General features: G+C 32.6%; 1 protein-coding gene and 1 pseudogene across 1 annotated transcript; both read right to left on the bottom strand.

Annotated features, from left to right (window-relative positions):
- Positions 1–21684: 21684 nt before the first annotated feature.
- On the bottom strand, positions 21685–49451 carry LOC131659500 (uncharacterized; annotated as a pseudogene).
- A 15417-nt stretch (positions 49452–64868) lies between these two features.
- On the bottom strand, positions 64869–66221 carry LOC131602250 (glycine-rich cell wall structural protein-like). Its single transcript, XM_058874320.1, has one exon. It carries the CDS (start codon positions 65957–65959, stop codon positions 64949–64951), a length of 1011 nt encoding a protein of 336 aa, XP_058730303.1. The 5' UTR covers positions 65960–66221; the 3' UTR covers positions 64869–64948.
- Positions 66222–72089: the final 5868 nt, after the last annotated feature.

Raw genomic sequence — 72089 nt, 5'->3', positions numbered from 1 at the left:
TAGGGTGATAGTTTTGAAGAGCTGAATTTGATTTATTTGTTTGCTGCAGGGACCCTGTTTTGGAATGTGAAGAAGCTGGCAGGTTTTGGATGCTTGATGACGAATGGAGTTGCCGGTTTGATCGTTGCAGGAACTGTTTTCTGGAGCTGCTGCATCTATTTGAGGGCAGCATATGGTGCACCATGTAAGCCATGTGAAGCTGAAGCTTTTGAGGACTTGAAGGGGAATGGGTCTTAGGAGAGTGTCGACTTTGTAATTTTTGTATCTCTTTTGTAGTGAACCTGTAACGTGAACGATGTTGCCTTTCATAAACTTGTAACAAACTTTAGAAGCTTGTAATGAATCCTGATAACCATTTGAATGAGCTTTATAAATGGGCTCATCTTAAATATTGAATATATTCGAAACTTGGACTCTGAATGAAACATTTTCAAGTTGTTGCTTGGGTCCAAATTACAAGTCCCATATGCTCAAATTAATCTTCCTTTCCCAATTGAATCTTTTACGTTCACACTCATTTTGATCAATGTCTTGCATATAATTCCATGGCCATGGTGTGAGCCCTTTAAACAAGTGAGGGACCAATGTCGAATACAACCATAATTTGCAAGGTGAAACCAAATGAATTATCTTCCTTTCTTGACCAATGCCTTGTGACTCAAGCAACAGAACAAGTTCCTTTTGATTAACTCGGAGAAACCTCGATGACGATGAACCTTAGAAGACTCGCCACATCTCTGCCCAAGCTCTTGAAATAAGGACCAGCTGCAAGTTTCAAAGTATAGGTGAACCCCATCTTTTCAAGATCCTTGATTCCAATTCTGAATTATTGATTAATGATGCATGAGTTATGTTAGATGACCTAATGGAAGGTATATACGTGGATGCAAAGTCTAAGCCAGTTAGAAGTCAAGGGTAGGACAAATTTGGGGTATGACAGCTGCCCCTATTTAATCATCTTAAACCTGAAGGTGAGATTGGCGCTAGTCTTTCGAACATTCAAGGTAGAAGAAGATTAAATATCAAAGACCCGAAATTTGTCCCGAGGAGATGGAGTGGTCTTTATTCTTTATTTTTGTTTTGATATCTGCTGGGGAAAGAGAGGAATTTGTTTTCCCGGTGGATATATTTACAGTGAACAATGGATTTGGATGGAGATAGCTTATAACGTGGTAGCGGTGCCGACACGGGGTTTTCAAAGGGAATGGTTGTATGAACCAATGACCGAAAGGAAAAAAAAGATCTCGTACGATCTATGACTCAACATCGACTCGACACCAGGAGAAGACCTAAGCATGATCTTCAGGACTGAAAGAATAAGATCTTTTACGATCTATGACTCAACATCGACTCGACACCAGGAGAAGACCTAAGCATGATCTTTAGGACTGAAAGAATAAGATCTCTTACGATCTATGACTCAACATCGACTCAACATCAGGAGAAGACCTAAGCATGATCTTCAGGACCGAAAGAATAAGATCCCTTATGATCTATGACTCAACATCGACTCGACATCAGGAGAGGATCTCGTACGATCTTTAGGACTGAAAGAATAAGATCTCTTACGATCTATGACTCAACATCGACTCAACATCAGGAGAGGATCTCGTACGATCTTTAGGACTGAAAGAATAAGATCTCTTACGATCTATGACTCAACATCGACTCAACATCAGGAGAGGATCTCGTACGATCTTTAGGACTGAAAGAATAAGATCTCTTACGATCTATGACTCAACATCGACTCGACACCAGGAGACAAAAGAAGGCATTGTGTCAGACACTCATCAGAAACTGAGGATACCTCGCATCGGCACCGTGGTTGGAAGAGATTTGAAATGTAGTAGCAGATATCAATCAGAATTTGTAAGGACAACCTTTTGTGTGGGGATGTATTATTGTCTTGACTGGGTGCGGATTTGTATTATCTGGCTTATGCTTTGTATGCATGTTTGAATTTTTCTATGGCGTAATGCTCCATTTTGACGGATATGCTACGCTTTTGCGGATGCAATGCTATATGCAGTGAATACTATATGCAGAGTGCCAAATAAAGGCATTAGTGGGGTAAACACCAGGGAAAATCCCCTTAGTGTTAAGGACCATGTGGAGGTGCCAATAGATATTGGACTTTGATTTGTAAGATGCACTTTTCTTTGACTTGAAGAATAATTTCTGACTTCTCACCATGTGCCACTGCTTGGAGGATTTTCAACTTGAGGAGATTCCCTCGATTCACCATGTTGGGGATGAGAAATCCAAATAAGGAACTTTGATTAGGGAAGTAGGACAACTCTTAGGAGAAATAAACTCCTATGCTTGAGGAATGGAACAAACTCTCAGGAGAAATACACTCCATGCTTGGGGAGAGACCAAGGTTCTAGGAGAAATAAACTCCTATGATTAGGGAGAGGACAATAAAGCTCCGAGGATCGTGCTCCAAGTTTCATGACCCATGAAGGAAATTGCCCCAGTGGATCCTTGGAGAGATTTGTCAAATCTCGACGTAACTGCCCCAGATTGGTAGAATTTGAGAGAGGTTAAACCTCGATTCAATTGCCCCTGATTAGTTGAATTTGAGAGAGATTCCTCGACTTGATTGCCCCTGATTAGGTATATCTTACTAGAATCCTCAATCTTTCTTTGTTTTGAAGTCAAACAACATGGAAACAACTTTACCACGCTCAACGGAGTCTTCAAAGTCTTCCCCTCAGGGTAATCAAAGAAAGTATTAATTGTTCATGCCCAACGGAGTTCTTTGGATAACTTGCCCCTTGGTGGTCAGCATTTGGGATGATTGGCTTTTACTCCTCGGAGTTCTCAAGTCTCTTGTACCTTGACATGATCAAGTTACTCACTGATTCTGATCTTTGAAAATTTCCTTGATGCTAAGCACATATTTGGCATGCAAAAGAATGTTAATTCTAAGAATGATAATTCTAATGCAAAGCCTATGTTAGTCTTGAAGTTTTAAAACTTTTTTGTGAAATGAGGTTGCGACCTCTTGTGACCGAATCACTAGTTGACACAACCTCGATTTTCGCATATGGAAGATAAAGCAAACGTACGATACCAACATGGATATGAGTCTCGCTTCATTGGGAGTCAGTTAAACGCTATCTCTTCGGGGTGCGCTTTCGAGATAAACCCTACTTCAATTAGGACTTTTAAGGGTTGTAACTTGGTCGGGTTCACGGTTTAAAGAAACAAAGGATATTTAGGCTCAAAATTATTTGTACCCACCCCCTTCGTGACGTTCTCCAATCCTATGTTCAGTTAACTCGACACGAGCGTTCATCCCTCACAAGGAATTTTGAAATGGTTGAGGAATCAATAAGGTTCTTTGGACATGGCGGTCGCTCACCTTTTATTCTTTTGATTCATTGTCACACGACTTTGTTCTTGCTTGGCGATTTCATCATCTTTTTTCTTTTGCCATTTTCTTTTAATCCTTTTTTTTTATTTTCATTATTTTTCCGCCATTTTTTGCTCTCTTTTTTTTTTTTTTTTGAACAAGTCGTGTGACCTCGCGTAGTCTTTGATTCGTTGGAGGTGATTGCGACTGCCTCACTCCTTTGATTTGATGAAGGATTACCATTGTGGTATCATTATCTTTTGACCTCTTGACGGAATAAGGATAACCATTGCGGTTTTGACATTCCTCAACCTTTTGAAGGATAACCATTGTTGTATCCTTAGATGCATACCTTTTTGGTGAGTTTTGAACACTCGATCAAGTTAAATGAACACTACCCTGCCCCAAGGTCAAAATAAGGGTTTTAATGATTAGAAAAGAAACTCCTACTTCAAGGCTCAAAGGGGTTAACGAGGGTCTATCTCCCTTATATCTCCGGTGTTTGGGGATTTGAAACAATGCCTGTACATCCTCAGTAGGGTTTTTATTCAAAAACACATGATTAGAGATTTTTGCATTTTTTATCTTTCATCATTCTCCCTCCGCTCTTTGCCTAAGCAAGCGATTAGTAAAGTTGATATCGTATGCAAGCAAATCTTTTTATGAGTGAAAACGAATGGGTGGCTTCAAGACAAACATAAACAATGCATTATGATTTTTATTCAGAAATTAACAAGTTTTTACATGCTATAAATGCTTAAACAAACAATGAAATGTTACAAATGAGAATGCAATAAAGAAACTAAATGAATGTCATTGTTGAGGAGACTTTACTCCGTCTGGACTTATTGATCTTGAATACTTTTTGCAGTTCTTTCCAAACACTTCAGATTACCCCAAAAGAGAACTCCAACAAAGTCACCCATGAGTCGTAAACTTTTGCCTTGCTTTAGGGATTCGAGCAATGCGAGTGATGCAGTGCTCAAGATAAGAGTACGTCTTGCTTATCCCTCGTGCGGGAGCCCCAAGCATAGTTGCTAGAGTAGTAATCGCCCTCATAAACAGGAAGAATCTTGTATGATCATCAACTCAAGAGAGCTACTTGTGGTGAGGAAGACCCAATACTAGAATCTTAACCACTTGTGATTCCAACAAACAAGGAAACGAATGAGCACAAGGCAATCACATCAATTTGTTTCTCATATTCTTCTTGTCTCTGTTAACTAGCAAAGCCACTGAGAAGGAGATCCTGAGAAAAGGCAACTGATATCTGAAGTAGAACCTTGAAAATGAGGACCATTGTGAAGAACACTCTTGATTACCACACGGAAGAAGATTCTGACGGAGTCACATAGGAATTTGTAATGCTTTTAGGGATTCGAGCAATGCAAATGGTGCAATGCTCAAGATAAGAGTACGTCTTGCTTATCCCTCGTGCGGGAGCCCCAAGCATATTCATCGAAGAGGTATTTGCCATCAACATGGAGGAACCTTGTGTGGTCACCAAACTTAGAGAAGCTACTTGTTGCAAGGAGAGCTCAAACACCAACTGAAGAACCAACCTCCATGGATACAACTGAGCACAAGAACCTTGAAAATGAGAGATGCTTCTATAGAACATTTTGATTACCCCTCGGAAAGAAGATTCTGACAAAGTTGCTCAAGAATTTGTGGTGCTTTTATTATTATCGTACCAATGAGTTCAAAGAAGCAGCTTTCTACAAAACAGGAAATACTTGAAATGAGAACACAGAAAGGAAATGATGATTGCCATAGTTGAGGAGACTTGACTCCTTCTGGGCTTATTCTTCTTCTTTTTTTTTTTTTTTTGATACTTTCTGGAATACGGGCATTCACTTAGGCATGAACTCTTCGTTTTATGCGCAGGCCATTTGGAGTGAATGATATTACTTTGGAGTCAACGAGATCTTGGACTTTGTGTTTCAAAATATTACAATTCTCAGTTGAATGTCCAGATGTCCCAGAATGGTACTCACACCTTGCATTTAAGTCATATCCCTGAGGAATCGATGTTGGAGGGGGCTTAAACTCCTTTAGTTGGACCAAAGAATCCTTGAGCAAATGAGAAAGCAGCTGACTATAGGTCATAGGAATTGGGTCAATCCTTCTTGGTGGTCTCCTTGGCATTTGTGGACCCTGCTGATGGCAATGATTCCAATACCCATTCTGTTCAGGTGTCTTCCTCTTTTGATCTGGCTGCGAAACAAATGGGGATTGATGAGGTGGGAAACCTGGAACCCAAGATGGTGCATTATGCTTCTGATTTGAAGCGGATCTGACATAGAAGTATGAATCAACCCTTTCTTCCACCGCAGTTGGAACCCCATTTCCTTGAACAAACATACCCCCGGGGGTGAACAAAATCACTTTTGAATCAATGAGATCTTGAATTTGCTGCTTCAGCGCCCTACAATTCTCAATATCATGACCAGGTGCCCCAGAATGGAACTCACATCGAGCATTTGCATCAAAGGTGGGGGGGAGCTTTTCAGGCGTAGCCAATTCTCGTAACTCAACCAACTGAAGCTCCAGCAAACGGGGAAGTAACTGAGCGTAAGGCATCGGGATAGGATTGAGAATTCTCTGAGGTTTCTTAGGCTTTTTCCCACACATTTGGCCTCCTTGAAGAACAGATTGGCATGGAGGTAATGGCACATGGAGTTGAGGAGGAACTTCCTGAGGTATTCCATGAGTGGGAAGGGATCCTACTGAAGAGAAGGGATCAACAACTTCTGTTGCAGCAATAGGAACAACATCCCCTTCCTTTCTTAGTACTGTTTTTAGAATCTCCATAACCAAGCTTAACTGAGTCTTCAACTGACTATTCTCTTCTTTTAGTGCATCCTGATTATGGACCAATTCTTGCATTTCCAACATAAGATGACCCATTTGTTCCCTCATCTCATCCATTTCCTCACGGAGTTGTTCCATAGTTGATTTTGGAGTCGTGGCGGTGAGAAGTCAAATCCGTTATTGATCTTGAAATCTGGAGAGAAAGGGTCCCATAAGTATCTGAGAGAACCATGAAATGCATGATAGTATGAATGCATGTTTCGTTTATGAGAGATCCTAAAGTCTTTTCACACCTTTTTTGTTCTCTTTTGGAATCAAAGTTTTTTGTTTTTTTGTATAGAATATCTTTTCTTTTCTTTTTTTTTTTTTGATTTTCTATTTCCCTTTTTTTCTTTTTCCTTTGGAAATAGACTTTAGGATCCCCCACATATGAAGCGGATGAAGCGATGATGTTATGCAATGCAAAAGCATGGGATCAAGGTCCATATAATCTTATAAACCACTGTGCAATCCCCGGATAAATGATGAAACATCTCTGCATAGGTCAAATGTCACAGGATCAAAGGTTCGACGCCTTTTTGAAATACCAGGATATCAAGCACCATAAGAACGGACCAAATAAAGGTCCGACCTCAAATATGAAGAAGCAATGGTATGTAGGAGCCAAGGTTTCCTGTCCCACCCCAATCTCACGGGTATGAAGTCTAGACACGGACAAGTGGTCCCTAATGGTCACTAGGGTCTACAGTTCCCATGGGGTACAAAGTGTTTGAGGCAGCAAGGGTGCCAGACACAGTGTTCCATGAAAGAACCTCGCCCAGTTGTGGTACCCCATGTTGAACTCGATCGTAGCAAGGGCCACGGGAGTCAACATGAGCATCCACGCTAATCCTATGTGTCACTGGCCTGGGTAGTGGGCCTTTTACCTCATACAAAACCCCCCACCTGCAAAACAGAACAGAAGACCCCAAGGAACACAAAATATAATCCATATGCATGATATGCAAACAGAAATAAGCATGATATGCAAGCAGAAAAATAAACATGCAAACATATATACAAGATATAGACATAAAGCAGTAAACACCCAGTAAATAAACAAACAAACGCAAGCTAGGATCGACTCACTAAGGATGGACCAGCAACAGGTCTAGCAACTTCCCCAGCAGAGTCGCCAGCTGTCGCACGCTCGCGAAAAATGAACAGAGTCGCCACCAATATATTTATCCCATAGGGGAAAGGAATATCAGAAAACCTAAGATGAATAAGAACGAGGTCTTTCGACCAGAGATAGGGTACGGAAGTCGGTTACGCGAGGGGAAGGTATTAGCACCCCTCACGCCCATCGTACTCGATGGTATCCACCTATGTTTGTTTCTATCTAAAGGGTGTGTAACTATGTCTATGTCTAAATGCGAAATGAATGCAAAATGTAGGGAAAATAAAGAATTGTACTCGCACGGGCCCTACCCCGCTGCCTACGTATCCTTTTCAGGAATCAGAGTTACCGTAGCTCGGCTCCATAGTTTTGTTTGTTTTTGTGTTTTTTAGTTGGGCGGAGTTAACGCTCGCGCTCTTGCATAAGGGGACAGCCTAGGATGCAATGGAGCGGAGATAACAATGCCCTCAAGAAAGGAGAGAGAAGAGAGAGAGTTTGAGTGTTTCGAGGAAATCCCTAAAGCAAGGGAAACTCGAGTTACTCTTTGGTTTGTGTTTTTTAGAGGTGGGAACTTACGCTCGAATGGAACCCTAAAGCAAGGGAGACCCAAGCACTCGAACATTCCCTAAAGCAAGGGGTGTTCAAGCTTCCATTCCCTTTTTAAGATTTTCACTTTTTTATTAATGTTTTAAGTGTTTTCTTTGTATTTTTTATGGGGAATTTATTCAAGTATTTTTATTAAATGTTTTAGAGTTGAAAAGAAAAAGAAACTAGCCTAAGTATGAAGGGAATTTCTACCTAATGTTATCATGGTTTCTACCTATGGTTAGGGATAAAAGAAACATGAAAAAAAAATAAAGCACTAAGTAGAATATTGAAAATAGCATGAAAAAGAACAAGTCAAAATATAGCACAAAAGTGAATTAAAAGTACTATTATTTTTATGGTTTTTTTAATATGAAAAATGAGTTCAAAAGATTAATGTCAAAATTAACCTAAAATCTACTTATTTTTATGGTTTTTATGAAAGAACTATTTCTAATTAAGCAAAAGAATTAAAAGAATTGGCCTAAACTAGCATTTTTTATGAACATTTTTATATGTCAAAAATTATATTAAAGGTCTAAAACAATAGTAGAAAAATCAGCATTTTTATTACTAAAAGAAATAACAAAAACTAATTAAAATCTAAATTGTTAATGAAAAATAAGGGGAAACAGGGGGGTGTGATCTGAAAACATGGTGTATGTAGTGATTGGGGCGCAGGGCCCAATAGGTTGGCCCAAACAGACTGTTTTTGTTTTGTAAATCAGATTTTCTTGCAAGAAAAACGTATGGGCCTAGGGTGTTTTTGTTCTAGTTGTTTAGCCAAAAAGGAAGCAGCATGGGCCAAAGAGATGGTGAAGGTAGCAAATGGCCCAAGGCTGAGTTTGATCCATGATTATTATCATTATTATTCAGAAAAACAGAACAATTAATTGAATTAAAAGAAATAAAAAAAGAATTAAAACAAAATAAAAGAAAAAGGGAATAGAAAAGGGATTAGGTTAGAAATTTTGTGACCTTCGGAGTTCCTCGAAGAGAACTCTCCTTTCACGAGCAAATCACAGCGGCCGTCGGAGGCAAGATTCTCCGATTCACCTCGCCGCGAACACCGTGACTCAACCCTCCCTCCCTTCGGATGAACGGCGTGGCTCGAGCTTCATCTCTTTCTCCGATCACTGCGACGGCGACGAAGCTTGCTCCGGTCGAAGGCTTGGCTCTGTGAGCAGACGCTCACCTTGCTTCTCTTCGTCTTCGATTTATTTCAAACTTACGAATTCACTGCCGAAGAAGAGCGCTGAGAAATCTGGAGAAAGAGTATCAGGTACGCGCTTCAAAACTTCTTCTCGCTTCTTCGTCTCGTCTTGCCGCGAGCTCTTTCTTCTTCTTTTTCTATTCTTTCTTCATTTCTGTTGATACTCTCTGATTCTACTCTTCTATACTTGAAGATGAAGAAACTGAAGATTGATTATTGGTGAGTCTGTGATGATGATGCAGGGAGAATTGAAGACGATGATGATTGGTAGGAGACTGAGTGATGAAGAGAATCCATGGCGCTTGAAGTTGTTGCGTGAGGATGAGTTTTGGAGTTGCAGATTGAGGAAATTGGAGCGTGGTCTTTTCTGGAGAGTTTGTGTGATTTGAAGGTTGGAGACTGAAGCTTGATGATGATGAAGATGAATTGTGTAGAATGATTATGGAGGAGATGAATGAAGAAAATGGTGGAGAGTAGTGTGTAGTGATGGTGAATGAGCGTGTGTTGTGGTGAATTGTGGAGGGAGGTTCTGTTATATAGAGCTTGAGGTTGGAGGAGTTAGTTAGAGGAGAAGGATTTGGACCCTTGGATTCAAAAGTTTGTTACACCAATGAAAGGTAGAGATCGATTCGGTTATAAGGTTAGTTGCAACTCTGTTATGGACTCTTTTTTTTCTCTTCTGCTCTCACTAAATCCTCTCTTTTTCTTCTGATTTTTCTGCTAATCTTTCTGTTATTGGTTAGGGAGGTGAGTGATTCTGTTGAGTTTGTAACTGATTTTTTTGGTAGTTAACATGATGGCTTTTCTGTTATGAGTTGGTTATTGACAGTTGGGGTTTTGTTTGGTAGTTAGTAGGCAGTTAGGTTCTATTAGGACAGTTAGAGGTTAAGTGTTGAGCTGGCAACTTCGGTTAGGATTAGTTATGGGAAGTTAGTTTTCTGTTGAGAGTTGGTTGCAAGGTGGTTAGTAGAGGTTAGAAGTAGTTACAAACTGTTTTTCTGTTTTGGTTGTTAGAAACTTGGTTATAAGTGAGACTAGTTTAGTTAGGAGTTTGTTAACTGCCTTTTTTGGAGGGCTGAATTGTGTACGGATGTATTGTTTGAATACAGGGCTGCTAGCTGTTAGCTTGTGAGATGTTAACTGAAAAATTATTAGTAGGGAAACACATAGTTCAAAAAGAAACTGTTAATGTTTAGGTTTCGGAAAGGTTAGAGTTGTGAATATGGTTTTCTGACTAGTGAATGTATGGCTGTTTTGGTTTGGTTTTTGAATTGTATGGTTAGAATCAAGTTAGGTGGTTAGTCATCAAATAAAACTGAGCCTTTTTGTTATCAAATGGTTTTAGAGGTGCTGTTAGGAACTAGTTAGAAATAGTTTGATAGTTATGTTAGTTGAAGGTTTAGAAGTTAGGATGAGCAGTTAAGGGATTAGAGAACATCAGGTTAGCTGACAATTAGAGATGCTGAATTCTGAGTTGGTATGTATATAGGGTGATAGTTTTGAAGAGCTGAATTTGATTTATTTGTTTGCTGCAGGGACCCTGTTTTGGAATGTGAAGAAGCTGGCAGGTTTTGGATGCTTGATGACGAATGGAGTTGCCGGTTTGATCGTTGCAGGAACTGTTTTCTGGAGCTGCTGCATCTATTTGAGGGCAGCATATGGTGCACCATGTAAGCCATGTGAAGCTGAAGCTTTTGAGGACTTGAAGGGGAATGGGTCTTAGGAGAGTGTCGACTTTGTAATTTTTGTATCTCTTTTGTAGTGAACCTGTAACATGAACGATGTTGCCTTTCATAAACTTGTAACAAACTTTAGAAGCTTGTAATGAATCCTGATAACCATTTGAATGAGCTTTATAAATGGGCTCATCTTAAATATTGAATATATTCGAAACTTGGACTCTGAATGAAACATTTTCAAGTTGTTGCTTGGGTCCAAATTACAAGTCCCATATGCTCAAATTAATCTTCCTTTCCCAATTGAATCTTTTACGTTCACACTCATTTTGATCAATGTCTTGCATATAATTCCATGGCCATGGTGTGAGCCCTTTAAACAAGTGAGGGACCAATGTCGAATACAACCATAATTTGCAAGGTGAAACCAAATGAATTATCTTCCTTTCTTGACCAATGCCTTGTGACTCAAGCAACAGAACAAGTTCCTTTTGATTAACTCGGAGAAACCTCGATGACGATGAACCTTAGAAGACTCGCCACATCTCTGCCCAAGCTCTTGAAATAAGGACCAGCTGCAAGTTTCAAAGTATAGGTGAACCCCATCTTTTCAAGATCCTTGATTCCAATTCTGAATTATTGATTAATGATGCATGAGTTATGTTAGATGACCTAATGGAAGGTATATACGTGGATGCAAAGTCTAAGCCAGTTAGAAGTCAAGGGTAGGACAAATTTGGGGTATGACAATATGCAAATGATATGAGGTGGTATCTTAGGTCAAAAATTGGGGTATGACACTCAGGTCGCGCCGCGTGCCTGTGTTCGCGCCGCGAATACGTAACTTTTCCTCGCTTCGCGCCGCGCGTGGATGTTTGCGCCGCGAACAGCTTGGCAGGGAGCCAAGGAATTCTTGGAACGCTCAGTTCGCGCCGTGAACTGAGGATGGCGCCGCGTGCTGTTGGTTTTTGAGATATTTTTGAAAGTTTTAAAGATGCATAACTTCTTAACTGTTGGTCCGTTTGATGTGCCGTTTCGAGCTAAACGAACCTTATAGGATAACCTATATGATGATGATTGAATGGTTTTAAAATGATGAAAATACATGTATGCTATTCTTATTGAATATGATGATTGGTGCAAATATGTGTATGTTTTGTATATGATGATGATGGAATTGTGATTGAATGATGTTAAATATATATGAACATACTTGAATGATGATGATGATGTTGATGATTGATGATGATGGTGGTATAAGTATGTTATATATGTTGCATTCATTCATGTTCATTGATGATACTGTATCCATAAGGGTGTGTTGGATCAGTGAAGGGCATGATTCCCATTGTGTGGAATCTGTGCTGGCAGGGCCGTATCTTGGACGATGTTGGATCGGTCATGGGTTATTCCCATTTGATGATGTTGGTACCACATGCATAGTGTCAGTTCATACATATGCATACTTTATAACATGATTGGATGTATTCCAGTGTTGTAAATGCTGATGATGTGTTGATTGTTGTTTGATTGTTTTGAATGTCTGTTTATGAAACAATTGGATGAATGATACAACTGTGATGTGTTATTGCTTTATAACCTTATAACATTTGTTAATTATGATGAGACTCACCCTTACATGTTGTCATTTTCAGATTGAGGATAGCGGCTGTTCGACTCGGTGAGGATTAGCTCATGAGTCAGGGTCTTAGTTAGCGTCAGGTGTCATGCTTTGATAGTTGTAACACTGGGGACGCGATTGTTTAGAGTTTATGATTATGACTCTAGTTATGTTTTTGATGTTTTGAAGGATAAGTTTTAAAGATGTTAAACTTAGTCCATTTTTGATAAATTTCCGCTGTGTGAACATGAAACATTTTAAATTATGATGATTACCTCAGTGAATGCATGACATGACTGACTGATGTTTATTTATTATCAATTGTGGCACCCTTATTTCATGTACTCTGAATAATTGTTTAAATTGCCGCGGGGTTAGTAAGGGGTGTTACAATAGTGGTATCAGAACATAGTCGGTCGTTATGACCAGAGTCTTAGTGTCAGTTTTGTTTTCGTGTGTATGCTTAACGGTCGATACTTCTGTTATGATTAAATTGGTTGTGATTTAAGCAGAACAATGGCTGGAAGAGGAGGAAGAAACGACGATGCTATCGCTGAGGCTCTGGGCATGATTGCTGGTGTGCTGGGAGGAAATGCCAATGGAGCTGCGATTGGTGCTGACAGGCAGCTGAACAGTTTTCAGAGGAACAATCCTCCATTGTTCAAGGGCACACATGATCCTGAAGGTGCTCAGAAGTGGCTTAAGGAGATCGAGAGAATCTTCAGAGTCATCGATTGTGCTGAGGATCTGAAGGTGAGGTATGGTACTCACATGTTGTCTGAAGAAGCGGACGACTGGTGGATGACTACCAGGACTGAACTGGAAGCTGATGGTGTGGCTATTTCTTGGGCTGTGTTCAAGAGAGAATTTTTGAGAAGGTACTTTCCTGAAGACGTAAGAGGTCGGAAGGAAATTGAATTTCTGGAGCTAGTTCAAGGTAGCATGACAGTACCAGAGTATGCTTCGAAGTTCGTTGAGTTGGCGAAGTACTACGTTCACTACAACAACGATGAAGCTAGTGAATTCTCGAAGTGCGTCAAGTTCGAGAACGGTCTCCGTGATGAGATTAAGCAGGGTATCAGATATCAGAGAATCTGGAGATTTGTAGACTTGGTGGACTGTAGTAGGATCTTCTAGGAAGATAATCTCAAGCTGAAGTCATCTCACTCTCGCGAGTTAGTTGACAGGAAAGGGAAGAAGCCTATGGATAAAGGTAAGCCATATGGTAGAGGTAATCCAAAGACTGGTGGTTGGAAGAAGCCTAGTGGGGGAGACTCCAGTGCTTTTTTCAGGTGTTATAACTGTGGTGAGGTCGGACACCGTAGGAACGAGTGCAAGCTGAACCAGAAGAAGTGCTTCAAGTGTGAAGAAGTGGGTCATGTTGCCGCTGATTGTAAGAAGAAAATTGTGACTTGTTACAATTGTGGTGAGGAGGGTCACATTAGCCCACAGTGTCCTAAACCGAAGAAGAACCAAGCTGGAGGGAATGTCTTTGCTTTGTCTGGATCAGAAACCACTCCGGAGGATAGATTAATTAAAGGTACATGTTTTATTCATGGCACACCTTTAGTTGCGATTATTGATACTGGAGCCACTCATTCTTTTATTTCTTTGGATTGTGCTAAGAGGTTGAATTTGGAAATATCTGAAATAAATGGAAGTATGGTTATTGATACTCCTGCGTCGGGTTCAGTAACTACTTCGTCTGCATGCTTGAATTGTCCGGTTGATATTTTTGGTAGGGAATTCGGGATGGACTTAGTGTGCCTTCCGTTGAAACAACTCGATGTGATCCTGGGGATGAACTGGTTAGAATTTAACCGTGTTCACATCAACTGTTTTTCGAAGACAGTGATCTTTCCTGAAGAAGTTCATTCTCATGATCTGGAGATGACGGCTAGACAAGTGGATGAAGCTCTCAAGGATGGTGCAACAGTGTTTATGTTATTTGCATTGACAAATTCGAAGGAAAGGGTAGTAAGTAGCGAACTACCAGTGGTGTGTGAATTCCCAGAAGTTTTTCCAGAGGATGTGAATGAATTACCACCGGAAAGAGAAGTGGAGTTTTCTATTGATTTAATTCCGGGAACTAGCCCAGTGTCAATGGCACCGTATCGTATGTCACCGTCTGAGTTGACTGAACTGAAGAAGCAGTTGGAAGAATTACTTGAGAAGAAGTTCATTCGTCCTAGCGTTTCTCCGTGGGGTGCACCTGTGTTGCTAGTGAAGAAGAAGGAGGGTTCAATGAGGTTGTGTGTGGATTACAGACAACTGAACAAGGTTACTATCAAGAATCGGTATCCCTTGCCGAGGATTGATGATTTGATGGATCAACTAGTTGGAGCATGTGTGTTTAGCAAAATTGATCTGAGGTCTGGGTATCACCAGATTCGTGTGAAAGACGATGATATTCAGAAGACCGCTTTCAGAACAAGGTATGGACATTATGAGTATTCGGTAATGCCGTTTGGAGTTACTAACGCACCTGGTGTATTTATGGAGTATATGAATAGGATATTTCATCCTTATCTCGATAAGTTCGTAGTGGTGTTTATAGATGATATCCTAATATATTCTAAGAGTGAGGAAGAACATGCAGGACATCTCAGAATTGTGTTGGAGTTGTTAAAAGAGAAGCAACTTTTTGCCAAACTGTCGAAGTGTGAGTTTTGGTTAAAAGAGGTCAGTTTTCTTGGACATGTAATTTCTAAGAACGGTATTGCTGTCGATACTACGAAGATAGAGGTTGTATCTCAGTGGGAAGCACCAAAGTCAGTGTCAGAGATTCGTAGTTTTCTTGGTCTTGCAGGATATTACAGGAAGTTCATTGAAGGATTTTCAAAGTTAGCATTGCCGTTAACTAAATTAACCAGAAAGGGTCAGGCTTTTATTTGGGATGTAAAATGCGAGGAAGGATTCCAAGAGCTGAAGAAGAGGTTGACTAGTGCTCCTATTTTGATTTTGCCGAATCCGACAGAATCATTTGTGGTTTATTGTGATGCTTCGTTGATGGGTTTAGGTGGTGTACTGATGCAGAACCAACAAGTGGTCGCGTACGCGTCGGGACAACTCAAAGTGCATGAAAGGAATTATCCGACTCATGATTTGGAGTTGGCAGCGGTGGTTTTTGTCTTGAAGTTGTGGCGACATTATTTGTATGGGTCGAGATTTGAGGTGTTCAGTGATCATAAGAGTCTGAAATATCTCTTTGACGAGAAAAAACTGAATATGAGGCAGAGAAGGTGGTTGGAATTCCTTAAAGACTATGATTTTAGTTTGAATTACCATCCGGGTAAGGCAAACGTACTTGCTGATGCTTTAAGTAGGAAGACTTTGCATATGTCTAAGTTAATGGTGAAGGAATTGGATTTGATTGAACAATTCAGAGACTTGAGTTTGGTATGTGAAGGTACTCCTACTAGTGTTAGGTTGGGAATGCTGAAGCTGACCAGTGGTATTCTTGAAGAGATCAGAGAGGGCCAGAAGGCTGATGTCGAATTAGTCGACAAGTTGACTTTGATCAACCAAGGCAAGAGTGGTGAATTCAGAGTTGACGAGAATGGTATACTGAGGTTTGGAGACAGAGTTTGTGTTCCTGATGTTGCTGAACTCCGAAGAAATATTTTAGAAGAAGGACGCCGTAGTGGATTAAGTATTCATCCTGGTGCTACCAAGATGTATCATGATTTGAGAAAGTTATTTTGGTGGCCTGGAATGAAGAAAGAAATTGCTGAGTTTGTGTATTCGTGTTTGACTTGTCAGAAGTCAAAGGTCGAACATCAGAAGCCATCTGGATTTATGTAACCGATGTTTATTCCTGAGTGGAAATGGGATAGCATATCAATGGATTTTGTTTCGGGTTTGCCAAAAACTGTTAAGAATTGTGAAGCTATCTGGGTCGTGGTAGACAGATTGACAAAGTTTGCACATTCCATACCGGTAAGAATGGATTATCCGATGGAAAAGTTGGCTCAATTATATATTGAGAAGATAGTTAGTCTTCATGGTATTCCTTCGAGTATCGTGTCAGACAGAGATCCGAGATTTACGTCTAAGTTCTGGGAAGGTTTGCAGAAGGCTTTGGGTACTAAGCTGAGACTGAGTTCTTCTTATCATCCGCAGACGGATGGACAGACTGAGAGGACGATTCAGTCGTTAGAAGATTTGTTACGTGCTTGTGTGTTAGAAAAAGGAGGTGCTTGGGATAGTTATCTGCCTTTGATTGAATTTACCTACAACAACAGTTTTCATTCGAGTATAGGTATGGCTCCGTTTGAGGCATTTTATGGCAGGAGATGTAGAACTCCATTGTGTTGGTACGAAGCTGGTGAGAGTGCTGTGATTGGACCGGAAATTGTACAACAGACTACGGAGAAGATTAAGATGATTCAAGAGAAGATGAAAGCTTCTCAGAGTCGTCAAAAGAGTTATTATGATAAAAGGAGGAAGACGCTTGAATTTCAAGAGGGAGATCATGTGTTTATGAAGGTTACTCCTATGACGGGTATTGGTCGAGCTTTGAAGTCGAAGAAGCTGACTCCGCGTTTTATTGGACCATTCCAAATTTCAGAAAGAGTGGGAGAAGTGGCATATCGTATTGCGTTACCGCCAATGCTTGCCAACTTGCATGATGTATTTCATGTGTCTCAATTGAGGAAATACATTTCGGATCCGTCCCACGTGATCCAAGTGGATGATGTGCAGGTTAAAGACAACTTAACGGTTGAAACGTTACCTGTGAGGATTGAAGATAGGAGACTGAAGCAATTGCGGGGCAAGGAAATAGCGTTAGTTAGAGTAGCTTGGGGAGGACCAGCTGATGGAAACGTCACCTGGGAGTTGGAAAGCCAGATGAAAGATTCCTATCCGGAACTATTTGCTTGAGGTATGTTTTCGAGGACGAAAACTCTTTTAGAGGGGGAGAGTTGTGACATCCCGAAAATTCTTATTTAATTAATTTAATCAAGTTTTAAATTAATTATAGGAAATTAACATTTTGTTGAATTATGTGGAAAATAATAAAATGTTAAGTTATTGGGCCATGCGGTGGAATTAGTAAAGTGGGGGTGTAATTGTGTAAGAGCCCGTTCTAATTTTATGTTTTTCATAAAATAAAGGAAAACAAGAGGAGAAAGAGTTAGAACGTGAAAAACAAGAAGTTGTGAGAAGAGGAGCTGAAGAGCGTAAAGGGAGAACCAAAGAGGAAGAGGAACCAATTCAAGAATTTGGCTAAGGTAAGGGGGGACTTGTCTAATTATCATCTATTATCGGGTTAGGGGTTGATAATACTGAATAGATGTGGAATTCGGTTCGATTGAGTCATATGATAGGTTTAGGGATTGAGTCAATTGTGTGATGTTTGATCTCTATGTTTGAATCTATGATGTTTGCGTTGTTATGGTCTCAATTGATGTGTAATTGGTGTATTTTGAGATGTATTTTGTGTGGTTTGTGCATTCTAATTCCCTAGGTTCGTACTGGTATGAATTGGGTGTGTTTGGAATGTGTAGAATGCGGTTTTCTGCAGGTTGGGGTTTCTGAAATCGCCGGTTGGCGCCGCGTACATAGGGTTGGCGCCGCGAACAGGTGGGCAGAGTGCCAGGAAGTTGTGATACGCTCAGGTCGCGCCGCGTGCCTGTGTTCGCGCCGCGAAGGCGTAACTTTTCCTCGCTTCGCGCCGCGTGTGGATGTTTGCGCCGCGAACAGCTTGGCAGGGAGCCAAGGAATTCTTGGAACGCTCAGTTCGCACCGCGAACTGAGGATGGCGCCGCGTGCTGTTGGTTTTTGAGATATTTTTGAAAGTTTCAAAGATGCATAACTTTTTAACTGTTGGTCCGTTTGATGCGCCGTTTCGAGCTAAACGAACCTTATAGGATAACCTATATGATGATGATTGAATGGTTTTAAAATGATGAAAATACATGTATGCTATTCTTATTGAATATGATGATTGGTGCAAATATGTGTATGTTTTGTATATGATGATGATGGAATTGTGATTGAATGATGTTAAATATATATGAACATACTTGAATGATGATGATGATGATGTTGATGATTGATGATGATGGTGGTATAAGTATGTTATATATGTTGCATTCAATCATGTTCATTGATGATACTGTATCCATAAGGGTGTGTTGGATCAGTGAAGGGCATGATTCCCATTGTGTGGAATCTGTGCTGGCAGGGCCGTATCTTGGACGATGTTGGATCGGTCATGGGTTATTCCCATTTGATGATGTTGGTACCACATGCATAGTGTCAGTTCATACATATGCATACTTTATAACATGATTGGATGTATTCCAGTGTTGTAAATGCTGATGATGTGTTGATTGTTGTTTGATTGTTTTGAATGTCTGTTTATGAAACAATTGGGTGAATGATAAAACTGTGATGTGTTATTGCTTTATAACCTTATAACATTTGTTAATTATGATGAGACTCACCCTTACATGTTGTCATTTTCAGATTGAGGATAGCGGCTGTTCGACTCGGTGAGGATTAGCTCATGAGTCAGGGTCTTAGTTAGCGTCAGGTGTCATGCTCTGATAGTTGTAACACTGGGGACGCGATTGTTTAGAGTTTATGATTATGACTCTAGTTATGTTTTTGATGTTTTGAAGGATAAGTTTTAAAGATGTTAAACTTAGTCCGTTTTTGATAAATTTCCGCTGTGTGAACATGAAACGTTTTAAATTATGATGATTACCTCAGTGAATGCATGACATGACTGACTGATGTTTATTTATTATGAATTGTGGCACCCTTATTTCATGTACTTTGAATAATTGTTTAAATTGCCGCGGGGTTAGTAAGGGGTGTTACAACGCGCGCTACACCAGAAAAACAGAACCAACTCAGAAAAACAGAATTTCAATGCGCCGCCACTTAACACCAACACTACCCATTTACAGAAAACTAAAACAGAAAAATAAAACCATCGGGGTGCCTCCCAACAAGTGCTCGTTTAACGTCGTCAGCTTGACGCCTTTATTGTTTCGCGAATGGTAAGTAACTTCCTCATGGTACGCCAATGCTTTCGCCTCAAACACAACCTAAAGAAAGCGACCTGCCCAAACACTTAACAAACGAATCAAAAACAAAAGTATACACAAGTATGTGTAAAAACACAAATATACATAAAACGCAATATTTACAAAATCCTTAATTGGCTAAACAAATTGAAAAGTGAAGATTTAGAATTTACGAACTATCCGAGTTCAATTTGTTTAGTCAACTTCACCTTGCTAAATAGCAAAAGTGAAGAGGAACAAAATCAAACACACAAACATGTATAAGTATGAAAATATAAACATGTATCAATATACAAAAATATACAAGTATGAGAATATGCACAAAATATACGATATTCACAAAAATCAAAAACAAAGAAACTATCGCAATGCGAATTCAATAGAAACACCAATCCCCGGCAACAGCGCAATTTTGTTGGAGCGGTAAAGCGGCAAGCAACAAAAGTTTTGGAAGTATTTATCCGGGAATTTATCGTGTCCACAGAGATTAGTGCTACTGAATTGCCGTTCGACGGATTCTTAGTTATGAGTTTGGGTTTTGAATGAATTTAAATATGAAATGGAAAAGTAAATATCAACACAAAAAGAATACATTCTTCAAATAGAAGAAACTATCAAGTATTGCATATAATCTACTCTTCACAAACTTAAACTTATCGACCAGTTGCACTCAGTCTACTATACTCCTTAAACCATTCACGTGTTGCCCGCTGTCGGCATTCGTATCCAAACACCTCCACGAGTTCTATCGTATGCTTAGTTGGCGATTTCTCCACCAATCAAACATACGGTAGCTTACCGTGCTAAATTAAAATATTGCTCGATCGACGATCTCTCCACCAATCAAACAACCTGGTAGCATTAGGAACCAACACAAAGTGAACATTAACTCTTCATCTATCTCTAGAATCAAGAAGCTAATGATTATCTCTCCTAATCAAGATTTGTGAGGTCTATCTCTAAAACAACACAAACCCCTAACATGAAGATGCAAAACAACCCACCAAACATAACCCAAACATCAAGATGTAAAAAATCAGGAAAAACAACAAGTTTATATTGTAAAGCAAATTTTATACAACGCCATGGGCGAAAAATATACATGAGATCAAAGTATATATATACAAAACCCAAAAATTAAACCACAAAGAGAAGAAAAGAAGAAAAACCCAAAAATCTCACGGTTTGTCGGCTCCGATTGATGAAGGATTCAACCCCGGATCATCCATTTGACAGCTCCAATGTGTTTTCTAGCATCTTTCCACTCAAAAAATGCTATTGGATGGATTGGAGTTCTAAAATATCCAACCATGACATAAAAAATATGTTTTTCACCTATTTATACAATACTGGTTCTGGTACAGCGCACGTCGCGTTCAGGATCGCGCATCGCGCCCAACTCGCTGAGTTGAAAAAAAAACAGCTTTTAGTAAAAATGACGTAACTTGATAACCGTAACTCTGATTTGCGTCCGGTTCAAAGCGTTGGAAAGCTTATTCAATTTCCCATCTAACAATGACAACATATCAACCAAATTGGTGATTTATTATTCTTTGGTTTTGAGCTTTATTCGCCGAATGAATTGATTCCGCCGCTCAAAATCGCGCGTTTGAAGCCGTGTTTTCGCCACGTTATTGCTCATGCTCCAAATACGCCTCAATACCTAAAAAATGAATAGAAAGCTATGAAAAAGTATAAAAGTATATGAAAATACATCTATTCACAAAGTATACGTATTTATACACAAAACGGGGTATTATTCGAACGGTATTAACAAAAAGAATCGATAAGTGCCACTATTTACAAACACAAAATAACTACATTTTGGCACTTAACAGTCAATCTGTTTGGGTCTGCCTTTGAGGAGGAACTGGCTACTCTAACTCGGTATACCCGATGTGCATCTTCACATAAGGCCTTCCTTTAGCAACTAACACTGAGTTTGATGAAGTATTATCTTCTCCATTCAATCTTCTATCTCCAGAAATAATTTTTCTAGCAAAAAAGTTTCTTTCCCATATATCAAAATATGTTTGATATGCTCATAGAGAGATGGAAGAGACCATACGAGTCTCAAAGCTTTATCTTCATCGTCAATATTGATTCCAATAGTTTCTAATTTAGAAATAATACCATTGAGAATCCTTAAATGATTAGATACTTTTGTATGTTCATCCATACGTAAACTATGAAACTACTCATTCAACAATAACCAATTTCATATATCCTTTCCTTGATATAGCCCTTCAAGTTTCTCCCAAAGCTCTTTGGCTGACGACGTACTAAGAACATTCGTAAGAATATTCTTAGCCAAAGACATACAGATTGTATTTGAAGCTCTCATATCTAGTTCCTCCAATTTCTCGTTGTTCATGATGGAAATGTTTCCTTTCAACGCCTTGTGTAATCTTAATTGTAAGAAAATATCTTTGATTAGAATTTTCCATAAGGCAAAATTGATTCTTCCATGAAATTTCTCTAAGTCAATCTTCACTACACTTGAAAAACTTGACATTGAAGACAAAACCTTTCCTACAGTAAAATAAAATTTTCTCAACTAACACAGAGTATAAAATTTCTTTTATGATATGGAAGATCAGATAAAACTGAACTCTAGAGCATACTAAAAATATTTATACCCCACCAAAACTAGGACTCTTAGTACCACTTGTTGGAAAAAACCAAAACATATAGAAAAAAGAGGAACACAATACCAACATAAGAGATTAACGTGGTAACTCCAAAATCAGAGAAAAAACCACGATCGTTGTCAAATGACAACAAGAGAATTAAACTAAGTAAAAATTGTTACAACACATAGACTACCTTCAATCACCCCAAGGCCCCAATACACCCTTAATCTCTAAAAAATATATTTAATTATCCCCTCACAACACTCTAAACAAGAGTATAAGAGAAAATATAACAAGTCAAATACAAGCTTAAAATAATTTTGACTGGTACATCTTGTAACAAAAAATTTAGGGTTAAATAAGATTTTGGTCCCTATAAATATTGCAGTTTCATTTTTAGTCCCTCTCTGCCTTTAGGCAACGGTTTTTACAAAAAAACCGTTGCCAAAACCAGTTAAAACCGTTGCCAAAATCCAGGAGGGACTAAAAATGAAACTGCAATATTTATAGGGACCAAAAACTTATTTAACCCAAAAATTTAAATGCTATATATAATCTTAAACTCTCTCTTCCTTCATAAAACTAAGCGATATGAGATTTCTTGAACATGTATATTTTCAATCAATCCTAACATTATTAGCATCTTTATATGAGAACGTGAGAATGAATGAATGACATATTTATATGAGAATGTGAGAATGAATCTGAACAATTGGATTTTAAAATAAATGGTGGAGATTATGGGTGAATCTTTTTTCTCTCTCTCCTACTTCATTTATTTCAAGATGCAGGAGATAGAAAAAAAAGATTCATCCATAATCTCCACCATTTATTTTAAAATCCAATGGTTCAGATTCATTCTCACATTCTCATATAAACATATCATTCTCATATGATATGCCCTCATGCCCTATATATATATATATATATATATATATATATATATATATATATATATATATATATATATATATATATATATATATATATATATATATATATATATATATATATATATATATATATAGAAGGATAGTTTATTTTAATAAATAAGTCAAAATAAATATATTTTCAATTATTTATCATAACAAATTCAAATAAAAAAGTAAAATTAAAAAATATGGATTCATGATAAAAAAGGGAAAAATATGTGACATTATAGTAATATCAAAAATCTATTAACTTTTTTTTTTTTATATTTATTTCTAAGTTTTTCAATATCAACAATATTGAGAAGAAAAGTTTTTCATATCAACCAATATTTTTTAAAAAATATATTGACTATCCTAAATATAGATTATATAACCAAAATTGTTATTTATAATGTCAGAAACTCACAAAAGTAATATCTTACCATATGAATTAGTTTTAGGCTTATTTTCTCTATTTTAACTGATTTATAAAACAATTTTCTCTATTTTAAATTTAAATATTTTAGACTTTTTACATTCTTAAAATTGATGACATGTCATTTGTGAAATATGACAAGTATATAAAAACATGGTGAAACTTTAAAAATAAAAAATATAACATATTGTTTGAAAATGTATCTTGTTATTGATTTCAAGTCCAAAAATACTAAAAGGAGACAAAAAAACTCTGTGAAAATTTAAACATAAATATATAAATTACATGCCATTAAAAAGTAGACATACCATTAATTTTTCTGAGTAAAAATATGTGGAGATAAAAACATTTGAATTTGAAATAGTATAATTAACCAATCGTTAGTTGGTCTAGTGATGATTATCGCTAGAGTTGGTAGGTCGAATCACGGTTTAATCTCTGCAACTACGATTGAGAGGGGGTTGAAACCACTTGATGTCAGAAATGACCCGGTGATAAATCAAAAAAATAAAATAAAAAATGAAATAGTATAATTAACTCCATGATTATAATAACACTGTTTTAAAATAGTGTTGTTTACTTAATATTATGTTTGGAAGTAGGGGTGTTCGCGGTGCGGTTTGAGCGGTTTTGACGAAAAAAATCATTCGAACCGCAAGAGAAAAAACCGTGCGGTTTGGTTTGGTTCGGTTGACTTTTAAAAAAACGAACCAAACCAAACTAATGCGGTTTGGTTCGGTTCGATTAGTTCGATTTTTTACAAATATTTTATCGAGTCATACATAGTCATATAGATGACAACATAATTTTATATTTAGATATTCATACACTATCAAATAACAACAAAACTCGTCATATTTTGACAACAACTTTCCATTTAATATGTAAAAATTAAATTAGACAAAAGTGGAATAATAAACATAAAATAATAGCATGAAACAATATAAAAGTTATTATAATGAAACAAATAAAATAAAAGAGACGAGAGATTAGTGAAGATGAAAAAGACAAAAACCAAAGAATTGAGAGATTAAAGAAGTTGCGCGATAAAAACGAAACTGAAATAAGGAAGATGTATGTGGCAAAGAAGTCGCGATAATGCTATTAGAGATTTGAGAAGATTGGGACTGAAATTATACGTGTAAGGATGAGAAAATTGTTCGTAATCATAAGGCTAAGATATAATAGATTTAAGTTTGGGTTGGATATGAGTTAAGTAAAAGTTAGGTTGTAACATAATGCGGTTTGATTCGGTTTATTTCGGTATACAAAATACAAACTACAAACCGAACCGAACCGTGCGGTTTTGTTAAAAGATGACCCAAACAAATTCGAATCAAATGCGTTTTTTTACGGTCTCAGTTTAGTTTGATTTGCGATTTTTTATTGGGTTGGTTTGGTTTTGAACACCCCTATTTAGAAGTTTAAAGGCATATCTGATATTCATCGTCTAAGAGAACAATCGTTAACCATTTTTCTTTTAGATTGAGTTTTTCCAGCTGATAGCAGACATCTCTATTTATAATATGCGATAAATTTATATTATATATAAAAATGTCTACTGCTATATTTTAATAATATTTTAATAATAACAATAGTATATTTTAATAATTTAATAATTGTAAACGTCCAATTTTAGCAAATGATTTTGACCCATTAAATTTTAAAATATTATCAAATTTTATATAATAATAAATTGAATAAATTATTTATTATATGAAATGACGGATTTTAATCAAATTATCATGTAGATTTTCCACCAATTCATTGACCAGTCCAATTTTAAAAGTAAACCAAAATCTTAATAGAGTACGAAAGAAAAATTAACAAAAAAGTACTACTAGTATATTAATGGCAAAATATTCGTTTTAGTCTCGTAAGTTTATTTTAAGATTTACTTTGATCCTTTAACTTAAAAAATGTTTATATTGGTCTTATAACTCTTCAAAACGTTTCATTGTAGTCTTTTTAGTCTAATTAGCGACGGATTTAGCGGCCGATTTATGAGTTTTCCGTCGCTAATTAGTTAAAAATGACTAAAATGAAATATTTCGAAGAGTTAAGGGAACAATATGAATATTTTTTAAGTCAAAGGAACAAAATAAACTTTGAAGTAAACTTATATTAAAACAATTGTACAAAGGCTCTGTTTGGTAAGCCATATTTTCGAGCTTATAGCTTATGTCTTATGTCTTATAAGCTCATATAATAATTTAGACCCGTTTGGTAACGGTCTTTTCATCACGAGCTTATAGCTTATTTTACTAGCTTATAGCTTATTTTCCAGACGCTATTTTAAATAGCGTTTTAGCTTATGTCTTATAGCTTATCATTTTTTCTTCCTTTTTTATCCTTATTATTTTAATTAAAATCCATTTTTAACCCTTATAATTTATTTTAATTTAAAATAAAATAAATAAATATCTTTTATGTCATTTTACATTTATAAGTTAATTGAACCGCTAATTTTACCAAACACTTCAATTAGCTTATAAGCTATCAGTCTCAACCATCCGCTATAAGCTATAAGTCATCAGTCATCAGCCATCAGTCATAAGCTATAAGCTATCAGCTAGCTTATCAGTCAACCGCTATTTTTACCAAACAGACCCAAAGTATATATAGACTATTGTATCCAAAAACAACTATTTATTTGATTTATAAAATGAAAATAAATAAATAAAACTATTAGTCATTATATAATTGTTTTAAAATGGCTGAACCAATATCAAGCAAATTATGTAAAATGCTAGTCTTATCACCTAAAGGTGAACTAGTTGAGAATTGCTTGTTGCAACTGTCAATTTCCTTTCCAATATAACCCATAGAGTAAATGGCAAGCCCGTAGTTTTTTTTGTTTATAGAATCAACTGCTTGTGGAAGTATGGTTTTCTCTAATGGAATGTATGTCTCACCACAATTATCATATTTTCTTTGCAACTCAGGATCATTGTTGGTTTGGTTCACAAGACCTTGTATAAAACTCAATGTATTAGTGACACTTTGTAAAATGTCATTAACCATAATGATAGCTATACCATTTGCATCACTTGTGCCTGCTTGAGGATCGGAATGTATAGTTGAGCTGCATAGGTCAAAATTTGGTGTCTTTTTGCACATGTCATCCACCAAATCATCAAGAACTATGTCATTCATTTCAGTAATGGATTGAGTAAGTTGGAGAAAAAAACAAGAAAAGAGAAGAATTTGAAAAAATGACATAAAAGCTGAGGTTGTTTTCATTTTCAATTTGGACTAAGAATTAAGATTGTGTTGTTTAAGTGGAATGATTGAATGACTAATGTTGTTACTTTGGGGTCTATTTATTGAGTATTTTGGAAAAAGGAATTACTAATCCCACCTTAGAAAAAATAGGTTATAAAAATTCGAAAATGTTTTTTAGATTTTGAAAATACATCTCCGAATGTATTTTATGCACACACAAATTCATTAATTTTGAAGTCACATTCTAATTTATGACTAAATTTATTCTGAAAATGTACTTTTAAAATAAATTTTGTTATAGAATTTAGACGTGACTCAAGAACAAAGGAATTGTGTGTGTTTGGGGTGCGTCTGAGACGCATTTATGAAATTTTGTGATATTTTTAATTTTTACAAAAATGTAGTAGCAATCTTTAGAGTGCCTTGAATAATTCTCTTGAAAATTTTGTTTGACTCAATATCCCTTTCTTATCTTTTTCTAATTATATCATAAAAACTTTTTTAATATATATATATATATATATATATATATATATATATATATATAATATTTTAAAAGATATTATAAGATATAAATTTATAATATTATAAAATATATTATAAAACGAGGAAGAATCAAATTACACCAAAAGAGTTAATAACTTCACATTGGATAAATATTTTTTAAAAACAACCGTTGAATTGAAACACACTATCATATAAATCATACCTATAAATTTTGAGATCAATCTATAATAATTTATTATACCATCAAGATATCCAAAAATTAACCTCAAAATGAACTTTCATATAACGTTAATTTTGATGTAATTCAATGACATTGTAAATCATTATAGATTAATCTCAAACTTTATATATATATATATATGATTTATACGATAATATGTTACAATTCAACGGTTGATTTTAAAAAATATTTATTTAAAATAAAGTTATAAACGAGTGTAACTTGTGGTGTAACTCTTTGGGTGTAATTTTCTAAGAGATATTATAAGATATTAATAATATATTTTATTCTAACAATTAATAGAATATGTTATGAAATTTTGTTATTGATTTGTTGGAATTTAACAATTATAAATATGTATATTGTAGTGTGATACCCTTGAGAAATTTTAAAGCTAAAGACATAAATAAGGGTTTAGGTTATTTTGGGAAATCTTTGAAGTTATCTAAGGGATTGAGAAATATTTCTAAATAAATTGAGTTTATGTGATTACTATATTGAGAATTTGAGGAATTGAGAAACACTTGGGTAGAAAATAGGGTTTTGTTTTTGAAAATTTGGAAGGTTGTTTTCTTGTAACTTCTCTCTCTCTCTCTCTCTCTCTCTCTCTCTCTCTCTCTCTCTCACACACACACACACACACACACACACACACACACACACACACACACACACACACACACACACAGACATAGATCATTTGATCGAACTGGATAAATAATTTTTTTGTGTTTCATGTCTTCTTTTATCTTCTTCTACCAAGTTAATACATTATTTTATTGCATTGAAGGTTATTTTTGCTGAAGACTATTTATTTTGGTTGTCATTATTCTTTGTCACACACATCCAATTTCTTGATGTGATTGCACTATGAATACTTATTTGGAAGTGTTTTTAAATATTCTATCCGTTTCACAACAAACGGCGTCCACTGTAGGGAAAAGGGTATTGTTTACAACTTAGCACCATGGCTAAATGGGAGATTGATAAGTTTTACGAAGACAATAATTTTAGGCTGTGGAAAACAAAGATGCAAGCAATTTTAACTCAAGAATGTGTATTGAAGATTTGAAGGATGTGGCATTGATGCTTGCACGCCTAATAAAGGCATAGAAGACCGAGATAATGGATAAGGCCATGAGGTCCATTATCATGTGCCTCGATGATAAAGTTCTACGAAAATTTCTAAGCAGCATACTGCAGTTTCTATGAGGACAAAAATTAAATCATTGTAGATGACCATGTATTTAACTAACAGGTTATGTCTGCAATAACAACTCTATTCATTTTGAATGGTGGATAGCAAATCCATTATTGACATAATTTTACAAGATTATTGATGATCTTGAAAATATTAACGTGAATATTGGAGATGAGAACAAGGCTCTACTCTTGTTAATATCATTACCCATATCCTTTGAGCATTTTAAGGGTGCCCTTATTTATGGCAAGAAAGATACTATTACTTTGGATGAAGTTCAAACGACTGTGAGATCCCAAGAATTTTCAAAGGTAAAAGATTTGAAGATTGATTACAGTGGTGAATTCTTAAATGTCTCAAGAGGATGAAGTGAGACAAGTCAAAGGTAAAATGTTATAATTGTCATAAAATCGGTCACTTCAAGAGAGATTGTCCCGAGATGAAGGACAACGATGATTCTTTTCAAGTTGTAGTTTCCTCAACTGAGGATAGTTATGAGTGTGCCAGTGTACTAGTGGCGTAGATTTTGGAGACTGAAGAGGGTTGGATTATGGACTCAAGTTTCTCATATGACATGTGCCCAAGAAAAAAAATACTTTGAGACTTTTAAGCTAGATCAAGGTGAAGTAGTTATCCTTGGTGATAATAAGGCTTGCAAGGTTCATGATATTGGTATGGTTAGACTTAAAATGTTCGATGATCGTGAGTTTCTTTTTCACAACATGAAGTATGTTCCAAAACTCAAGCAAAATTTGTTTTTCATTAGCATTTTTGATGATTTAGGCTATTGCACTAGAGTTGAACATGGGGTGTTGAAGATTTCACATGGTGGAGCGATCATAATTAAAGGTCTTAAAGTGTGTAGTTTATATACTTTAGAAGGTTCAAATGTTGTTGTTCACTCACCATCATCTAATGAAGAATTTTATGACAAGAATAGGCTATGAGATTTGAGATTTGAGGCCAAGGCATGATGATTACTTGGAGGTTGTTTCAGAACACTTTAATGAGTTTTGTAAAAGACAATGGATAAAAATGAATGAGACCGCTGAGTTGTCATTGAGGTTTTGGGATAAGGTTAGTGTCAAAGCAACTTACTTGTTTGTTAGATTCCCATCAAAGGAATAAGAGTAAAAACCAAGGGATGAAGCTTTTAGAAACTATGACGGAGAAAACTCAATTTGAGGTGGAGTTTCCTATTATAGATACTAGTATAAGTGAGGGAACAATTACAAAAGCCTCTGATTATCATTTTACTCATGATAAATAAGGATGGAGATTGTAGCATCTCAATGGGACAATTATGCTAGTTTTAGGTGTTATACTTTGAATATGGCTGAAGGGTTACAAAATTCAGAAATAGGGACCTTCAGGGAGACATTGGAAAGTATGTGGAGTCTTAGATGGTTGAAAAACTATTCTTGTATGGTTGTTAGATTACCAAGGAAGGAAAAGGTGAATAGAAACAAGAAGATGCAAGTGGTGAGATCAAGGTTCAATGATGTCTTGAAAGTGATCAAGGTTATTGAATGATGTTTCAACATTTTAGAGAGCAGTAGTTGGTTGATGGTTAAATTGGCATCACCACGGTTTCAAGTCAAGGTGGAGATTATTGAAGTATGCCTTAAAACATTTAATGATGAAAGAAAACTTGTTTCAAGATTGTTCGGAATTAATAAATCAAAAAGTAGAAGTACTTTATCATGTATATGTAGTTTTTGAATGTTACATGATAGGGATTTTGGTTTGAGTCGGGAATTGAAAAATGATAGTATAATGATAATAATGTTGCTAGTGGTTGATTTGGATATTGTTTTGACACCTATGGTTGTTGTGACCTTCGAGAACGAATAAATTCAGATGATTTGGATATTGTTTTGACACCTATGGTTGTAACCTTCGAGAACGAATCAAATCAAATGATTTGATTTCTCAATCAGACGAGACCCGATTTATACCAAAAAAGATGATTTTATATCTCAATCTTTTCGACCTTGTTTCCTTAGAAGCTAGTCTTAAAGATTGAGAACGAATCAAATCTGATGATTCTATTTCTCAATCTTTTCGACCTTGATTCCTTAGAAGCTAGTCTTAAAGATTAAAAACTAATCAAATTAGATGATTCTATTTCTCAATCTTTTCAACCTTATTTCCTTAGAATTGGTGTTCATTTTTAAGGTGTTCTCTTTGCAGGTATGTCATCATCATCTGGAAAGAGTTCAGTGACAAGTTTCCAAGGTTCTCCTGTATCTGCAGGAGGATCCGAGACCGGGGCTGGTCTTATTGCAATTCAACTTCAACATCACTTGAATCCGTCTTCAATTGAACATGGTGCACCTTCTTAAGAGTCTCACAAGTAAGTAGAGATGACGCATTTCAGTGAACCTCCTTTAGCAGCATTTAAAAAAAAAATAAAAACCTTCATGTGGAAACCTGATACTAATATTGTTATTCTTACTTAACGGTATCTTGTAGAATTGTACATGGTTCATATTTGCATCGAAAGCTAAGATGAGATGAATATTAGTAGATTTGGTTTTATGGTCCCGTCCTCCCATGTATTTTTGGATAAAACATTATGGCGGGAGTTAATCCATGTACCAGACTCTATTTAGTGGAATAAGACCTGGTTGTAGTTGTTCCCCAAAGTGTATACATATTACTCAATGATGGGGTGAAGCTATATTACCTTCCTTGATTACTTGAAAGTTTAGGCTTGTAGAAAATTTTGCTTTTGAAGCTTTATATGACTCTGTAATTTGCAACCACTTAATTAGTTTATATCAATGTCTTTCTTTCATTTTCAATTGTGAAGGAAAAGGTGAAGGCCTTTTAAACAATGTTGTTACCTGTTTCTTTCTTTGTTGATTTTTCTTTATATCTCCTTTTCTAAGAGATGTGAAACTCTGTTAAAGTTTAATTTGACAACTGCTGGAAAACATGACAAGTTTCATCAGGTAAGAGGAAGGAAGATTTTCGGCGCACAACTTTAGAAATTAATGTTTTTTAAGAGGACTAATGAAAAATTTAAAAGTCTATACTGCTTTTGGGAGAAAGGAGTCATGGTTTGAGAAAAAGAATCAACTATCTTGTTTACAGATTAAGTTTGAGAGAAAGAATCAACTATCTTGTACAAGGATAGGGTGAAGCTTGATAACCAGTTGCCTTCTATTTTTATGTAGATGTTGTAGATAAGTTGTTTACAACCTTGATTATGTGTAAATTACAATATTCTAACCTTAGTAGAAAGAAACAAAAATTAGAAATTTGACCCACTTTTAAATATTAATTCCTTTGAGAGAAGGGTATGAACATTCTATTCCCAATAATGAAAATTCTTCGTAGGTATTTGTTTCATGTATTTAAATTTTATTCTCTAAAAGGAATATGAGGTGTTTTGTGTTTTATTATTTTTACAAATTGAAATAGAATTTACTCAAGAATTTTTTGTTTATTATTTTTATAGAAAAGGATAAGAATATTCTCATGAGAATAAGAGATAAACATCTATAACATTTCACTTTAAATTATTTTAACTATTATTAACATTTTTAAATTAAATTTATTTTATAAATATTTATGAAAAATCTAATTACTCACCAAAGATACAAAGATATAGATAGGAATAAAATTTCTAGTAATATTGATTTAGAAAAAAAATATTTCCAACACAATCCTTTAAACAAATGTACCTATATTAATACATTTGACGAGAGCATTCGATACAAGTCTTAAATGAAATTAGTTCTTAACGAACAGAGTGTTCTCTCTGTTCCGCTCAGAAACCAAAAATAGATAAAGATTGGTTGAAATAGAGTTCTGATACAATGGAGTGAACTTCCAATACGAGAAATAAAGATGAACTTACAAGGTTAACACTTCAACGCCAAAGTTAGTGAATGAGTAAGTAAACAATTTTAGAGTATTTTAAAGAGTACTTGAAATCACATAAGTTATGATTTATGTAATGTCGATGGTTTAAACTGTTTCCATGGAATCCAAAACCTTACACGGAGGACCTTTCGATTATATTTGACACGGTATGATCGTCCCAGAGCTATGATTGAGTGTATGTCTCGTGGTTATGAGTATTGTGAGTCCTCAATGTCAGAGCGTGCATGTTCTTGGATTGGGCCTCATCATGATATGACTTTCCGCCTTTAGGTTTATGGCCGACTGAGAACATTTGTCCCAAATGTTTGACATTGTGTAGTAATGGAGAGACTTAGATAGTACATTTCGTTGTTCCCTTTGACTGTGGTCCTCGTGACAAATTCCTATATTGCAAAAAGTGAAAAGGTATGAAGAATGATAATGAGTGACTTTGAAAACAATTGCATTAAATGGACACCTTGTTGTTGAAACATTTTGAAAGATCGTTCTAACATGTGGCCCTAGATCCCTAAGGAAGGGTTTGACGCTGCTTTTTAGGGTACTCAAGCGTACTCGAGGACTGTTGTGTTCTTAAGGAAAAAATTTATATTGATTTTCGTCTGACTACCTTATTTCGTTCTAGGTCATCAATTTGTCTATTCCACCCATCTAGTAAAGGTGGTTTCTTCTTTTCAAATTACGTTTCACCCTTGGCATAAATTTTCTTTTTCCCCTCTTGTCAATTCTAATTATCCCTCATTGGAATTTTGTGATATCTTGCTATTTTTTGTTTATTTTCATTTTTTGATTTTTCAACTCCTTTGATCTCTCGTGTTCTAAGTGATTTTTCATCTTAGATTTGTCTTCTCATATCTAGTTTCTCTAAGGTACCATCTATGCCCCTCTTGATTATTGAAGCCCTCTTGGAATATATTCTTCCTCTTGTTAATCTCATAGTCCTTAATGATAATTCTGAGTCCATGGGGTTCTATAAAAACTGGCAATGAACCCTATAAGTCTTTTGGTGGAAATATATATGACCCCGTAGGAAAAGTTGGAGGGGAGTCTTGGATCGTCTGATTAATGGAACAGTCGATCTTAGTCCCTCATCTTTCACGTTCTCATGGCATATCCTAAGTCTTTTGAGGCGTATCAAGATGATATGAGGGAACATCAAAACATTTAGGTCTTTTAATGGTTAGGCACCCAACGACAAAGAAATTACAAGGCATCTTGATTTTTGGGGTCATTCTAGAATATATGACGAATATTTTCTTTTTGTTGACAATGGAGCGAAAATGGTTCAAAAGGACCAACAAATTCTTGATTTTCTTGTAGACACTGCTCAATACTTTTGGGTGGAGGTGGAATTGGTGGAAAAACTTCTATTTTTTCCAGTGCTCATAGTTTAGAGGGTACCTACCAAGACTTGGGCCATCCTATAACTGGTCTATTTCTCATATCAAGCTTGACAATGACAAGAGATTGCGTATCTCTTTTGATAGTTGTTAGGTACCCTTCCACGAATATTTGTTTACCAGACTAAGATTTAGGCTTTAATTTAATGACTTTGAAGTGAGGGTGTTGAATCACTTAAGAATCATTACATCTCAACTACACCCGACATTCAAGGTTTTTGGTGAATATGTTCAAACATCTGTGTGAGTACTAAAATGGAGTGAAAACATTAAAGTTATTTTTTAATATCTTCAAGCTAACACGCACTTTCGCTAAAACAGAGCAAGGGTAAGGCTTACTCTTGCTTCTTCGGTCGGAGAAGGTGTTCGACATTTATATTGACTATTGAAAGAATTTTAAAGACTATTACTTCTTAGTTGTCCTAAGAGTTAAGAAGCTCATTCCAACTTTTGTTTTCTACCAAGAGGTGAACCTACTTCTTCCGCTCCCTAGTTTGGAGCCGATCTGATGTGGAATAGATTACAGAGAGGCTAGACTCACGACCACTTTTTCCAGACTAGGCATGACAACGAGGTGGGTCCGAGGACGATTATTACCTCCCCTTAACCCAATCCTGAATCACCAAACAATCTCCGTTCTCTGCCTCAAACCAAAACGAAGATGAAGTATTGAAACTCAAACCCAACCCAAACGAGTTCGGGTATCCCTGCCTCGCCACCATCCATTTAGTAAAATCAATTTTTTTAATAGAAATACTTGTTTTTTTTTTTTCAAAATCAAATTACACTATAATTAATAAAATAAAACAACTTCAAAAAATTCCATACATACATTTCAAATATTTTGCATAATAAATACAAATTAAAATATCAAAACAATGACCACATATTTAATATTCTAAATTATCAAAAATAAATAATATTGTGCATAATGAAATAAATGTGATGGATTCAGGTGGGTACACATTATCCGACCCGTCCTCATATTTTGTAATCAGGAAAAACTCAAACCCGCACCTTAACCCAATCAAAACGGATTTTCCCTGTCAACTTCAGAGCATGTTTGAGTAGGTACCCGCATGTACATGTTTTGTTGTCATGCCTATTCCATATTTATTTTCATCGGATGTTCCAAACTTGGAAGATGTATAGTTGACATTCTTTTCCCACTAACTGAACATTCTTGGCTTTGTCTCTACAGACAATATAAGTACCAATGTAGCAGCGACGACTAATAAGAAGAGCGGGTTGACGAAACGAGTTGATTTTGGTATAAATAAGGCAAAAAGGAATTGTTTGAGTTGAAATTAGGGTTTTGAGTTGAGAAGTTATTTTAAAAAGAATGCATAATTGTGATTTAGTAATTGTTGCTCCGTGTTTATAGATAATTAAGTAATGTACTAATGTATAAATGCAGTCGAAGCAAGTTGTGTGTTGTATGTTAAAGGGTAAAGGGAAAACGAGGAGGGAGTTTAGTCATGTAATGCTGAAGAGAAAGGATAGAGGAAGAGGACAACCATTTTAATGGAAAAAAGTGATGGTAAAAATAAACTGCAGAAGGGAAATGAAAAACGGAATTGATTTTAAACATAAATATAAATTTTAATTTAACTTTTTTAATAGTATAATTTCAGTCAAATATGATGGGAGGAGAGGAAAAATAAAACAATTTGAGTTTTCATTTGTTATTCTTATCAAATTTGGTTTTTTTCTTCTAAAAATGGCTAGTATTGATTCATTTGTTAATCTCCTTATTTTGATGATTTTTTATTTTTAATCTTCATTTTAAAATTAGTTTTTTGATCTCCAATTTTACAGACGTGCCACTGATGATTAGGAAAGTTATTATTTTTAATGAGTTGACAATATTAATTAAAATAATTCATTATTTAATAACCTTTTTATTAAATATATTAATTTATTTAATAAAGTGTTTTTATAAATATATTTGAAATATTTAATATAAATTTTAAAATAATTTATTAGGGCTTTAAGACCAAATCCTTTGCAACAACACTCCAACTCACATGCACTCATTAAGTAATGTTTTTTAAACATATATAAAGTCAAAAAAATTATGTAAAGAAAATGATGTGAGACTCAGTGGAGTGTTTCTCTTTTGTTTCACATCTTGTTCCTCTGAAGGTTGAGACTTTGGCAATGCAAGAGGCATAATATGGCACATCCAAGAACATAAGACAAAGACAAATACTAAGATAATCCAAATACTAAGATAATCCGGTGAAGTAAGCTTTTGGAACACTAACATGTTGGAAAATCATGTCATGTATTTTGTCTTGTTGGAAAAAAAATATCATAAATAAAAAAGACACTAACAACACAAGAAATTAATATGTGTTGTGAATTCAATGCCAAGAACAAAGTATAGAACAAGAGAAGAATAAAGAATAAGAAAGAATAAGAACACAAAAATTGATTATAACTGACTGCTATTCTTTCACTTTCTCTTAGAAAACAAGATTACAAGTTTACAAGAATAAAAAATAACCTCTCTCACCCTAAATTAGAATTTGCAGCGTTCAATGATGAGAGACTAATATGCTATTTATAATAAAACCTAACATACTAATTAATGGGCTTTTGCCAAAAGGCCTATTACACAAGCCAACTTAATAAACAAGCTAACTTAACAAATTAGGGTTTAAACACTAAAACCTAATTTAACATGCTAACAACCCTAGCATCTTCGACACATGCATGCTAGACTCATCTTCGAATACAGCATGCACACTTTGACACCAGCATGTGAACAACCTTCGACTTCATGCTTAACTCTGTCGAACTGTCGAACCAAGAAGCTACCCTTCGACCATACTAGAGTTTGATCCAATATCTCACAATATGAAAACTTTAAAACTAAATAAAAAATAACCGTATTCAAATACCAGAGAATAATACTAAGTGAAAGTTGTTTCAACACATAGACTATCTTCAACCACCCTAATGCCTCAATAATGTATTCTCCAAAGCAAATATTTAACTACTCATCGCAACGCTCTAAAACAAGAGTATAAGCTTGTAACGAAGAACTTAAACTCCTTATTCATTCACAAAACTAACTGATGTGGGACTTCGAAGAACTTGAATTCTATATATAGGCTTGGACTCCCTATTCCCTCATAAAATAAAGCGACATGAGATTTTTTCAAAGTGTATATTTTTAACCAACCATAAAAATCTCCACCTTGATTGAAAATAATACATTAGCTTTCATTGTCTTCACTGACAATTATACTCCACCATAAAGAATATAACACTTGAATCTACATGCCACTCCAAGAATTTTCACATTCTCTTCACTGACAATCATAGTTTTAAAAACTATAATACTCCACCTAAAGAAGAGTATATTTCACTTGAAGCTAAACCACTTCATTAATTTTTACATGTCAAAAATCAGGTTGAAACTTTATGGTGCAACTTCTATGTTGGTAGGATGTTCTTCAACCATCGACATTGTAACGCCCGGAAAAATAATTATTGACTTAATTTATACATTTGTGATGTTTATTGGAATTTTTGCATTTTGGAATGATTTAGTCGATATTAGTTCGGGATAATGGATCGATATTTAATCGAAAATTTTAATATTTTTAATATTAGAAATATTAATGAGCTAATGTTTAGCATTTTGGGAATTTTTCGAGTAATTAAGATTAGACCGGAAATATGAGGCATTGAGTAATAAGTTGGTATATTAAAATAATCGAATTTTATTTAATGGTATTTAAGTGGAAGTATTATTTTTTACATTAAGTGTATAAATTATATTGGACTTATATTATGGTATCTTTAAGTGTTAAGGATGTATTTTTATTAGGCCCATTATTAAGTAGTAATAATTAAGTGGTGGTGTTACTTGTCTTTTTGGAAAAAGTTGTAGCATAGAAAAGAAAGAGGAAACCGTGAAAGGAAAAGAAGAAGAAATAGAGAAAGGAGGTTAGGGTTGTGGAGAAGAGAAGAAGGAGACTCAAAATGTTGCTCTAAAGTGTCATTTTTCTCCAATTTTTCATTGAATCTTCTTAGAGCTGCACTCAATCCAAGGTAAGGGGGATTCTTTCTACCTAAATGAGAATATGATGAATTATATGTGGGTTTGGGTATAGATTGGTCATTGTGTTGTGTTAATTTTGTTTCTATTTATATTTGAACTTGCAATTTACTTTTAATATTATTGTTTGTTGAAACTGGAAAATAAGCAAACAAAAGTGGGAGTATTTTCTAAGCAATTATGTGAAGCAATAGCATTTAATAATTAGTTCCTGTTTGCAAGGAATACTTTTAACAACTAGTTTCATGTTTGAATTATATATATATATATATATATATATATATATATATATATATATATATATATATATATATATATATATATATATATATATATATATATATATATATATATATATATATATATGGCATATCATATGAGAATGACTTTTTTATATGAGAATGTGAAAATAAATCTAAACCATTGGATTTTAAAATAAATGGTGAAGATTATGGGTGAGTCTTTTTTTCTCTCTCCTGCATCATTTATTTCAAAATGTAGGAGAGAGAAAAAAAAGATTCACCCATAATCTTCACCATTTATTTTAAAATCCAATGGTTCAGATTCATTCTCACATTCTCGTATAAAAAAGGCATTCTCATATGATATGCCATATATATATATATATATATATATATATATATATATATATATATATATATATATATATATATATATATATATATATATATATATATATATATATATATATTATATATGTTGTCTATGTTTCCCTTTTCTTTATATGACGAGTCATTGGTAGTAATGAAATGGAATACATAAATTATAATGAATTGACTACATCTATTAGGAAGATAATATTTTAGGAACAATGCAAAGTGAATTTTGGAAGTAGTGGTGCTATGCAATTCATAACAGTTCCGTTTGACCGAAAAAACTAAAATAAACGGTATAATTAGTTGTCCGGATTTTGATGAAAATTTACGTGGTAGCTAAGTTTAATTAGTAGATTAACGTCGTGGTGTTATTTTGTTGAAATTGTGATATTTTACGAATAGACCGAAATCGTGTTTGATTTAAACATTCTTTATAAATAAATGTTGGTTTTGTGATGGAAATTGACACAAATTTTAGGAATAGAATATAATGGAATTGGAATTAATATAGTGTGACATTAATCGGTTGTTTAAATTAAATAGTAGAATTAATTTCAATAATTCTAATTAATTGGAATATACTTAGACTTGGATAAATTATTCGGTTTATCGGTAAATTACGGTATCTTGAGAATTTGACCGTAATCGTGATTTGGTTGAATATTTATGTTGAGAATAATATATTGCTATGCCAATGATGTTGTCTTGATAGATAATATTATGTCTAATTGAATTAGTTGATAATTGGAAGTTGATTCGGTTTACTTGATAAATTAGCATGTTGAGCTTATCTTACGAATTGATCTAAAATTGTGGTTTTGATTTGGATGACTTTGTTAATATGTGAAATTGAGTAATTGTGCCGATGTGCCGAAACGTGATGATAATTGTAATAATCTTGATGTTATGCGAATTGTATATTTGTGACGATTTTGTTAATACACGAAGTTGTATGTTTGTTGTGATATGCCGAAGCATGGGGATATATATGTAATGACTTGTTTATATGCGAAGTTATAATTGCGATGATGTGTCGAAACATGACGATGTTTTGTGATGATTTGTAATACGTGATGTTGTATATATTTGTGATGATGATTTTGTGACTAAGTGAAGATGAAATATTATGGTGACGTGAATTACCTCGTATAGATGGTAATTGATTGTGATATAGGCTTATGCCTCATGACGATATGTGATTGTGATGAGTATGTTGTATTGTCTTGTTTGTCGAGTCACATTTCATATGCATACTCTGTGACGGCCTGGATTGGCAAACTAGTGACGAAGGCTTATGCCTTGTGCCTCTGAATTGGGAAATTGGTGACGGGGGCTGAAGCTCCGATTGGTACCACATGCATATGCACGAGTCGTGTCTCATGATGTCTTTTGTGATGTATATGTTGCGATGTTTGGTGATTTGACTTGCGACGTTTATGATGCGATGTCTGCAAATACATGTATGACTTATATGATGATATTGATGCTTATATGTTGATTTGTGAAGATGCTTATATGAAGATATAGATGCTTATATGTTGACTTGTTGAAAAGGTTTATATATTGATAATGACGCTTAAATGTTGACTTGTTGAAGATACTTATATGTTGACTTGTTGAAGATGCCTATATGATGATATTGATGATTATATGTTGACTTATTGAAGATGCTTATATGTTGAGTTGTCTGAAGATGCGTATATGATGACTGGTTGAATATGTTTATATGTTGATATTATGGCTATTCATTGATGATGTTATTGGTGTTGATTATGTTGATGTTGTGCAAAGCGGTGATTCATTTATATTCTTTACCTGATATATGATTTATCATGATCCTATTTATATAGTTTGATATCTCACCCTTGCTGCTGATGTTTCCCCTACCATGGGAAATGGGTAGGTACTCAAGTATAGCTGTGGAAGTTTGTTGCTTAATCGAGTCATGTTGGTGTGTCGCTCTGATACGTAGCATTCGGGGGGTCGTTTATATCGTTATTTCTATGTTGTCGATGTTTTTAGTTGTTATTATAACCATTGAATCCAAGTTGAATACTGTGAAGTATTTTTTTATACTTCCAAGTTGTTTTAGTTGAATAAAGCTGATAGTTGACTGTTATTCGAATGCTATGTATCATTGTTGAATGAAATACAAGTTGAAATTTTTAGTTGATATGTGATACTCCAATTTGTTGTTTGAAATTTTAAATACTCTGATATTTTCCGCATTATAATTTCGGTTAGAATTTGGGGTGTTACATTAGTGGTATCAGAGTAGGTCGGTCCGTCCGGCCAAGTCGTAGAGTCAGTTGAGTTATGTGACAGTTGAATTCTATTAGTGTTTTATTCTTTAGTACACGACACGTGTGTGAAACACAGTTGGTACTTATTTATTTTGTTGCAGGATGTAGTTTGAGCGAAGTGGGGGAGAAGCTGTGCTTCTCAGATATGTGTCAGTCGTAAGTTGTTGGCGCAATGTACAGCTTAAGGAGACAGTGCAAGTATTGTTGGAGCTTGTTGACATGGATTCAAGATTTTGGTTGTTTAACAAGCTTGGAGCGTCTGTAGAAGGAGAATGATCGGGAATTGTCGATGTTTACTCTTCAAAGGATGAGGAGCAGTGTAGTAGTTATTGATCTGCAAGTATGGTACAAATTCCTGATGTGCGGGAGGCAACCGTTAAGTACCAAGAATAAATTCTAGAAGATGGAATTTAGAAAGTTGTTGTGTTCAGCATTGTTGATGGACTGTGAAGTTGTTGTGTAAGTAGTCTTGCGTAAGATGTCGATGTTTGATCAGTAATTAAGTGAAGAATTGTTGTAGACCTTGTTGTAGGATTATTGGTAAGTGATTGAAACTGTGTTAGAAGCTGTTGAAGTTGTTGAAACATTATGAATCACGAGTAAGATTTGGAAATGCAAAGAGATGAGCATAATTTCAATGATAAGAAGTGTTGATGATGGTGTAGAGAAATTTTATTCTAATGTATCGTCAGAGGTGTTTTAGTAGGTAGCTGCAAGACGTCGGTGTTAGCAGGTTCACATGGTTTTGCAAGTTGTGAAGTATGGTACTTTTGTGATGTAAGTACAATTTCTAAAGGAAACACTATTATAGTTGGTAATGGTGGTTATGCTCCATTATGATTGTCGGCCATCTATTGAGAAATTGAGGACTTGATCACCCTTAATCTCTTGTTGATAGTAGACAGAATTGTATTGGATGTTATAGACTTATCTTATTGTCTTAATGGTGCGTGAAGTGATGGATGCTGAAGAAAGTCTGAAAAGTTAGTTGAAGCTTGCGAATCGTTTAAGTTGATAAAAACTCTACTGAAGGACGGTGAATTAAGATGGATGATCAGAGTTGCGCAGTTGGAGCATGATGTGCCAGATGTATTGTGTTTTTTTGTGAATAGTGCTGCCTATAATAGGATGTTCTTGTAAGTTGTTGGTTAATGATGAGTTGTGTGGTTATTAGTCGAATTATGTTATCAGGTTGGTATTATGATACTTTTGTTGTTGTTACAGTAATGTTGTTGATGGTACTTAGTTAGTGGATGACATCTGAGTATGGAAATAAGAATTGTATATGTGTATCGGTGTTGAGTATGTTGTTGCGATGATGAAGCAATGTTGTGTCGTCAAGTATAATTTTACTAGAAACTTCTTCAAAACTCAAAGTTTCCTTCCGATATATCAAAACAAGTTTAATATGCCCATAGGAAGATAAAAGATTCCATATGAGTCTCAAAGCTTTATCTTCATCATCAATCTTGACTTCAATAGTTTATAATTAAAAAATAATACAATTTAGAACACTTAGCTGATCAGATACTTCCGTATGTTCATTCATACGTAACACAAGCTAAGACACCACTCCTTCAACAACAACAACCAATTTGATATATTATATCCCTTTAAGTTTCTCCCAAAGCTCTTTGACTGGCGATGTACCAAGAACATTTGCAAGAATATTCTTAGCCAAAGACATGCAGATTGTACTCAAAGATCTCAAATCTAGTTCCTTCCACTTCTCGTTGTCTATGTTGGAAATCTTTCTCTTGAACGTCTTGTGCAATCCTAATTATATCAAAACATCTTTGACTTGAATTTTCTACAAGGCAAAATTGATTCTTCCATCAAATTTATCTAAGTCAATCTTCACTGCACTTGAAAAGGTTGACATTGCAGCCAAAACCTTTCCTGCAACAAACAAAATTTTCCCAACCAACACAAACTATAAAATTTCTTTTCTGATGTGGAAGATCAGACAAACCTGCAACCATAGAGCATATTAAAATTTTAAACACCACCAAACCAAGACTCTTTATACCACTTGTTGGGAAAAAATAAATCATAGAGAAAAAAGAGAAACACAATAACAACATAAGAGATTAACGTGGAAACTCCAAAAACTGAGAAAAACTCACGACTGTTGTCAAATGACAACCAGATAATAACTCTATGTAAAAATTATTACAACACATACCCTCAACCGCCCCGATGCTCCAATGCACCCGCACTGTCCAAAGATAATATTTAACTACCCCTCATAACACTATAAAACAAGAGTATAAAAAAAACATAAAAAGTCAAATACAAGCTTAAAGTGACTTTGACTGGTGCATCTTGTAATAAAGAACTTGAATCCTATATATAGCCTTGGACTCCCTTTTCATTCACAAAGCTAAGCGTCTGTTTGGTTGGGGATAAATGGAGGAGAGAGCAGGGGATATTTAATAGTTAATGTGTTTGGTTCAAATTTTAAGAGGGAGAGGAGATGTAGATGAAGGGGACTAAAATCCCCCTGAACCACTTTTCGCTTTCCTCCAATTTAGAAGGATTCAGAAGGGAGGAGAGGTGCTTCATTTTAATTATAACTATATTTACATATTTTATCCTTTATTTATTTAAATATAAATTTAACTTATTAAAATGTTAAAAATTATATTTTGGATAAATTTTATCTTCTTTTTATATTTTTTGTATTTTATATCTTTATCTTATTATTATTATTTTTATCATCATCATTATTATTATTATTATTATTATTATTATTATTATTATTATTATTATTATTATTATTATTATTATTATTATTATTATTATTATTATGTGTTTAAATTTTTTTGTTACGTTTTAATTATTGTAATATATTTGTTTTAAATAAATTTATTGTATTTAATAATCTTTTTAAAACTATATATTATAAATGTTACGTTTTAATATTTTTTTTTGATGATATCGAATTGAATACTTATATTTCGTCAATGTATTTATATTTAAATGATAATTGGTAAATATCGTGAATCTAATTGTAAAATTACAAGGATAAAAATGTAAATTAATTTCAAAATATCTTCCATCCCTTTGTGAACCAAACATATTTGTAAGTAAAATTCCTCCCCACCCCCTCCCCTTCATATTTTGAACCAAACATATATGTTATTAAAATCCCTCCCCTCCCGTCACCTCCCCCCTCTATTGAACCAAACGGACCCTAAGAGATATAAGACTTCTTCAACGTGTATATTTTCAACCAACCCTAACACTTGTCTCGGTTATAAATGTAATTTTTAAGAGTTGTTTGATGCCACTGTTGGCTACACCGACCTTCTCTCGCGACTGTTTCCTCCTATGTTGCGCCACATATGAAAATTTATCTTGAAGGACTAGAGTGTAGTAGGACACCTCGAAACTAGCCTCGATATCTCCTTCTTTGACCACACAAATAAGTTATGATTTTTCGTAGGCATTTCGTTAACTCCTTCTCCATAGACTTTGTTAGAGATGCTCTAATCTAAATATTTTTGGAATGATCTTCCCTCAAGTAGATTTCATAAGGAACAAATGAAAAAGTTGGTCAAAGAATGTATAACTATAATTATTTATTTACAAAATAGGTGTTACTTGTTGGGAAAAAACAAAACATAAAGAAAACAAGAGGAATACAATAACAACACAAGAGATTCACGTGGAAATTCCAAAATCGTAGAAAAACCACCATCGTTGTAAAATGACAATCAGAGAATAATACTATGTAAAAATTATTACAACATATAGACTACCCTCAACCATTTCAAAGTCCCAATACATCTGCATTCTTCAAAGAAAATATTTAAATTATCCCTCTCAACATTCTAAAACAAAAGTATAAGAAAAAATACAAAAAGTCAAATACAAGCTTAAAATGCTTTTGACTAATACATCTTGTAACGAAGAACTTGAGTCCTATATATAGCCTTGGACTCCCTCTTCCTTCATAAAACTAAGCAATGTCATACTTCTTCAACATGTATATTTTTTTACCAATCCCAACAATTTCTATCTTGATTGAAAATAATACATTAACATTTATTGTTTTCACCAACAATCATACTCCACCATAAAGAGTATAGTTAGTTGAAGATACACTACTCCATGAATTTTCAATTATTCTTCACTAACGATTAAAGTTTTTAAAACTATCATACTCCACCTAAAGAAGAGTATACTTCACTTGAACTAAACCAATTCAATAATTTTCACATGTCGAAAACTAAGTTGAAAACGTATGGTGCAACTTCTATGTTGGTAGGAAGCTATTCAACCATCGACATAATCTCACAACACACTTTTGCATCAATGCCCATGTTTTAATCCGTTAGCATTAGCTCATCCTTTTTCATGACATCAAAAATGTCATAAGGACACACTTCTTATTTTTTAGAGAAGATCATCCTCTCTCACAGCGAGAGAGACATTGCAATCATTTGACGCAGAGCCTTTCTCTAAAGCTACCCCATCAGGACACTTATACTTTATATGTTCAATCTTTCCACATTTCCAACATCTCACCCTCGTTTCATTATTTTTCTTCACATAAGGCCTTCCTATAGCAACTAACATTGAGTTTGATATAGTATTATCCTCATCATTCAATCTTCTTTCTTCAGAAATAATTTTACTACCAACTTCTTCAAAACGCAAGGTTTCCTTTCCATATATCAAAACAAGTTTAATATGCTCATAGAAAGATGGAAGAGACCACATGAGTCTTAAAGTTTTATCTCCATCTTCAATACCATTAAGAAAATTTAGATGATCATATACTTTTGTATGTTCATCCATACACAAGCTACATAAATTTTCATTCAACAACAACCAATTTGATATACCATTTCCTTTAGGGGTATTATCGGTTCGGACCAGTTTTTGGTAAAAAAAAAAGAGGTCCAAACCGATGATATATCCATCTATTTGGTTTGGTTTGATTTTTAATATTTTTAAAAAATGAAACCCAACCAAACTAACCGGTTTGGTTTGGTTTGGCTTTATTGATCGATTTTTAATATTTTTCCAAACACTGTAGTCATCAGTATATTCTCCATTATTGTTTTTTTCGATGTATTTTATGCTATTATTTATTTAAAATAATATATTTCATGTAATTTATTTTATGCTCTATTTTTTCAATCAAATTACAAGTTGCTCTTAATCCATACGAAACAGTGACATGATTTCTATTGCATCATGAAATAAGTTCACTATCAAATATAAAAGTTGACACTTGGCATCAGAAAGTTGTGAAGAGATTTGAAAGCTTAGCAAATAGAAGACAACAAAATACACATTAATTAACATGTTTCACACCTCAAACACACATCAAGACTATTTTGTAACAAAACTAGAAGGAATTTTGTTGAAGAAGAATAAACAAAAAGGTAAAATAAAAATTAACAATGAAAACTTGAACACGAAGAAGATGACCATAAAATATTAAAATAACGATAGAGAGAACAACAGTTGTGGCGGGCAGCGAGAGCATCATTTAAGTGAAAGTAAATTTTTGTGACATATGGTTTTTACTTTCTGTGTTATGGAGTTTGGTTCTAGATGTGTGTTTTGCTGAAAGAAAAGAAGTGTAACCAAACATGGAGAATGGTTTGACCGATACAAAATTTAAGCTTAATAATGAGTGGAATAAAACATTGAGAGCGTAATTTAATCCATTGGTTCGGTTCATTAGTTTGACAGTTCCTAAAAACTAAAACCGAGAACCTGACCAATCCACATATGTTTTTATTAGTTTGGTTCGGTTTTAAAACTAAACTAGAAACAATCGATTTTATTTCACTTTGGTTTGGATCATCGATTTAATTAGTTTTTTCTGATCCATTTACACCCCTACTTTCCTTGATATGACCCATCAAGTTTTTTATAAAGCTCATTAGTTGAAGACATACCAAGAACATTCACAAGATTATTCTTAGCCAAAGACATGTGGATTATACTTGAAGCTCTCAAATATAGTTCCTCCCACTTCTCGTTGTCCGTGTTGGAAATGTTTCCTTTCAACGCCTTGTGTAATCCTATTTGTATCAAAACATCTTTGACTTGATTTTTTCACAAGGCAAAACTGATTCTTCCGTCAAATTTCTCTAAGTCAATCTTCACCGCACTTGAAAAATTTGACATTGCATCCAAAACCTCTCTTGCAGCAAAACAAAATTTTTCCAACTAACTCAGAGTTAATTTTTTTTTCTAATGAGGAAGATCAGAAAAAACTGAATCCACAGAGCATACTAAAAATATTTATATCCGACCAAACCAAGGATTCTTGATACGAGTTATTGGGATAAAATCAAACATTGGGAAATAAGAACATAATAACAACACAAGAGGTTAACGTGTAAACTCCAAAATCGGAGAAAAACGCACAACCGTTGTCAAATGACAACCAGAGAATAACACTATGTGAAAATTATTATTCTAAAAACTTTAAGATAAAAAAGTAAAATTAAAAAAAATATAGATTCAATATTATAGTAATATAAATTAAAAAAATATGGATTCATGCTAAAAAAAAGGAAAAATATGTCACATTATAGTAATATCAAAAATCTATTAACTATTTTTTATATTTATTTCTAAGTGTTTCAATATTAACAATATTGAGAAAAAAAGTTTTTCAATATCAACCAATATTGTTAAAAAATGTATTGCCTATCCTAAATATAGATATATAACTAAAATTATTATTTATAATTTCTAAAAGTCACAAAAATAATATCTTACCATATGAACTAATTTTAGGGTTATTTTCCCTATTTTAACAGGTTTATAAAACATTTTACTCTATAAGCATCATTTTATATATTTTTTTATATATAGAAGAATAGTTTATTTTGATTAATAAGTCAAAATTAATATATTTTCAATTATTATTCTAAAAACTTTCAGATAAAAAAGTAAAATTAAAAAAAATATGGATTCAATATTATAGTAATATAAATTAAAAAAAATATGGATTCATGCTAGAAAAAGGAAAAATATGTCACATTATAGTAATATAAAAAATCTATTATCTATTTTTTATATTTATTTCTAAGTGTTTCAATATTAACAATATTGAGAAAAATTTTTTTTCAATAAAACCGATATTGTTAAAAAATATATTGCTATCCTAAATATAGATATATAACTAAATTTATTATTTATAATTTCTAAAAGTCACAAAAATAATATCTTACCATATGAACTAATTTTAGGGTTATTTTACCTATTTTAACTGGTTTATAAAACATTTTACTCTATTTTAAATTTAAATATTTTGGATCCCTTCCACATTCTTAAAATTAATAACATGTCAATTGTTAAACATGACAAATTTTCGAATAAAAATAATATAAAACGTTAAAAAAAATGAAGAAATTATTTATCCTTTAAAAATGCATCGTGCTAGCAAATTTTAGAGAACCTGAGTTCAAGTTTTAAGTGCAATAAGATAAAAACTGTTTTGTATACTTTGCAATTGTTTACCTATTTTCTATTAGATAGGATTTCGCAACTGATAGTAAACATCTTTATTTGGATATATTTCGATACATTATACACAGAGATGTCTACTATAATATTTCAATAATAATAATATTTTAATAATAACATTAGTATATTTTAATAATTGTAAACATTAATTCATTAACAGTTTTAGAATGTGATTTTGACTTATTGAATTTTAAAATATTATCAAATTTTATATAATAATAAATCTAAATATTATTTAATATATAAAATGACGGATTTTAATCAAATTATCATGTATATAATTGTTCATTTATTTGTATTTTAAAAAAATATATAAATAGGTTGTTGATTTTTATAAATCAATAATTTTAAATAAAAAAATTGACCAGTCTAATTTTAATAGAGTATGAAAGAAAAATTAACAAAAAGTACAACTAGTATACTAAAACAGCTGCTACAAAGTATAAAGAACAGTGTATCCAAAAACAACTATTTATTTTATTTATTGAACAAGAATAAATAAGTACAATTATTAGCCATTTTATAATTGTTTTAAAATGGCTGAACCAATATCAAGCAAATTATGTAACATTTTAGTCTTATCACCTAAAGGTGAACTAGTTGAGAATTGCTTGTTGCAAGTATCAATTTCCTTTCCAACAAAACCCATAGAGTAAATGGCAAGCCCATAGTTTTTTTTGTTTATAGAATCAACTGCTTGTGGAAGTGTGGTTTTCTCTAATGGAATGTATGTCTCAGTACAAACAACATATTTTCTTTGTAATTCAGGATCATTGGTGGTTTGTTTAACAAGACCTTGTATAAAACTCAATGTATTAGTGACACTTTGTAGAATGTCATTAACCATAATGATAGCTATACCATTTGCATTACTTGTGCCTGCTTGAGGATTGGAATGTATAGTTGAGCTGCATAGGTCAAAATTTGGTGTCTTTTTGCACATGTCATCCACCAAATCATCAAGAACTATATCATTCATTTGAGTAATGGATTGAGTGAGTTGGAGAAAAAAACAAGAAAAGAGAAGAATTTGAAAAAATGACATAAAAGCTGAGGTTGTTTTCATTTTCCATTTGGACTAGGAATTAAGATTGTGTTGTTTAAGTGGAATGATTGAATGACTAATGTTGTTAGTTTGGGGTCTATTTATAGAGTATGTTGTTACTTTGGGGTCTATTTATAGAGTATTTTGGAAAAAGGAAGTACTAATCCCAAATGTGGAAAAATACTCTATAAAGATTCAAAAATATTTTTCAGATTTTGAAAATATATTTGTGAACATATTTTATGCACACACAATTCATTTATTTTTGAGTCACGTTCTAATTTATGACTAAATTTATGATTAAAATATATTTTTAAAATTAATTTTGTTATAGAAGTTGGACGTGACTAAAGAATAAAGGAATTTTGTTATAAATTTTTTTTTTATTTTTAACAGATTACCATATATATATATATATATATATATATATATATATATATATATATATATATATATATATATATATATATATATATATATATATATATATATATATATATATATATATATATATATATATATATATATATATATATATATATATATATATATATATATATATATATATATATATATATATATTAAATTTGTTAAAATTATTTTATGTTATAATTAGAAAAAAACTATATATATATATTTCATATTAATATTATATAGGCTAAATTACAATTTTGTTAACTGTATTTTAGGATATTCTCAAAATTAATTCCTCTTTAATATGTTGTACTAGAAATTAATGAAGTGTCTTTTTTTAAATGACACATCACATATAATTTTTTTCTTTCAAGTTTTATAAGTACTCATATATGATGATTTTAGCACCGAATCCCGATAAGTGCAAATAATTTTTGTGTTGTGTCAAGTTCATATATAAATTTACTCTGTCTTGAAACATGACTCTCGTAAATTAATTGATCGCAAGGCCGAATACTAAGATTTTAAATAATAAAGTTATTAAAAAAACTCACAACATCAATTTTCATTGCAAATTGGTGAAAAATTAGATCAAAATTGTTTGAATTTGAATAATGGAAATTATTTTTGTGAAATAGTTTAAATATGAGACTAAAAACAACAAATAGTTAACATTATTAAATTTAATTTGTTTAATTATGTCTTAAAATCTTAAGTGATGCAGAGAAAGAAAATAATAAGATATTATAAATTAATATAAAAAGATATTATAAAAAATTTTTATAATATCTTAAAAGATATTATAAGATATAAATTTATAATATTATAACATATATTATAAGATGAGGAGGGATCAAATTACGTCCAAAGAGTTACACTATGAGTTACACTCGTTTATTAACTTCACATCGGGTAAATATTTTTTAAAAACAACTGTGGGATTGAAACATACTATCATATAACTCATACCCTTAAATTTTGAGATTAATCTATAATAATTTGTTATACCATCAAGATATCCAAAGATTAACCTCAAAATGAACTTTCATACAACGTTATTTTGGATGTAATTCAGTGACAGTAAATTATTATAGATTAGTCTCAAACTTTATAGATATGACCTTTACGATAATATGTTTCAATTCAACGGTTGATTTTAAAAAGTATTTATTTAAAATGAAGTTATAAACGAGTGTAACTTGTGGTGTAACTCTTCGAGTGTAATTTTCTAAGAGATATTATAAGATATTTATAATATTTTATGAGATATTATAAGATATTAATAATATATTTTATTCTAACGATTAATAGGATATGTTATGAGATTTTGTTATTGATTTTTTGGATTTTAACAATTATAAATATGTATATTGTAGTGTGATACCCTTGAGAAATTTTAAAGCTAAAGACATAAATAAGGGATTAGGTTATTTTGGGAAATCTTTGAAGTTATCTAAGGGATTGAGAAATACTTCTGAGTACATTGAGTTTATGTGATTACTATATTGAGAATTGGAGGAATTGAGAAACACTTGGTAGAAAATAGGGTTTGTTTTTGAAAATTTGGAAGGTTGTTTTCTTGTAACTCATTTATAATCTCTTGTAACAACTTTTGGAGTATTGTGAATTGCTGAGTTTTTCTCTCTTTCAGACATAGATCATCTGATCGAGCTGGATAAATAATTTTTTGTGTTTCATGTCTTCTTTTATCTTCTTCTGCCAAGTTAATACATTATTTTATTGCACTGAAGGTTATTTTGGATGAAGACTATTTATTTTGGTTGTCTTTATTATTTGTCACACACATCAAATTTCTTGATGTGATTGCACTCTGAATACTTATTTGGAAGTGTTTTTAATTATTCTATCAGTTTCAGAACAAACGGCGTCCACCATTGAGAAAAAGGTATTGTTTACAACTTAGCACCATGGCTAAATGGGAGATCGATAAGTTTTACGAAGACAACAATTTTGGGTTGTAGAAAATAAAGATGCAAGCAATTTTAACTCAAGAAAAGTGTATTGAAGATTCGAAGGATGTGGCATTGATGCTTGCACGCTTAATAAAGGCATAGAAGACTGAGATGATGGATAAAGCCATGAGGGCCATTATCTCGTGCCTCGATGATAAAGTTCTAAGGGAATTTCAAGGGAGCATACTGCATTTTTGATGAGGACAAAAATTAAATCATTGTATATGACCAAGTATTTCACTAACAGGTTATGTCTGAAATAACAACTCTATTGATTTTGAATGGTGGATAGCAAATCCATAATTGACATAATTTTACAAGATTATTGATGATCTTGAAAATATTAACAGGAAGATTGAAGATGAAAACAAGGCTCTACTCTTGTTGATATCATTATCCATATCCTTTGAGCATTTTAAGGACACCCTTATTTATGGCAAGAAAGATACTATTACTTTGGATGAAATTCAAACGACTATAAGATCCCAAGAATTTTCAAAGGTAAAAAAAGATTTGAAGATTGGTGATAGTGGTGAATACTTAAATGTCTCAAGAGGATGAAGTGAGTGTAGAGGAATGTCCAAATCAAATATGTTTGACAAGTCAAAGGTAAAATGCTATAATTGTCATAAAACCGGTCACTTCAAGAGAGATTGTCCCGAGATGAAGGACACCGATGATTCTTTTCAAGTTGTAGTTGCCTCAACTAAGGATAGTTATGAGTGTTCTGGTGTACTAATGGTGTCGATTTTGGAGACTGAAGAGGGTTGGATCATGGACTCAAGTTTCTCTTATCACAAGTGCCCAAGAAAAAAATACTTTGAGACTTTTAAGCTAGATCAAGGTGGAGTAGTTATTCTTGGTGACAATAAGGCTTGCAAGTTTCATGATATTGGTATGGACATACTTAAAATGTTTGATGATCGTGAGTTTCTTCTTCATAACATGAAGTATGTTCCAAAACTCAAGCAAAATCTGTTTTTCATTAGCATTGTTTGATGATCTAGGCTATTGCACTAGAGTTGAACATGGGGTGTTGAAGATTTCACACGGTAAAGCGATCATAAGTAAAGGTCTTAAAGTGTGCAGTTTATATACTTTAGAAGGTTTAAATGTTGTTGTTCATTCACCATCAGCTAATGACGACTTTTATAACAAGAATAAGCTATGGGATTTAAGGCCAAGGCATGATGACTATCTGGAGGTTGTTTCAGAAAACTTTAATGAGTTTTTTAGAAGACAATGGATAAAAATGAATGAGACCACTGAGTTGTCATTGAGGTTTTGGGATAAGGTTAGTATCAAAGCAACTTACTTGTTTGTTAGAGTCCAATCAAGGGAAGAAGAGTAAAAACCAAGGGATGAAGCTTTTAGAAACTATGACGGAGAAAACTCAGTTTGAGGTGGAGTTTCCTATTATAGATACTAGTATTAGTGAGGTAACAATTGCAAAAGCCTCTGATTATCATTTGACGCGTTTCAAGATAGGTATGGAGATTGTAGCATCTCATTGGAACAATTATGCTAGTTTTAGGTGTTATGCTTTGAATGTGGATGGAGGGTTAAATTCAGAAATAGGGACCTTTAGGGAGGCATTGGAAAGTATGTGGAGTCATAGATGGTTGAAAAACTAGTCTTGTATGCTTGTTAGATTACCAAGGAAGAAAAAGGTGAATAGAAACAAGAAGATGCAAGTGGTGAGATCAAGGTTCAATGGTGTCTTGAAATTGATCAAGGTTATTGAATGGTGTTTCAACATGTTAGAGAGCAGTAGTTGGTTGATGGTTAAATTAGGATCACCACGGTTTCAAGTCAAGGTGGAGATTATTGAAGTATACCTTAAAACATTTAGTGATGAAGAAAGAAAACATGTTTCAAGATTGTTGGGAATCAATAAATCAAAAAGTAATCTAGTTCGAACGGTTTACGGATATCATATTTGATCAGTTTGGTTTGCAAATCTATTCATTAGTGTTACAATATTGAATGTATATTTTTACATTAATTTAGAGATATTATAAATTAATATAAAAATATTATAATTTTTATTATTTTAAAAGATATTATCAGATATATACTTATAATATTATAAGAAATATTATAAGATATATATTTATAATATTTTAGGATATTAATATTTTACTATAACAATTAATGAGATATGTTGAGATTTTATTATGAATTTATTGGATTTTGACAATTATAAATATTTATCTATTATGTTATTATACTTTGATAAACTTGAGAAGTTTAGAGCCGAAGACATAAATAAGAGTTTAGGTTTTCTTTTAGAAATCTTTGGAGTTATCTTAGGGATTTTAAAATACTTCAGGGTAAAAATAGGGTTTGTTTTTGGGAATTGAAAGATTATTTTATTGTAATTCGTTTGTAATCCTTTGATCGAATTAAATAAACAAATCTATTGTATTTTTTCCCTTGTGTGATTTGAACTCTGAATATTTCTTTAAACGTGCTTTTAATTTTTTTTAATCAATTTCATAAATAGAATTAATAAATATAAAGCACTTAATATTGTTCACGTGATAATATAAGCTTTAGATAATTTGTTTAAAATTTGTTGACATTGCTAAATAATTAATGTTCTGGACTGGGCCGACGCCTGGTCCAATTAGACTATGACCCAAACTCAATCGGGTTATGGACTAGACCAATGCTCGGCCCGTTGGACTAAACGCGAAGCCTCCTCATCAGCTGGGCGTAACTTATGACATTCGATCATTCGACTACATTAGCTCTAGGTCGAGCAGGACATGACCCGAGCAATGGTACGTGCCCGACCCTGGGGAGAAGTTCCCTGCGAGCACTTCTGTCCACTCATTCCATAGAGGACCGTCCTCCTCGTAGGGTTCCTTCATTCCCAACCTTCCAGATTAAGCGGAGTCCGCGCTCTCCCTAAAAGATCGCGTCTCCCCTTAAGATTCGAAATGGTTGACCCATGATGAAGACCACGTGCTGGTCTCTACTATCCACGTAGAATCCTGGTAGTCTCCAAATTGGGTCTGGGCATCCAGTCCAATAGCGAGATCTTGGCCCAGTGCTGGGGCTATAAATACCCTCTTTCACTAGAAGGTCAGGTAACATCATTCACTCTCTCTTTTACCTTGTGATTGCACTCTGATTGCTTCTCTTTCTTACTTTGGCATCGGAGTATCTTACAGGTACATTCCCCAGTTCACATAAGACCCAGTTTATTGCAGACCTCGAAGATCCATCTGATCAGGTACGATCAATTAATTTTAAATTTTTTTAAAAACTTTTGTTATTATACATTTGAAGTTTATTTTGGAAAATTTGTTTGACCCTTTATTACTTTCTTGTTCTTTTTAAATCCAATTTTAACATAAATCTTAAAAAATGAAAAGAGTATAAGTAGGGGTGTTCATGGGCCGATTTGGTTCGATTTTGAGAAAACCTGATATCCAAATCGATTAAAATTAAATGGATTGATTTTGATTGGATTTGCAATTTTTGCGATAAAGTTCAAACCGAACCGAGAAACAACAAGTTGGTTTGAATTGGATTGATCGGGTAGATAAAAAATGCAAAAATATTTGAAAAAAAAAACTTATTTAATTTTTCATAATAAGTATTAATAGTGTTTAATTGTAAATATTATACTAGCAATTTTTCCCTAATAGATTCAAAAATATCTAACAAGAAAAATATTTAACATAAAGGCTTTTGAATATTAATAGCTAATCACTTGTGCGAGTATGATAGTGAATGTGTTTCATAGTTTTATGCTTAGTTACAACATTACACTAACAATTTTCTAATAACAAATTAAAATAGCATAACTTAACTTGTTTACATACCACATTTCACTTTTTTATTCTTGAATTTGAATATTCGATAGAAATTTTTTATGATAATTGATTATGGTTGGTTTGAATTGGGTTTGCGGGTAGAAAATTGAAAAATCTAATGCTCGAATTAATTGTCATTGAATTTCATTGGTTTGGTTCGGTTCTTATCCGAACTGAAAAAATATTCAACCCAAACATTATGATTTGGTTTGAATTTTAGTTTGGTTTGAATTTTAATTTGGTTTGTATTTACTCGAACTAATAATGAACACCCCCTAAATATATAGGAAAAGAGAGAGTGGATCCTAAAAAGTTCAAAAGCTTGTCATCATGCTTATTAGGAATAAGTAAAGGAGTAAGGAAAGAATCCCAAACCAAAGGACTAGAGCAAGTCAATTTCACTAAAACAAGCTTATCCGCACATTGAATATTTAAAAAATAATAAAATAAATTTATATGTTGTTTATAAAAAAATGTTGACTTTGCTATATTGTTAAATCATTATATATATGGTATATATGTGATATAAATATTTGATATAATTATACCTACAAGAAAAAAACGACCATAGCAAATTATATTTAATTTGTCTGTTTTTCGGCTATATATATATATATATATATATATATATATATATATATATATATATATATATATATATATATATATATATATATATATATATATATATATATATATATATATATATATATATATATATATATATATATATATATATATATATATATATATATATATATATATATATATATATATATATAATCTATGTTACCTATCAAAAACACTTGATTAATATGATAAATGAAAAACAACTATATATTATCATTAGATTAAATTTTGTGAATATTATTATTTAGATTTACTTTTATTTAAAATAAATAATTAACAAACAATTTTACTCAATTCATTACTCTAAGTTATTAATATTAATGGGAGAGTCTCTCTAGTAAAATCAATTGATTATTTCAATATGAGAATTATAATTTTTTTATTAAATATTATATTTATAAAATATTTATATATAATAAAATTATATAATATTTCTAAATAATATATTTCAATAACGACTCAAATATCAAAAATCAATTGACAAACTAAAGATAGCCAATATATAAACAAAAAAATCAGAATTGAAATTTCTTTACATGATTTCTAAGTATCAATTTAAAAAACGGTTAACACAAAATCGGAGAAATAAATCAATTATTCACAAAAATCACACAAAATCTAACCTATTTTGAGCTAAAAATACTATTGTAAGATAGTTGCAGATCTAAACCTAAAAGGAATGAAAAAGAAACTGAAAAGAATGTTAACTAATAATTAGGGTTTATGACAATTAGGTGTATGAAAAACTATCTCTAAACATATTTAGTTTGGACATTAAGGTAAATTTGGTAGTAATGAGTTTTATTACATTAAAAGTAGATAGATAAATAGATATCAATAATGGTTTATCTTATAATTTTTCTAATTCCCTATTTACTTTATAGAAAAAATGCACCTCCTAAATTTTTAACATGGTTGTCAGTCTAATTTATCATATTTTTATGATTAAGATTAAATAGTTGTGCTCAAATTTTTATTTGTATATTAGATTGGCTCATGTTTCTCTCAAGTCTAATATGATTGTCATTAGTGATTTAAATGTTCATCAACTAACTTGGTTCCTAATTACTTTAAGAGTCATTTCTCTTCGACTTATACATTGTATCATCTCTTTCTCATATATGATCATTTGTTTCCATATTCCTAAACATTATTTATACATGTAATTAATATAATAACTTTTTGTGCATGTTACCTCATTGTCATAAAATATCTTAATAAATGGTTTGGACATTAACAAGTGATTGAAAATATATGTATAATGGAATAAAAGAAATATTAATATGCGAAAAAAATATGGTTTTAGAATTCATCAACATCTTTATCAATGATATATGATGTAAAATACTAGCAGATAATTATAATTCTTGTCATACCAACTTCTTTGAGGACATTAGGAGATAATTAAATGTACAGTAAACGATATATATATATATATATATATATATATATATATATATATATATATATATATATATATATATATATATATATATATATATATATATATATATATATATATATATATATATATATATATATATATATATATATATAGGGCATATCATATGAGAATGACATATTTATATGAGAATGTGAGAATGAATCTGAACCATTGGATTTTAAAATAAATGGTGGAGATTATGAGTGAATCTTTTTTTTCTCTCTCCTACTTCATTTATTTCAAGATACACTAGAGAGAAAAAAAAGATTCACTCATAATCTCCACCATTTATTTTAATATCCAATGGTTCAGATTCATTCTCACATTCTCATATAAATATGTCATTCTCATATGATATGCCCTATATATATATATATATATATATATATATATATATATATATATATATATATATATATATATATATATATATATATAAAATAAATGATAAAATATATAGGCCCAACAAAAATAACTCTTAAAATAATTAAGAGCATCAACTATCCTAGACTTGGGAGAAATATAAATCAATCTAAACTGCAAATAATTTTTTTTACAGAATTATTTAGTTTATATATATATATATATATATATATATATATATATATATATATATATATATATATATATATATATATATATATATATATATATATTAAAAATAAATGATAAAATATACAGGCCCAACAAAAATAACTCTTAAAATAATTAAGAGCATCAACTATCCTAGACTTGGGAGAAATATAAATCAATCTAAACTGCAAATAATTTTTTTTACAGAATTATTTAGTTTTTTAAACCATGAAAACATCATTAGTACTTCCAAATATTGAATCAGAAAACATGTAAATACCTGCAAATCTGATGTTCTAAAAAATGTGAGATTGAGAATCGTAATTCCAGCAAATGAGAAATGTGAAATTGAAAGCTCGCAATATTTTTTTTTGTTAAGAGTCCCACATCGGATAATATATGGCCTGAACATGTCCTTATAAGTGAGGGCAATCCTCACCCTACAAGCCGGTTTTATAGGGTTGAGTTAGGCCTAACCACACTTCTTAACATGGTATCAAGAGCCTCGTTTAATATCCGTTGGGCCACCTTCTATGGTTTTCGCTATCGGGCCACCCGCCATTTATTTCCATGCTCCAGTTGTCTAGTCCTGGGATCCGTTGGACCACCTTCTATAGTTTCCGCTATCGGGCCACCCGCCATTTATTTCCACGCTCCAGTTGTCTAGTCCGCCCTTATAAGTGAGGGCAATTTTCACCCTACAAATCGGTTTTATAGGCCTGAGTTAGGCCTAGCCACACTTTTTAACAATTTTCACCTCCCTTCTTTCATCTTCATTTGCAATTGCTGTCTGGCAACAACACATGTACAAATTATTTAATAGAGGAAATGTATAAGTTAGTTATAATCTAAAACCTAAATATTGGTGGCTGACAACAAGTGTAATTTACACACACAATTCTGATCCACATCTCTCTCATTTTCACATAAATAACGGCTTTGAATTTGACTAGGGATGCAATAACTATTAAAAACAAAAAAAAAACTATTTTAAAATTATTATAAATACAGTATATGCATAAACTTTTTTTATAAATACAGTTATATAAAATTTATCGTTGTAAACACATGCCTTACCGCCGACAATGGTGTTTGTGTTGTAACGTAAGATATTCAAACATCTTCAAAGGGAAGAAGGAACGGATTGGAGTGAAAATGTGGCCCAAATTAATTTCATCAGAACTTTACAGTGGACGCCATTGTTTTAATGGAAACAAGTGAAGTGAAAAATCTGCTAATCAAAAATCAATTGTTATCATCATAATAGCTTATTTGTAGGTAATACTAATTAAATGCTATATTAATAAAATAATTACCCATGATTTTATTATAGTAATTTTTTTCACATATTAATATATAATTTATTTGTTATAAATTTTGGTGTTAAAATATTGATGATTATAAAAGGTTTGCATCATTAACAAGGATATCGACCAGATTATAAAAGGTTTGTATAAAATATTTATGTAACGAAATCGTCGGCAAGACTAAGAGGCGGGATAGAGGCCAATTTATACTTTAATTAATTATTTTATTAGATAAGGTGTGTTACGGTTTCACGTGAATCAACAATATTTTTTTGTGGATTAATATATTGATAATGTTTTAAGTGTTGATATTTTATAAATGCATGAGAAAGATTCGTTTATAAATAAAATTTAATCAATTTTTCCTTGAATATTTATGAAAGCCAAGATAATATGTGATTTTTTTAAAAATAAAAATAAACTAAAATAAGAACCATTCCCCTTGTTTGTTAAACCACCGAGGGAATGGATTTATTTTATTGCAGACTCAAAGAAATGGTGAATAGTAAAAAATATTATTTATCATCTATAGATTTTTACCTTCCACTATTTTTTTTAGATGACAATATCTTTTCATTAAGTTTAGGAATATGTTTTTTCGATGTTGCCGGCCAAAGTAAGAGTTAATTTATTGAATTTTTTTCTTGGATGACAATATTGAGAAATTATTTCCAAATGTAAAAAATTGTTTGCAAGAGGTAAAGCTAACAACAACATAAAAATGTCATTGTTCAAGGTTGGTAAAATTACTTTCTTAAATGAATGACTGTAACAACAACATTAACACACAATCTTGAAAGATTTCCTAAATAATTAAGAAACCTTAAAAGATTTTTCTATCTTGATATTTATCTTAGAAAATTGGGTTTACGAGTTTGGGGCAACAACATGTAATTTTGGTTAGGTAAAAACGTAAGAAACAAATTCTTTTAAACAAAACTGTGTAATCTTCCCCCTCTATTGGTATTCTAACAGAAAAAATAGATTACTTAATATTTTAATAAAAATAAAACAAAAAATATTACACAAATAAAAACATTAACTGTAGTTGCTGGGATTCAAAGTGTGTGTTAGTTTTCCTATCGTTTATGTGTATCAATTGAGGCAATAAATGATAATTGTTTAAAAAAATATTAAAATGTGGTGCGTCCAAGGTATATACCTCGATTTTTGTTGGATGAAATGAAAACTTTATCATAAAATGTATTATTTGTAGTAGTGCATCCTACAAGGTAATATATTGATGGACTTGCGCTGCAAGATCCCTGCTGCATGCCCACAGGGTAATTACATCATTAGACCCTTTCTAAAAGAAATTTTCCGCCTCAATAGACTACTCAATTAACATCAAACGAGGAATCATTTACACCTTGGCAGGAGACCTCATCTAAGCCGTGAATAACATAAAAGCCACAACACTAAGAATCCCATAAACAAATCGCCAAAAGGAATGAAGATATTAATTAAAGAGAAATCCCTATGAGCGTGGTTACAAACCACTCTACACGTGATGATGATATGAATAAACGTACAAAGTACATGACAAGATTGAAGTTTCCCCAACCAACGCTTGAGGAAATTTCTCTTTGAGGGGATCAATATAAAGTCTTGCCTGAGGGACTCAATTTAGAGTTTCGTCTGAGGGACTCAACTTAATGTTTAGTATGAGAGACTAAACTTAAAATCTCACCTAGAAATAAAGTATTTTCTTCTTGGATTAAATCACTTCGCTCTCTTCGAGCCCTCGTGCTTAAGGGACCGTGTACTGGTATAATTCTAGTGGGTCATAAGAAGGAGGGTCCAACGAAGGGCTAGCACCTGAAGAAGAGCTAGCACTCAAAGAAGGGTTAGCATCAAGAGAAGCGATAGCACCCAAAGAGGGGTTAGCACCCAAAGAAGGGCTAATGCCCAAAGAAAGGCTGGCACCCACGGAAGGGGGCCGCCTGTAACACCCTTTTTATACCCCAAAATAAATAAGCATATAATCAGAAAATAAGCATACATATAATTCAAAAGGGCGTCACATCGTCGTTTTCAAAAACTAAAAGCTTTTAAAAACCGACAGCATTTATCTACAATATACAATACACCTGGTCATTTCAAATAACACCTAAACATTTAATTACAATTCACACAGTATGCATTCACAGCGGAAAATACTAAATACTTATGTATTTCATAAAATGATTCATGTCCCATACCATGATCATATCTCGATAATCCTCTTAACATTAAATAAACCATAATCAGAATATTTGGTTTAAAGCCTCTTAACAACAAATAGCCAAATAAACATATTCACAAGTTATAACATAATACATAACCAATTAGAAACATGAGTTCAACACGCCTAGTCTACCCAGTGTTACATGACCAGAGCATCGACTCACTACCTAATCTCCAACACACACAGAAGAATCTCCGGCTAGATCATGCACGAGCTACTAAACTCCAGAACCTGCATGTCGCCAAACAAGGGCAACATTAAAACAGAAGGGTGAGAATACGAATCATTATGAAGAAAGTATAATAAGATACAACGGTTAAATCAACAATTCAAGTAATCAATCACACTATGTACAACCATGTAGATATTAATAATCGATCTATAGTTCACATGTTATCAAGTATACAACAAGTATAAGGAGTATAATATTCCAATTCCAATATTGTATTCTCAATTATGCACATAACCATAAATATCACATATTTACACATTTAACCAAGTAGGTATCCAAACATCACCCATTTCAATTATCAACTCATACACATATCACAACTACATCAATTTCACATACTCAATTATCACATAACTCTAATGTGACTCAATGTAGGATATGTGACACTATACATGTGGTACCGCAATGTGAACCCAACGTTTCACCGCTTTCCGATTCAATATCTAGAATCCAAGCCACGCTTCTGATCCGGACAAGATCAAAGCCACCACGTATGTTTCCAATTAAGGATCAACGTCTATTACCATGTGAACCCACAGTTTCACCGCTTCCACAATAAAGCCGACTATGTCATGAATGAATGTACAATTACCAACCAACTATGTAATTAAGATTACCTCATCAATCTTAACTTACCGCATACCCATAATAATTCAACTCTATAAATTATATATCAAATTGTACACAACATTCACAACACATTGATATCAATCCACATAATAGAAACAATATTCAATTATGATTCACAAAATATAATTAACACTAGTAAATCATACTATCTCATGTTAATTCATATTGTCAACAAAATATAAGAATACACTTCCAAACCAAGTATTAATTCATTAGTATTTGACCAAGAATACAATTACAGTCAACTTTCCAAAATACCGTAAGTTACCGACAATAAATAATCAATTCAATATCTATTATATTCCAATCAATTATACTTATTGAAATTAATTCAACTATTAAATAAATCAACCCATTAATAATTACACTACTTTAGTTCCAATTTACTATTTCATTTTCTATTACAAAAGCAACATTTTAATATAAAATAATATTTAAATCCATACTATTTCGGTCGGTTCGTAAATATCACATTTTCAACAAAATAACACCACCATGTTAATCTATTAATTAAACTTAGCAACCACATAAATTTTCATTAAATTCCGGACAACTAATTTATACCGCTTAATTCAACTATTTCGATCAAACGGGATTGTTTTGCATTTCATTTTGTTCTATAATATCACTGTTTCATAATATCACTATCCTACTGTTTCATTATATTCTACTATAATTATTTTCCCTTTGCATCATATATATATATATATATATATATATATATATATATATATATATATATATATATATATATATATATATATATATATATATATCTTTAAGTGCTAGTAGTATAGAAAACAAGCTACAGTAGTAATGAACATAAAAAAAAACCAGTTCAACAAATGAACATGAAAGATAGCTACAACATGTATTACTAGTGAAACTAATATATGTCACTCAACCGGTTCATGTTATATACGCTACAGTCAAAAGGGCATGATTCACGCTGTAGTATAGAAAAAGCACGCTATAGTAATTGGGGAAAAACGAAAACAGGAAAAATATATGCCAATTAGTGACTCTAAATCATCCCCTAATTTCACCAATGTATCAATTTCTAATATCAAAACATTTTTCTAACATCAATTTTTTTTTATAGATTTCAACCAACAACAAACCTAATCATGTTAATCTACCCATTGACCCAATCATATTAACCCTTAATAATAAGGATTCTCCCCCTTACCTCTTCAATTTCTTCAACCCTAGCTTGTTCTTTTTCTTCCCCTTTCTCTTTTCCCTTTTTCTTCTTTTCTTTCTCTGTCTCTTTCTATCCAAAAATGAAAAGGAAAATGAAAGAAAATGTGGCACTTCCTCATTCTAACTCTTACTATCATATGCTATATGGGCCTAAATATAACACCCCCTATTTACTCCCAACATCAATAATTAAGCCCAATAAAATATATACTATTTATTATTTCTATTTTAGTTACTAAATTAAATAACACCAATAATTAAATAGACACAAATATACACACCAAGTTAATTAATATAATCAATTATTATACTATCTAACAATCAATTAATTAATTAACACACCAAATAACGTCAAATGAAATAGTAAAATAAATACTGATAAAATCCTCTAATAACTCAATGTCTCATATTTTCGGTCAATTCTTAATTACTCGGAAAATTCCCAAAACGCTAAATATTAACTCATTAATATTTCTAATACTAAAAATATGGAATTTTTTGATTAAATATCGATCCGCTATCCCGAACTAATACCGACTAAATTGTCCCAAAAAGCGAAAATTTCAATAAACATCTCAAATGACTAAATTAAAAAAATAATTATTTTTCCGGGTGTTACACCGCCCAGTATTAGTGAGGAATAAACCGCTCCTTAATGAAAGAATTAAGCGGAAATGTGGAGGAAGTGGGTTTGACTTCCTCTCATGTTGAGCACCCGGGAGCTTTATAAATACCTCTACCTTATAGCTGGGAGAGATTCATTCATGAATGCACAAAGTACTCCATAAACATAGATTCTCATCTTCTCGTGAGAGCCAGCTCTAACACCATAAAACTATAAAGCCTCTAACACCCACTTACTCATTAGAGGTTGTTACGTATTTATACTTTTTAGCAAATATAGTTTTATTACTCAAATAGAATTATTCTAGTTAACATTAGATATCTTAAAATTTGAATCAATTCTACACCATATCATACTTAATAAAAAGTCGCATTTATTTCATTAGATTCATAAATAACACATTACATTTCATAATAACATCATGGATATTTATTTAAACTCGGTCACCACCATCACCTTCACCTGCACCACCTCCAAAACCACCTCCCGCACCTCCACCATGACCACCTCCAAAACCGCCTCCTGCACCTCCTCCAGCTCCACCTCCAAAACCTCCACCTGCGCCTCCACCAGATCCACCTCCAAATCCTCCACCTGCACCACCCCCTGATCCACCTCCAAAGCCTCCACCTCTGCCTCCACCCCCACCAACGCCTCCTCCTGCACCACCACCATGTCCACCTCCAAAACCACCTCCAACACCTCCACCCGCTCCAGAACCACCTCCAATGCCTCCACCTATACCACCGCCACCACCATTTCCTCCTCCTACACCACCACCACTACCACCTCCAAAGCCTCCGCCTGCACCACCACCTCCACCTAATCCACCACCATGTCCACCGCCATTTCCTCCTCCTACACCACCACCACTACCACCTCCGAAGCCTCCTCCAACACCACCACCACCACCTCCACCTGATCCACCACCGATTCCTCCTCCTGCACCCCCACCATTACCACCTCCGAAACCTCCACCTGCACCTCTACCTCCACCTAATCCACCACCATGTCCACCACCGATTCCTCCTCCCGCACCACCACCATTACCACCTCCGAAGCCTCCACCTAATCCACCACCATGTCCACCACCGATCCCTCCTCCTGCACCACCACCAGTACCACCTCCGAAGCCTCCACCTGCACCACCACCTCCACCTAATCCACTACCATGACCCCCTCCGATTCCTCCTCCTCCACCACTACCACCTCCAGCACCGCCTCCAAAGCCTCCACCAGCTCCAACACCTCCACCGTGTCCAAATCCTCCTCCAACACCTCCACCACTACCACCTCCAAAACCTCCTCCTGCACCACCACCTAAACCACCTCCACCAAAGGTCTCAACAACTTCTTCTTTTTTTAGTGTTCGGCATTCAAATGTTCCAATCACCAACGCAAATATAAAAGCAAGTACCGCAACATACTTATGTAAATTTCCCATCTTAATAAAACAGAAAATTGTAGTAGAGCCTGAATAACTTGCTTTACTCTTGTGATGAGAAAGCTAGGCAACTCGAGTTCTATTTATAGGATCACATACCATTAATACACAAAGACTTAGGGACATCTCTCATGTACTGTAGTTCCTCTGACTAACTAACATGGCCTAAATTTCAAACTTGTTTGAAAAAATCTATTAGCTTGTATATTCATAATTGCCATGTCCCCAACCATCAACAACCTTAGTCATTCTCATAAATAATATATTCTCGCGTACCTCCAGTAGTGAACACCGTTAAATCAGTGTAAAGCAATAGAAAAATGAAAAGCAAATAGTCTGATAAACTAAAAAAACAGAAATAAATAGAATAGAGGCTAAAAAGTGATGTGTAAAAAAAGAATAGACTTGTGAACATGTTAAAGTTTTGCCTACTGTAAGTACTAAATAATTTTTTATTTGTTTAAAAGACATTTTCTTAAATTATATTAAAGTAAACTTTATATTTTCACATTGATATATAGTTTCCATAACAAAATAAAACAAGGCCATCATATATATTGACTAAATCAAGGATATATATAGAAGCATTAATTAGCTTCTTTTTATTTTCAGTTTCTTAGTAAACTCTGTATCTATCAAAAAAGATATTGCATTAATGAATCGATGAAAAAACTCGCGTTTTCATTTAGTTATTGTCATTCATAACTGGCAAGCATGTACCCACCATGTGTATAACTGTTAGCACAAAACCGTGTATGTAATGTGATTAGGTAGAATATCAGCCATCATGTTAGTGTCAAAATTAAATGTCACATTTACATAAAGGAGACATTTATATCATTCGTAATTTGTTCGGCGTGTTATACGGGTGACAGTTGAATGTGAATCAACGATTAAGATGAAGAGGAATGTCTTATACGGGTGACTGGTGAATGTGAATCAACGATTAGGATGAAGAGGAATGTCGTACTCCTATACATTACAAGAAAAAATTTCATTACCTAGGGTAAACAACCTTCTGTAAGCTAAAAAAATTGTTTATAATTGTAAATTATCGAAAAAAATCATTTATAATCGTAAATTATCAAAAATTTATAGACTCTCGTGGATAGCTAATATAATGTGAGAAAGTAATAAATAAGAAATCTTAATTAGATATATAATTAGAAAATAAAATCTAAATGTGTATTGAAAAGTAAATATAACCCATATTTTTAAATAGATTATTTTTTAAAATGTGACACTAGGGAGTACTATTTAGTCGTTCAACTTATTTTCTATAAAATAACTTAACAATTAAATATACCAATAGCAAATATGAAAATAACACGCTTCATCATAAAAGTAAAATTACAATAAATTAATTTGTTAATTTGTGACCGAGAATTTTGGGACATCATTTTATTCCAAATAGATCACTCATTATGGGACGGATGGAGTATTATAATAACATATATATTTATATTATTTATATTATTTATATTATTTATTTATTAAATTAAAAGATTTAATTGATTAAGTGGTCAAATAAAATTAAAAAGGTTAATTAAATTTGTAATTAATAATTAATTTATTAAGTTATAATTTATATATGAAATCAAATATTAGTGGATGTCAGAATGACTTATTTCAGAATAATATAATTCCTAATTGGCTATCGGCATATGTAGATTATCTCTACTTTCAGAGTGCTTAAGGTATTAGGAGTATTGGTTGTGAAAAATCCACAAGCCAACAAGTGTAAGTCACTTGTCAATTAGGAATATCAGTTGAGGAAGATCAACATGCCAACAAATGTTAGTCACTTGTCTTTAAACTTTTGCGTTTTCAAATTACCGTTTTTACTGCCTAGAAAGTTATCTCTTTGAATTCGTCCAGGTATTCCTATAATCCTAAATAATATCTCAATGACTAACATGTTGTAGATCATAAGGTTATGTGTATGTATGGTCATGTGTTTGTTTTGTTTATGCCTTAAATTAGGATTATTGTTTTTAATCTTTGTATCGAACGTGCATTGTATAGATGAATTAATTCTAACAATTGATATCAGAACAAGTCTTTATGTTTAGTTTATTGAGGTTTGTCCTCTAAACATCAATATTTATTTTTTTATGGATTATGAAACATATAATGAAATTCATGATTTTTATTTATAATATATATATATATATATATATATATATATATATATATATATATATATATATATATATATATATATATATATATATATATATATATATATATATATATATATATATATAAGGAGAGTTATATTTACTCCAGGAGTAAGTTATTATAACTTACTCTAAATCTATACCATTGATTCTTTTCAATCTAGTGGTTACAAATAATAAGTAATTAAATGTGGAGAGAGAAAACTATTACTTATTATTTTTAACCATTAGATTGAGAAGAATCAATGGTCTAGATTTGGAATAAGTTATAATAACTTACTATTTGAGTAATTATAACCCTCCTCTCTCTCTCTTTATATATATATATATATATATATATATATATATATATATATATATATATATATATATATATATATATATATATATATATATATATATATATATATGAGCTATGAAGTTTTAGTTTTAATGATGATTTTTGAGTATTTTTTTGAAATAATTAGAACTTTAGTCCCTCTATTTTATATTTTTCTTGATTTTGATTCCTCTATTTTAAAAACTACTATTTCAGTCTCCTTTTGGAGTTTTCTGTGTAATTTTCGTCTCCATATTTTACTTTTTTTCTGCAAAATTAGTCCCTATTTTCATCCATTTTCAACAAAAAATTCAAAAAGGGACAAAAGTCATGGTTTTAAAAATGGAGGTCCAAATGTTAATAAACGTGGTTGGACCTAACTCAGCCCTACAAAACCGACTTGTAAGGTGAGGATTGCCCCCACTTATAAGGACATGTTCAGGTCATATATTGTACGATGTGGGACTCTTAACACACCCCCTCGCGCCCATGACTAGACAATTGGAGCGTGGAATAAATGGTGGGTGGCCCGATAGCTGAAACCATAGAAGGTGTCCCACCGGATCTTAAACGAAGCTCTGATACCATGTTAATAAATGTGGTTGGACCTAACTCAACCCTCCAAATATAAGGTGAGGATTGCCCCACTTATAAGGATATTTCAGGCCATATATTGTGTGATGTGGGACTCTTAACACCAAAATTGAAGAAAAAAAATAAAAAATAGAAGGACTAAAATAAAGACTGCAGTTGTTACACTTGCTATAAAATTTATGGTTTGAGTGTTATATATATATATATATATATATATATATATATATATATATATATATATATATATATATATTATGACGTATTATATGAGAATGACATTTTACATCAGAACATGCAGATGAATCTGAACCATTAGATTTTAAAATAAATGGTGGAGATTATATATTGATATTTTTCTCTCTCTCATTAATAATTTATTTTAATAATGGAGGAGAGATGAAAAAGATTCTCTCATAATCTCCACCATTTATTTTAAAATTTAATGGTTCAGATTCATCTCATTAGAGTGGAAATAGGCTAGACTAGGCTTTATAAGGCCTAGGTCTGGCCTGCAATAATCTTGAAAGGCCTGAGCCTGGCTTGTGGCCTATAATAGGCTCTTTTTTTTGGTCTGGTCTGACCTTTTTAATAGTCTGGCCTGGTCTCAAAGCTTATTTAAAAGCCTATTTTTCATTATGATTTTCATTTAATCCATATTATTATTTAAGAAATCTTATATGTCGATATAGGTCGGCCTATTTAGCCTTTGTTCTAATATATGTGCATATATAGGCTTGCCTATTTAGCTTTTTTTTCTTCTAATAAACATGCAAATATAGGCCGATCTATTTAGCCTATTTTTAATATACATGAAAATATAGGCCGGCCCATAAGGCTTTATAGGCTTTTTAATAGCCTAAGTCTGATCTATTTTATTAAATAGGCTTTTAAAAAAAGCTCAAGTCTGACCTGGTCTGCCCTTATATAGGCTAGGCCATAGGCCCCAAGAGGCCGACCTAGCCTATTCTCACCCGTAATTCTCATGTTCTCATATAAAAATGTCATTCTCATATGATATGTTATATATATATGGGGCGACTCAAGTGAGAACATTTGGTTATAATGAGAAATGAAAATAATCAATTATAACTCTTAGATTCTATTAAATGAGATTTGTGGTATATATTATATCTTACTTAAAATAAACCCACGACTAAATGTTACACAAAATCATTTTTCTCAAATCTCAAAATTAATTAAAGAATCTCTTATGAATAAAGTTTAATATTTCTTTCTTAACTAATTTTTTTATAATTTAAATTTAAAATTATATAAAAAAATATTTAATTTTATAACAAATAGTGATATAACTTTCTCTATAATATTCATATTTACAAAATTTAAAATACAATATTGTTAAAAATAAATAACACCATCAAAACTAGCATTTATTAAAGATTCCTTTTTTTTACATTTTTGTAAAATATAATTTTCATAACATACAAATATTTGGTAAAAAAAAAATATATGTGAACTGAATTTTTGTGATTACTATATGAATTGAAATTAAAACGAGATTGAAATTTAAATTTACAATAAATAGTTTAAATTTATACTTATTAAAATTTGATTTAGATATTTTAATCTTTTTTATGCCTTTTTTTATAATTAAAAAATATATTAAAATTTCAAATTACAGTGAATAAATTTCTATAAACTCATTATTGAGAATTTTTTAAATAAAAATTATGTAATTTTACTTTATTAAAATATTTTATAATTAAAGTTTAACAAATTACTAAATATAAATATCTTAGAGATATAAATATTTAATTTTATTCATAAGAGATTCTTGAATTAATTTTGAGATTTGAGAAAACTGATTATGTTTAACATTTAGTCATATTTATTTTAAGTAAAATATAATCGATATCAAAAATTTCATTTAATAGAATCTAAGGGTTTATAACTGATTGTTTTCATTTCTCATTATAACAAGTGTTCTCACTTGAGTCGGCCCTTATATGAGTTTGGATTTCCATGTCTTTTGCATGAATCCTTGAAAATAATTTTCTTTAAAATTTAGATTGCAAATTGAATTATCATTATTTGGGATTTTTTATCAATTAATTTTGAGATATTATTGAATATCAATATAATGCTTCAACAACTTTCTTAAAATTTTAAATTATTTAAGATTTTAATTATTTGGCATGATTAAAAACTCTTTATGGAAATTTATAATAAATTTTATGCTAAATGCATCTTTGGTTCCTGTAAGTTAGCGAGTTTTTGATTTTCGTCCCTTTAAGTTTTTTTTTCTGGGTCTGAATCCCTATATTTCATTTTCGCGTTTGTTTTAGTCCCTAAAATCAAAATTCACAGGAAAATTCGCAGGAAAACCTGCAGATTTTCTGGCGGATTTTGTCTTTAGGGACTAAACCGCAAGCAAAAAGTAAAATATAGAGACTCATACCAACAAAAAAAAACATACAGGAACGAAAATAAAAAAACTCACTAACTTACAGGGACCAAAGGTGCATTTAGGCCTAAATTTTAAGATAAAAAAATTTAATTCCTTTTCTTAATATTTTAAATTAAACTAATTGTTTAATAATCAAATCAAACTAATTATTCCATTTTTAGTTTTTGTTTTATCGTTCAATTTTGATTCACAAGTTTATTTTTCACTTTTAATTATAAAAATTTACACGTGTAAAAATTGTGAGAGAAGACAAATATTTAGTTGTTTAATATATATTTAATTATATATTATTTATGAAAAATTTGTTGTGTAAATTTGATTCAATCGAAATAATAAAATATGTAGCGTGTAATTGTTCATGTGAACTGTTATAGTCGGTCAAAAGGAATATATATTTTGGCTGAGCAATTGCATACTTGTGATGGTAAATGTGTGAAAACATATAGCACTCAGTGTTGGGGAGGTGTGCAAGAATATAAATAAAGTTTCTCTCTCTTATGATCATTCTTGCACGTGAAATAAGACTGATTATGCCTATATCAAATTCTCTTTATAACTCGTCCAATCGTTACAAGCAATAACCATTTTCTCTCTTTTTATTACTCTTAGAAA

Source organism: Vicia villosa, linkage group LG1 (genome assembly GCF_029867415.1).
Source record: "Vicia villosa cultivar HV-30 ecotype Madison, WI linkage group LG1, Vvil1.0, whole genome shotgun sequence".
Lineage (NCBI taxonomy): Eukaryota > Viridiplantae > Streptophyta > Magnoliopsida > Fabales > Fabaceae > Vicia > Vicia villosa.
Note: the sequence above shows the minus strand (reverse complement) of the source record. Positions and strands in the feature narration are given on the sequence as shown.

Coding starts and splice junctions, on each gene's coding strand:
- LOC131602250 (XM_058874320.1), bottom strand. CDS start 65,959: ATGGGAAATTTACATAAGTATGTTGCGGTACTTGCTTTTATATTTGCG.